Source organism: Malus sylvestris, chromosome 16 (genome assembly GCF_916048215.2).
Source record: "Malus sylvestris chromosome 16, drMalSylv7.2, whole genome shotgun sequence".
Lineage (NCBI taxonomy): Eukaryota > Viridiplantae > Streptophyta > Magnoliopsida > Rosales > Rosaceae > Malus > Malus sylvestris.
In genome coordinates this window covers 35,328,951-35,401,039 of record NC_062275.1, presented here as the reverse complement: position 1 = coordinate 35,401,039, position 72,089 = coordinate 35,328,951, and the positions used below count along the sequence as shown (strand labels likewise).

The 72,089-nt window shown below is 41.3% G+C and overlaps 4 protein-coding genes and 1 pseudogene across 4 annotated transcripts; 2 read left to right on the top strand and 3 right to left on the bottom strand.

The window, feature by feature from the left end:
* Positions 1–24,911: 24,911 nt before the first annotated feature.
* On the bottom strand, positions 24,912–25,744 carry LOC126609325 (2-hydroxyacyl-CoA lyase-like). The gene is made up of 3 exons (XM_050277267.1): positions 25,711–25,744; positions 25,437–25,603; positions 24,912–25,361 (listed from the first exon to the last, which is right to left on the bottom strand). The coding sequence occupies exons 1-3, from the start codon at positions 25,742–25,744 to the stop codon at positions 24,912–24,914; spliced, it is 651 nt and encodes a 216-aa protein (XP_050133224.1).
* Positions 25,745–47,664: 21,920 nt separating this feature from the next.
* On the top strand, positions 47,665–48,927 carry LOC126609324 (uncharacterized). The gene has a single exon (XM_050277266.1). The coding sequence runs from the start codon at positions 47,665–47,667 to the stop codon at positions 48,925–48,927; it is 1,263 nt and encodes a 420-aa protein (XP_050133223.1).
* Positions 48,193–48,299, bottom strand: LOC126609443 (small nucleolar RNA R71; annotated as a pseudogene).
* Positions 48,928–48,948: 21 nt separating the features above from the next.
* Positions 48,949–50,238, top strand: LOC126609323 (uncharacterized). The gene is made up of 2 exons (XM_050277265.1): positions 48,949–49,456; positions 49,592–50,238. Exons 1-2 carry the CDS (start codon positions 48,949–48,951, stop codon positions 50,236–50,238), a joined length of 1,155 nt encoding a protein of 384 aa, XP_050133222.1.
* Positions 50,239–67,562: 17,324 nt separating this feature from the next.
* On the bottom strand, positions 67,563–69,803 carry LOC126608197 (uncharacterized). The gene is made up of 2 exons (XM_050276031.1): positions 69,684–69,803; positions 67,563–68,993 (listed from the first exon to the last, which is right to left on the bottom strand). Exon 2 carries the CDS (start codon positions 68,235–68,237, stop codon positions 67,563–67,565), a length of 675 nt encoding a protein of 224 aa, XP_050131988.1. The 5' UTR covers positions 68,238–68,993; positions 69,684–69,803.
* Positions 69,804–72,089: the final 2,286 nt, after the last annotated feature.

Genomic DNA, 72,089 nt, shown 5'->3' with positions numbered 1-72,089 from the left:
AAACCTTCCAACAATCGCCTCAGGGATTTCCAATGCACATGACACGTTAAAAATCATCATTCCCACAGATTTTAGCCATCTTTACACTTAAGCACATACTTAATCGTAGTCACTACTTACTAGTTCACATTTAACCAATTAAAACAATGTTTTGAATGTAGTAACATGCCTTAGAGAATCCCTCAGTTCCTTACTAGATATGCACTCTATTTTCACTCAGATTTTCTAACTACACACCCTACACTAGTTATATATGTGAGAAGATTGATGTAAAAATAAAAACGAATGCTCACATATATGTATGACAAAGGGAGCAATTTCCGGAGTTAATAACATGTTTATAAATATGATCTCATGAATGGAATGCTACTACTTAGATGCGAGAACCAATGACACCATATGCTCAAACCAATTTCAAACTCCACAAATTGAAATACACAACACTCAAGATTAAAGTCAAGGGTTGTAACGGGGCTTAAGGTATTGGCTAACAAAAACGGATATGGAAAACAAACATTCTTAAAGAAATAGTGAGCAAAGTCATGATTTTGACACTTAGAATTCACTTTTGAATGCAAAAAATCCACTTTGTTGATGCACAAAACCGGATGGTCTTGGTACAACGTAAATCCGACCGTGAATCTGCAAGTAATGTAAATAACACAAGATGTATCGTGGTTCACCCCAAGGTTTGGGCTACGTCCACACTGATTCTGTATTTATTTGAGGGAATAGAGAGGGAGATGGTGAGAGCTTCTGAGAGCTTCTGAGGGTGAGAGAGGGGATCTCAGGCCTAGGAATTGGCCTCCGAGAGTGAGTGTGAGGCCCCTTTAGAATGAGGGTAGGAGTCCCCTTTTATAGAATAAGGGGCTCCTCCTCCTTTACAAAGTATGGGCTTTAGTGTGAGGCCCAAATACAAGGCCCAAGGCCCAAATATACGAGGCCCTAAATATGGTATAAACAGTAGTCCCCCAAGTCTTCAGTCAAGAGAGTCTTTTGGCTGGAGACTTGAAATTCAGTCCATGTGTGGGCCGAAGTAACTAGATGTCGTCTAGAACTAATGCTTGATATGAGGCGGTGCCCAATCTGAAATGATGCTCAACTAGAAGTAGCACATGTTGCGAGGCCGCTCTGCTTGTAGCTTGTGTTGCCTTGGTTGGCTCAGCTTGTGGCGTTGAAGGTGAGGGAGTCCCTTTTATAGAATAAGGGCTCTCTCCTCAATACATAAGTGATGGGCTAGAGTTGATGCTCGCAGTGAGACAGTTGCTCAGTAGGCGGCGATGCTCTCTAATGGTGGTGAGGGAGTCCCTTTTATAGAATAAGGGCTCGCTCCTCAATACATAAATCATGGGTGATCTTTCAATGAAAGTGAGGGAGTCCCTTTTATAGAATAAGGGTTCGCTCCTTAATACATAAATAATGGGCTAGAGTCCCCCAAGTATTTTTCATGAGGCCCAGTTGAGGCCCAATATATGGTACATAATGTAGTCCCCCAAGTCTTCGGTCAATAGAGTCTGTTGGTTGGAGACTTCAAATTGAATCCATGTATGGGCCGAAGTGGCGGTTGTTCGGAGGCGGTCTTTGTAGACCATGCACTGAAGCTTTGTAAGTGAAGCTTTGCAAGTGAAGCTTTGAAGCTATAGCTCTTGTAAATGAAGTCTTTGAAGCTAGAGCTCTGTAAATTAAGCTTTTGAAGCTGATTGACATGAGTGATTCTCATGAATGTTTATGTTGATTGACATGAGTGATTCTCATGAATGTTTATGTTGATTGACATGAGTGATGCTCATGAATGTTAGCATGAGTGATGCTCATGAATGTTGACATGAATGATGGTCATGAATGTTTATGTATGATTGTCATGAGTGATGTTCATGAATGTTTATGTATGAATGACATGAGTAGTGCTCATGTATGATTTGAAGTACTGGGCGTACTTTTGATAGCTTGATTGGAGCGATTTTGGGCGTATGGGCCTTCGCCCTCCACAACATTCCAGTCCAACCCATTTATTTTGGGCTTGTCGTTGTTCTTTTTTTTTTTTTTTTTTTTTTTTTTTTTTTTTTTTTTTTTTTTTTTTTTTTTTTTTTTACCCTCTGATGGGGTTTATACATATTACCCTCGGATGGGGTTTATACATATGTCTCCGAAAGATAATAAATTACATCATTCTGGTAGAATGTTTATTCCTTACTTTTGTTTTTCTCTTTCTTTTCTACTTTTCTTTTGTAATTATCTCAGTGGGTAGCCATATTTTCTGCTTTGCTCTTTTCCACCGCAAATCTCATGTTGAAAGGGTAGCCATGCTTTCTGCTTTGCTCTTTTACTTTGCTTTGCTTGTGCTTTCCACTGCACCTTCCTCTCTGTCTCTGCTGTCCATTTGTAAAAAGCATCTTTGGAGGTCATCACTCATGAGCTCCGCGACCACTTTCTTTGGAGGTCATCAACCCATATGTGCTTGCATGCACCTGATCCATTTAATCATAGAGAATTAATGGAAAGCATCGCCGGGCAAAAGTAAAAGCATACCAATTTCAGTCTCCCTTTTTCTTTTTCTTTTTTTCTATTCTTTAGTAACATCATGATCTTTTTCTTTTTCTTTTTCTATTATGTTCCCACTGCCTTTCTCTCTGTCTCTGTCTCTTATGAATGTGAGCATAACTCCACCCCTTCTTCTGGTGACCCTGATGTAGAGGAAGACAGCTGCAGAAATGGTAGTGACAAGCCTGGCAATAATAATACCACCACCAGCCACCGAATTATTAGCTTTCCTTTCACCTTCTCCAGTGTTTCCACCCTTTCCAACAGGTCCCAAACGTCGGAAAGATGGAGCTTCCGTCGCTGCGACTTATTTCATGCTCTCACTATCCGACGACGGCTCTGCCGCAGTGGAAGCAAAGTGTTCTGTATCCCTGCCCAAATCATCAGATTTCTTGGCAGCCATTGTAGAAAACAGAAGGAACCCAGCAAGGAGGACAGAAATCAGACCAAGTCTTGCCATTAGGTTGAAAGTTTGAGAATTTGAGAATCTGGGTATTAGTTGGCTTGGAATGTGACGCTTTTATATGCTAAATGACTGAACCTTTAGTTAGGGATTCGAGCAATGATGTTGAGGTTGAAGCTGGAGGTGAGCTGGTTGTTGGACTCTGTCTCTGACCTGTATCTGGAATCGTCTTCAGAGGCAGAACCCAATTGGGGATTTGACTTCGTGACTGCCGCAAAGGGTTTTTCTTCATCCTCTTCTTCTTCCTCTTCACCTACGGTTTCATTGTCGGAGTCCTCCACCACGGCGGCTGGCAGGTTTTCTACAAGTTTCTTCGGAGCCATCGGAGAGAGAAAGAGAGGGTCTTGAATTGGGAAAGCTTTGATTCTGTAACAGAGCCGAGCGACAAAAGCTTTTGTCCTCCACCTCGTCGTTATTTTCGAGGACAAAAGATTCCTCGCATGTGTCACGGATCGTCATTGCTGCAATCTGGTTTCGGGATTTTGGCTTGTGCTTGCTGATCATCTCCGTCTACTACAATTTCTGCGCTCAAAGCTGGTACTGGAGCATCATGGCGGCTGGTGTTTGCGGCGGAGAGCTGAAGCGCAGATCTTGGAGAGGAGATGGTGTGGAGAAGATGACGAGGAGCACATGTGTGGGGTTCGTGGTGGCGAATCCGAGAGAGGACGGAGATGATGGTCCTTGTTAATGGGCTCCGGGAGGTGGGTGCGGGCCTGGGTATATGTCTGGGCTCGCAGCTGCTGAAGCCTGAATCTTTTGGTTTGGATCTGCTGAGGCGTGATGGGTGTTGAAGCTGGAGAGGTGTCAGATCCGGATCATCGGGCGAGTTGGGCCGGGTTAACGAGTCAGCAGGCTCGAAGGTGGAGGGAACGTCTAAGAGAGACGGAGGGAGAAGCTGAGACCGTGCAGCAGAGAGATGAAGAGATGGGATTGGCTTTTCTTTTTTTTTTTGTATCTCAGAGAGATAGAGAGAATGATCTGATGGAGAGTTGTGATTTTTGTTGGGAAAAACGGGAGAGTGTCGGTGCACTCACGGAGAGACGCAGAGATCTGAAGAAAATGAGATGATGGTTTGATGGGTTTTTTCTGGGTTCTTTTTGCAGATACACGGGGAAGATTGTGAAGGTTTCACGGTGGTGTGATGAAAGATTGAAAGAGAACCGATGTAACTTTTCGTGTCGATTCCCACAGACGGCGCCAAATGTTGATGCACAAAACCGGATGGTCTTGGTACAACGTAAATCCGACCGTGAATCTGCAAGTAATGTAAATAACACAAGATGTATCGTGGTTCACCCCAAGGTTTGGGCTACGTCCACACTGATTCTGTATTTATTTGAGGGAATAGAGAGGGAGATGGTGAGAGCTTCTGAGAGCTTCTGAGGGTGAGAGAGGGGATCTCAGGCCTAGGAATTGGCCTCCGAGAGTGAGTGTGAGGCCCCTTTAGAATGAGGGTAGGAGTCCCCTTTTATAGAATAAGGGGCTCCTCCTCCTTTACAAAGTATGGGCTTTAGTGTGAGGCCCAAATACAAGGCCCAAGGCCCAAATATACGAGGCCCTAAATATGGTATAAACACACTTTAAACACAAAGGGAAAGTTCATGCAACACTTAGGGTCAAATTCAAGTTTTTTGGACCCTTTCTTCAACAACCAACACTTTAGAGCTTTTCAAACATATTTTTCAACTCTTCTTCATTCTTTTCACAACTTTTCTTTTTTTCTTTCTATTTTCCACGAATTTTTTTTCTTTTTCTTTTCTACCCGTGCCTCATTTAAGACTTTGGCACACACACACACACAAAAATCTCTTCCCCCACACTTGTTTTCGGCAATATGTTGATCAAAAGGAATTCCCTCTAAGTCATGCTCCACTATACTTTAAGAACAAGGGTATGGGTAGTCCTAATCTAGGCTAGGTAAGGATAATGTGGCTAACAAGGAAAATAGGCTAAATAAGGCTCAAAGGGGTTAAACCTACAAAACAAATGCATGGGATGAAGGCTTTTTGGCTTTGGTGGTAACTACTAAACACTTCATCTTGTTATATGTTATGCACTCAATTTTAAGCTTAGAATGAAACGGACATGAGTTCTAGCATTTGGAACTAAAGTGATAAAACGCATTCTAAGTAGCAACCAAGCAAAGAATAATGAGATCATGCAACGACTTTAGAAAACAAAAATGCACAGATTTTAACTCTCCAAATAAACGTTTAGGCTCAAGTCTCACAAGGTTGTAGCATTAATTTGAGTTCCTTCCTTCAAGCATGTTACAAAAACTGATTTTTTTTCTTTATGATTACATGTGAATTCATAAGTTATAACCACAACCAAACATAAACCAAAGAGTAAATCAACTTCCATCCATGTTTACAACTCTCTTTAACAGTCATGCAATTAAAAACCGAATCCTCATCATTGTGTTGGAAGGTACCCTAAGACACAAACAAACACACAAAACAACTTTAAAACGACTCTTTTTGGTTTTTTTTTTCAAACTTTTTCGAATTTTTTTTTTTTTAATTTTCGTATTTCCTTTTAAAGCCACATAAAGACACATCAAAACATACTAAAAACACTAAAAAAATAGTGAAAAACAACCTTTGAAATGTTAGGTGGTAAAATCCTACGAATTTTTCAACAAAAACACTTTGTTTACCCCCCCACACTTAAACCAAACATTGTCCTCAATGTTTCAAACATATAGACTCACACAAAAGCAAGCAAATAACACAACTAGCAAACATGACAAATATGGCAAAGTAAAAGCAATAAAGAGTAGGGTGTAGGAACGCAAATCTGGTTGTGATGCCGGAGCTTCCTAGGTCTTCTTTATTCGCATGGGTTGCCTCCCACGAAGCGCTTGCGTTAATGTCTTCCAGCCGGACGATACTTCCATTCAAACTCCCCTAGGTCCCACGGCATGGAATTGATCTTTAAATGGGAGATGATACTTGAAATGATCCGGCAATGGTTTAAATTCAAGAGTGGGTGCCTGAATCATTAACAACATATTAGTATAAACCAAAATTGAAATTTTGGGAGGTGGCTTACCTGTGTGCTCCGACATGAACTCAATGACAAATACCACTTCTTTGAAAGTTTTAGGGACTTTGAATTTGGCTAGATTTACTACAATGGTTGTGATTTGTCCCGTGTCATCAAACTCAACTTCTTTGGGTTTTGGTGTGTCAAATACATCCTCTTTGATGAATTCTTGACATTCTCCAGCTACTTCTTTCTCTTGAATCATTCTTCTTGGTGTACAAAGTCCTTTGAACATTTCAACACAATCTGGAACTTGATTTGTTGCACCAAGAATTGGAATATCATTTTGCACCTTTGGGAAGGCTTCCACGATGTCTTTTTCACTCTCTTCTTTCTTGGGAATCAAAAACCTGCGAGGAAAAGGGACATTCGGAGGAATAACATGAGAATGAAATGAAATTGGGACGTCCTTACTTGTGGTGGGTGGGTTAGAGGGCTTAAGGGGCTGCGACAAGGGTTGTTCTACCCTTGTCGTGTGTATGTCTTCTTCCTCCTCCTCAATCAATAGCTCCTCATCCACTTCTAGGCTATGTTTGGACGTTTTTAGGTCAGCTCCAACCTCCATAGCACTTCCCAAAGTGATAGCATCATGGATTTCAAAATCTTCCTTCGACTTTTCAACAGTTGAGTTGGAGAGTTCACTTTGCTCTTGAATTTGTACCATGAATTCCATAATCTCTCCCATTCGACTCTTCAATTTATCCAACTTCTTGTCTTGATTTTTTTGGTCCTGCATCAAAGAGGTTAGTAATTGAAGAATTTGATCACTATCCATGGACATAATTGAATTTGATTGGAATTGTTGTGGGGTATGCGGTGGTGGCTGCATAGGCGTGGTGTAGAACTCCTCATATGGCTGCCAATATGCATCTCGTTGAGCCTCCTTGGCTTGATTTTGTGAGCCCTGCACTAAACAATTTAATTCATTAAGAATCTGATTATAATCTATTGACGAACCTGAGTTTGATTGAGCATATTGCATAGGTCTTGAATAGAACTCCTCCTCTTGCTGCCAATATCCATCTTGTTGGAATTGTTGATGTTCCCCCCACATATAATTTGAATGATCTCTCCAAGCCAAATTGTAAGTGTTGGAAAACATGTTGTTGCTTGGTTGATCATAGCCTTGATAACCCCACGCATCTTCTTTCATAGTGAATTGAGGATGTTGATGAGTTTGATATCCGTGCCCATATGACACACCAAATGTAGGGACACTTTGCATTGTGGTCCTTCCTTTGTCCCAAAACAGCGCCTAGAGCATAATTAGATGCATCGCACATAAGCTCGAAGGGAATGCTCCAATCTGGTGGCCGAATGATGGGGGCCGAAGTTAGCATCTCTTTAAGGTGTTTGAACGCCTTTTCACACTCCTCGTTGAACTCGAAGGGCACCTCCTTTTGGAGAAGTCGGCAAAGGGGTGTGGAAATCCTTGAAAAATCCTTGATGAATCGCCTATAAAATCCTGCATGTCCCAGAAACGAACGAACCTCTCTAACCGAAGTCGGAGAGGGTAAGTAGCGTACAAGATCTATTTTCGATTTATCAACCTCAATTCCCCTTGCAGAAACAATATGCCCTAAAACTATGCCTTGTTTTACCATAAAGTGACACTTTTCCCAATTTAAAACAAGGTTAGTTTCCATGCGTCGTTTTAAGATTAATGTGAGATTTTCCAAGCAACCATCAAACGAATCGCCAAAGACACTAAAATCATCCATGAATACCTCAATAATCTTCTCAATAAAATCTGAAAAAATACTTACCATGCATCGTTGGAACGTGGCCGGTGCATTGCATAAACCGAATGGCATGCGGCGGTAAGCAAAAGTACCAAATGGGCACGTGACAGTGGTCTTTTCTTGGTCTTCCGGAGCTATGACAATTTGATTATATCCCGAATAACCGTCAAGAAAACAATAAAAAGAATGACCGGCTAACCTTTCAAGCATTTGGTCAATGAATGGCAATGGAAAGTGGTCCTTCCTTATGGTGTTGTTGAGCTTCCTATAGTCAATGCATACTCTCCAACCTGTTTGAATACGGGTTGGCACAAGCTCATCCTCGGCATTCTTCACCACAGTGACTCCGGACTTCTTGGGGACAACTTGAACCGGTGAGACCCAACGGCTATCCGAGATTGGATAGATCACTCCACAATCGAGAAGCTTTATAATCTCTTTTTTTCACAACTTCCATCATTGGAGGGTTGAGTCGGTGTTGAGCCTCTCGAGTTGGTTTGGCCCCCTCCTCAAGAAATATGCGATGCATGCATGTTGTAGGGCTAATCCCCTTAATATCGGCCAATGTCCATCCAATGGCTGTTTTGTGTTCTTTCAACACCCGAATCAATTTTTCCTCCTTTAATGCCGTGAGTGATGAAGAGACAATGACGGGCAACATTTCTTCATCTCCCAGAAATACATACTTTAAATGATCCGGCAATGGTTTAAGCTCAAGAACGGGGGCCTGAATCACAGAAGGTAACAACGTATTAGTGGAAACGGGAATTGGAATTGGGTTAGAAGGCTTACCATGATGTTTTGGCAATGATTCCAAGGCAGCCACAAGCTCGGCATGTTCATCCTTTGGTACGGCCATGTTGGGTTTTGTGCCAAGTCCTTGTGCAATTGTCGTTTCGAGTGGATCGTCTTCCAACATATCAAGATAATCCTGCGCCAATTCATCCAATATATCAATAGAAAAACAAGAATGATCATCTTTAGGAAATTTCATAGCTTCAGAAATGTTAAAGTTAATAATCTCCCCATCAAATTCCATTGTCAACGTCCCTTTGAACACATCGATCTTGGTGCGTGCTGTTTTCATGAATGGCCTCCCAAGTAGAATCGGCAATGGGGTGACATTTGGTGAGTCCTCCATCTCTAAAACGTAGAAATCCGCTGGAAATATCAAGTTATCCACCTGCACCAACACATCTTCCAAAACTCCTTTCGGATATGCATTAGAACGATCGGCTAATTGAATTATAACACCATCGTTTTTAAGCTCTCCTAAGTTCATGGATGCATATATTGAGTATGGCATGACATTAATTGAAGCTCCTAGATCTAACATAGCTTGTTCAAATTTAGTATTGCCTATAACACATGGAATTGTAAAACTTCCCGGATCTTTGCATTTAGGAGGTAATTTTCTTTGCAAAACAGCGGAAACATTCTTACTTACCTGGACAACCTCTTTGTTTGAAATTCTCTTTCTTGTTGTACATAGTTCCTTCAAAAACTTGGCGTACCTTGGTACTTGCTTAATTGCGTCAAGGAGAGGTATATTGACTTGCACTTTCCGGAACGTCTCTAGAATGTCCTTTTCAGCTTCTTCTTTCGTTGTTTGCTTGAACCTACTAGGAAAGGGGACATTCAAAGGGAAATCATTAGTAGGAATGTAATTGGACACGGTTGTACCTTTATTTGGCAGATTGGATGGCTTAGGAGCCATGGAGACTTGCGGCAAAGGAACCTCTTTCCTTGCCGTGGCCAACCCCTGTTCCTTCTCTTCAATTATTACTTCTTCCACCTTGTTTGGGGCTGATTTGGATGGTGGTGGGGCTGTTCCTACTTGTTTCCCACTTCTTAACATGATTGCCTTGGCAGATTCAAAGCCTCCTTTCGGATTTGCAATGGTTGAGCTAGGCAACTTGCCTTGCTCTCAAAACTGCCCCATGAACTTGGCAATTTGCCCTACTTGTTTCTCCAACTCGTCCACCTTTTTGTCCCTATTTTGCATTCCCTGCGCCATAGAAGTTAATAAATTAAAAATTTGATCATTATCAATAGACGAACCTGATTTTTGGGTGGGTTGTGCTTGGGGTTGAGTTGGTGCAAATGGCTTTTGATAGAAACCCGGGGGTTGTTGCCTAAATGTGCTTTGTTGTTGGCCTTGTTGGGGTTCTCGCCATTTGAAATTTGGATGATCACGGCAACCGGGATTGTAGGTGTTAGAAAAGGGATCATTCCTTTGTTGGTATTGCTGCCCAAAACCCACGGCATTGAGGGTCTCCCACCCTCCGTTCTCGATCAATTGTGGGCATTTGTCCGTAGGGTGTCCTTGCATGGAACATACGCCACACGCACTTACATTTTGAACTTTTGGCCCTTCCACAACCTGAGAAAGCAAAGTAGTAAGGTTAGCCATTTGATTTTGAAGTTCGGTTATGGCACTTACCTCATTCACTTAGTGTTGCCGTGGAGTGCCTCTTTGTCCAACACCTTCGTATTGTTGAGCGTTCAATGCTCGATTTGCAATCAAGGTCTTTGCTGCCGTGGGGGTCTTGTCCACCAATGCTCTTCCCGCCGAGGCATCTAGCATTTGTCGTTCGATTGGTAGAAGTCCCTCGTAGAAGTATTGTAGAAGAAGCTCATCCTTCATTTGATGTTGTGGACAAGAAGCAACAAGAGATTTAAAACGTTCATAATATGTAGGAAAAGACTCACCTTCTTCTTGTTGAATTCCACTTATCCTTTTTCGTAGGAGAATGACTCGAGAGGTTGGAAAAAACTTCTCTAAGAAAGCCCGTTTCATGCTCTCCCAAGATGTGACTGTTCCGGGAGCTAATTCATATAACCAATCTTTCGCCTTTTCCATAAGAGAAAAGGGGAAAGCCTTCATCTTCAATATACTCCCGTCCACGTTTACCGGAGTCATGCTTGAGCAAACGACTTCAAACTTCTTCAAGTGCTTGTTTGGATCTTCCATGGACAGCCCATGGTACTTCGAAATGTGATGTAACAAGCTTGACTTCAATTCGAACTCGGCAGTTTTGTCCTGAGCCGCCCTAGGGTATTGGATACATAGAGGTGCGGCATTATCCAATCCCGAAGCGGAAAGCTCCTTGATCGTTCGGTTGTCCGCTGCCATGTCTTCCACTTCCTCTTCAACTTCAGAAACGGACTCGGAACTTGCACTTGATTCACTAGGTTCCGGGTTCTTCCTCTTTCGTCTCAACTCACGCTCAAAATCGCCGTCAAAGTCTAAAATATGTTCGTGAACCGGATTAGAACTCCGAGTCATAAACAAGTACCTAAAACAAGAAACAAAATAACATAAGAATATGATCTAATAAGAAAAACGAAAATAACAATCCAAGGGATTAGCAAAGTTGCTAATCCCCGGCAATGGCGCCAAAATTTGATGTGAAAATTAACTTGACACACAAATTAAACCCTATTGATGACAATTGTAGTAATGATGCAAGTAGGGATCGTTCTAGACTGGGGATTAACTAGGGATGCCAATCAACAAATATAAGATTCAAAAAACACTAAACTAGACTCTATAAACTCAAAACTAACTTAAAACACTCAAAACAGCAAATAACAATAAAAAAGACTCAATTCTAGACCTAACAAGTGATTTGGACGAAAATAGAACTTCAAAGACTCAAAAGACTTAAAGGAAACAAGTTTTGACTCTAAAAACAAGACTTAAAAGCAAGGGGTTTGGTTTTGACGAAATTGAACTTTTAAAACATAAACTTTGTAAACAAACTTAAAAACTCACGAAATTGATGAAATAGAATGGTGAAAGGCTAGTTAGAGGGTTCCTTCTCCACACATGAAACATATGCATACGACTCGATTTCCAGTTACTCTTTCAACAAACCATGAATGACAATGCCCCAAATTAACTAGATTGCACCAATTAATTCTCAGATTTCCCTAGATTCATTGAATTGAATGGAATACGCATTACAACCAAATTATTCTTATCAAGGACCCTAACTATGGAATACGCATGATAGAGACACATATCAAAGATCATTAAGTTCAATGGAAATCGTAAGCATTGACGAGGCATTCATAACTATGGAATACGCATGTTACTCTTGCCAAGGATTTACTTAACACAATCGTGACTAGCGACTTTTACTACTTATGAATATAAGTTAATAACGATTAGGTGAAATTCCCTTATACTCTAGCATCAAATTCATGCATGCAAACTAAGTGTCGACCCTCAATCAACATACATAAACATGTTATCAATCAAATAGATAAGTAAACCACATTCACGATTTATGAAATCATAACTGGAGGAAATCAAGTCATATAAAACATATGATCTTGGCTTTGAATTCCCCTCTAACTACAAAGAAATTAGTTCCTCATGTTCGCAAATAAACAAAGATAAATAAATTTAAACATTGACATAAAGATAGAAAACACCTAGAAACGCTCCAACAATCCAAGCTCCTTGAATGGCATGCACGGCTCCAAGAGTCTCCTTCCTTCTCCTTTGCAAACTCACGACACAAGAGGGATGTTTGGGTGAATGGTGTAGTGAAAATATGGTTATGGAGGAATGTAGTAGTGTTTAGGGGATGGGAATGGTGCTTGGTGGCTGCGGCAAGAGTGTGGAGAGGTTTGGACGAATTTCTGGAGTGAATTGTGAATTGTGGTGAGTGGTGATCTGATTTAGGGGTTAATATGAGTATATATAGGCACTTAAAACCCTAGGGTAATCAGATATGGACTTGGATAACCCAAATCCACAAGGAAATAGGTCTAAACAATCAGATTTTGCAAGGAAAAGGGATAAGGGTGCGGCAGCAATGGGATAAGGTGATAAGGTTTCTAGAATGCCTTGCAAGGCAAGGAATTAGGGTATCTAGAAGCTAGGGTGCGGCACCAAAGTAGGGATTAAGGATAGGGCTTCTAGAAAGCCCCAAAACTGATAGGAATGGCATGAAACCCACGACAAGGATGGAAACTTTCTAGAAACTTCTCATTTGTGTCCTACAACACTTAGGAGTCCTTCTAGCATTAGGAAAACATGTCTCAATCCTCTCTTGACTTGGAATTCTTCTCCTACTTCATCTTGGAAACCTTTCCTTCTTGGACTGGGAAATCTTCTTTGTAGCTGCAACTTGATGCCATTTGGATTTAACTTTCCTACTTCGAGTAGGAAACCTTGTTTGAGTAGGAATCTTCATTCTTCTAGGAATCCATCTTCAACTAGGAATCCCTCGTAGATTAGGAATCCTTCTTCAATTAGGAATCCTTTGTTGATTAGGATTTCATCTTTTAATTAGGCGCTTTCCCACTTCGACTAGGAAACCTTTTTCAAGTAGGAAACATCATCTTCAAATCTTCAATTTCGTCCATCCTCTTGGCTCCAAACATATGATGTCCATTCCAAGCTCTAAATTGCTCCAAAAGGCTCCAAAATGCATCCTTTTGCATACTTTGCCCTTAGAACCTGAAAACACATAAAACTAGCTTAAAAGACTACTTTACTAAGGAAAAACACTATAAATGCACAAGAACAAGCTAAACTAAGGCGCATAAATATGCTCCTATCACAGCCAACAAATGTTGAAGTTCTTGTCAGCCAACAAATGTTGAAGGTGTGCTACCTATTTTCACATCTCTTGGCCTTAACAGAGAAGATATAGTTTTCCTATATAAAGGCCTATTAGCTCACAAATATGTAGAAAGGATAGAGAAGATACAATCTCTTGTTTCCATTGCTTTGTAATTTCAGTTTGATAATGAGAGAAACTATTGCTATTGACACACCCTGATCCCGATATCCTCCAAACTCCAGGATGTGCACGTGTAGGTCGACACTTGAGGGTGATGAAAAACAATTTAATATGCATGCGAGTTATGAAGAAAAGAACGAACGTAAATAAAATATGTAAATTTAAATATAAAGAAATATGGAAATGCGGGAATGTCTTCAAAGTAGACAACTAATCAAAAATACTGCAAAAGGATTATTATAAAAAGGTAAGATTATAGAGAAAGGGATCCTACACCGAGATGAGGACTCGAAGCTACTGATATGGGAATGCCTTGACGCCGGGATCGGTGCATGTCAGATTGGTATCAAAGCATGGTTTGTTCAGAGCATACTTTGGATCTTCTTCTACTCTAGTATTGTGTTGGCCTTGATATCATTTGGATGTCACGACTTTCGTTTATAGATGTCTTTCGGCACAATTGTTCAATTCTTATTCAGTTTGAACTGTCACATCCTTATTTGAAGTATGAAAATTCATGTCAGGATTGTGCCTTATTGGTGACATAATGGAATGATGGACGACTTTCAACAATGGACCATACTCTGTGACATGCGTTCCTTAGGAATGGCGAGCAAAATCAGATTTACATAGAAGTGACGCGAAATAGAAAAATCATAGTGGGATGAAATTTGGTTAAGACCAACTGAAGATCTGAAACGATGATGATGCTCTGCCACTTGCGTTCCCTAGGAATGGCGGGCAGAGTCATACCTATATGGAGATTACTTGAAACATCCGAAGTTCATGTTGGAGACACTAAGGAAGCACCAACTGTAAGTGAAGTTTAGCAAATGTCAGTTTGGTTAGACCAAATCAATTTTCTCAGGCTTGTTGTTTTCGCCGAGGAAATTCGTGTGGACCTCATAATATTTCTGGGTGATTGCATTTCCTCTTAACAAGTTGACGAATGCTCCAACGACGTGTATAAACCTAACTAACCGGGTAATCCATGCATTTTCTGACGGATTAGTGATTGCCTTAACGACAACTTTCTTGTTTACTCCAACAACGAGGTCAAATTTACTAAACATAGACAGTCAGCTTTATACCACATTCCTCGAATGTTAACTTTGTTCAGAGTAGATACCTTTCTTGGGAGACACTAGCGTAGTAGACGATATTCTTACAATTTCCAAAAAGGTTGCGGCTGCAAAAATCGAAAATCCTCACAAAGTGTTATGATCATCAGTCTTGTTGATTTCTATCGGTAGTTGTCAATGATTCTTTGAGCATAGCCATATTCCCATTTTTGGCTAGGAAACAAGTTAGTTTTGTTTGAGATGTTGAATTTGAACAATGTTTTTGACAATTGGAGTGTTGTCTCACCTGACCATTGTTCTTACGCTCTTTGATGATGTCGATCAATTTCGAATGCTACGGTGATGTGTTATTGAATGTTTAGCTGCGTGCTGATGCATCAAGGTCAAGTAACGCTTATGCCTTTTGACGGTTGGGACCACATGATGTGAACCATCCTATTTGCGACCTATAGTTAATGATTGCCGTCTTTACTTGAAAACCTACTGACACCTTCTCCATAGAGAAACACGTCAAATCTTTATCAACCTCGTAAACTTTTCAAGTATATATTCACTCGAAATGAGCTAAATCTTAGATAGTGATGATGGCTAGGATATCAATGTCTATGATTGCACCATCGTATACCACCCTGATCGTGCAAATATGGTTGTTGATGACTTTAGTGGAAAAACACATAGATACTTTAACGCTCTTCAACATTTTCTATTTCCACCTTATGCAGAACTCATGAATACTGATGCGACATTTTTTTCTTCAGATCATCAAGAAGCCTTGTTAGCCTATTAAGTTCTACCTTTCTACTTTTGACGTGAGATGAAAAAGGAATTGCTTAGTCGTTAGGCAAATACCTTACTACCTGAAGGTCAAAACAGGAAGAAAAGAACCATTCGAGTTGTTGAGAGTGATTCCCATTTCTTGCATAAACTATCTGGTATACATGGAGACTATGGACATGTTTTGGTGTTTGTCGACTAACTCACTCAACGCTTTATCTATTAGTCCGTGAGGACTATACTTAGAACTGTTTGGCAAAATTCCTCATTCTCGAATTTGTCAGACTCTTTGACGTTTTGGTATGCATCGGCTCTATTTGTAATCCTAGATTCACCACCTGGTACTAAAAGATATTTTAGTCAATCTTGGGTTATCTAATGCACTTTGTGTCATTTTTTAAGTAGACAGACTGTCTAGGAGAACCATTCAGACAATGAAGTTTTTAGTTGAGATCATCAATCCTGCAAGCACCCATTAACACCATATTGAACAAATCCTTACCATCAGTGATTGAATATCTTTGAAGTTACTGTTGTAGCGAGATGTTGTGAATATTGGTTTAGGGGAAATCTAAGTTCTCATTCATTAGTTTTCATCAAACTACTAATCAAGTTGAGTCAATGTTTAACCATTTCAAATTGCTACCACATAATCAAGTTAAGCACTTACATGTGTTCATGCATCAGAGTTATGTATTCAATCTAGTTATCTTGTACTTTAGATTTGATGAACTTGTTTCGACCCTTAAATTCTTGAATGTTATTTTAGCTTTTTTGGCATGGTTTCTCACTAAATTCGGGAGGAAATTCACGATAGGGCAGCTCGCCAAGGCATGTGTGAACTACATTGTTCGATTACGTGGTGTGCTATCACATATCGTGATACACATTTCATTTCCAAGTCTTGCGAAGCTTTTTTGAAGGCCATGGGTACTAAGTTGTTAACTTGTACCACAACTCACCCTTAGACTAATAGCCAGTTTGAACAAACTATCCAGGCCTTAAAAGACATATTGCATTCATATGTTTTGCAATTTCAGCATGGTTGGGACGAACACCTATCTCCATTGGAGTTTTTCTATAACGACATTTATCATTCTGGTTTGGGTATGGCACCACAGGGGGTGTTACGTTGTATAAGGAATTCTATGGACAACACTTGATAAACAAAAGAGTATTGCAATCATGTATTTGAGGGACCAAAATTATGATGTGGGAAACTATGTATTTCTGTCGATGTCACCCTGGAAGGTAGTGCGTGAGTGCGATTGAGGCATAAATCGGACGATTTATGCATATTCTTTTAGTGAGGGGAAAAGTGGTAATTTTGCATTCTTAGGATGTAATTGCTTGCTTATCAAGACAATAGTGAGTTGTTAGTATTGCGGGCTGCAGACTGTAATATCGATGACTTATTCTTTGGGTTCGTTAAGCAAGTGGGCAAGTAGGCCGTATATGTTAGTATCTCAATTAATTAGGTTTTGTACCTAACTAGTTATTATATGGGCTTGACCCAAAGACACACACATACACATATTTTCGGAGTACACGACGTTACGAATGTTTGGGTGAGAGTCATTTTCATTTTCGGTCTTAATTTTAGTGCTAGTAGTTTAACTTATATTATTATATATGTATTCTTGATTTTATGTTATTATATATATATATATATATATATATATATGTTTTCGACTTTATGTTGTTACGTAGATATTATATTATACTATTATACTAAGGGAGAAGGAAAGTATGAGCTTGGAGGCATGAAAGATGAATCCTTGCAATCCGATTGCCACTGAATGACATTCTCATTTATACAACCACTATATATATTCGAGTATTTTATGTATAGCAACTTATTTCAAATTTTAGAGATGAAATTTTTTTAAGGTGGGTAGATTGTAATAATCTATCCCTGATTTTACAGTTTTATTAATTTTAAAGGTGTGATTTTACGAAAAATGCCCCCCAGAGAAAAAACGTTGACTTTCATTGTCCCTCGTATCTTGAGACATATGACCTATGCTTTTAGCATATTCTTATCATATCGTCGCCACGAACTTATAGGTGTGAGCAGATTAAATTTGGAGTTTGAACGAGGTTTTTACGAAATTTTAAATGTTGGGGTTATTTTGGTAATTTTATATTTCAGGAAGATATTTCTATTTTCGTCCTTTGTGGACCTTATTATGTGAGCCACTGGGGCCCACTTATTTCCCCTTGTCTCTGGCTTCTTCTTTTTCCCTCGTGACCCTATTTTCTTCCCTCACTCGTCTTTCTTTTTCTCTCTCTCTCTCTCTCATAACTCTTAAAACTCTCATTCTTTCTCTCATTTCTCTCTGTTCTCTCTTTCACTCCGAGCACTACTTACACACACAGCCAACAACAACAACAACGACTACAATAGCCTCCTCATGACATTTGGGAGCCCCACAAACTAGGAACAATGGAGAAAACCCCTCAAATGTCTTTCCCCGTGTTGCACAATAGTAGCCATTGTGCTTGTGTTTCTCAAGCGAGTTCTCACCATCTCCGACAAAGGTAAACCCCCTAGAACCCCTTAGATCGTGTTTTGGTATTGGACTAGGGTAGTTTTAAGTGTTGATCACATGTGGATGTAGAGAAATCCCAAGGGAGGGCATTGTGCATTTTTTTGGAATTTGAAACCGTAGTTGTTAGGCCATTTTTAGACTTCTTTTCCAACCATCTTCGGCCTTCGTTGAGCCTCAATTTTGGTATAGACATGTTCCTTACATTCCTAACTTCACTTTGGCTTTTCAATCATTGAATTTGGTTGAAAATCGAGCTCGAAATAAGCTTTGAAAGTTGAGAGAAAAACTTGCAAAATTGTAGTAACTCACGAGGAAGGTGAGTACTAGCGTACTAGCGGGAGCGTGGGGGTGCTCCTGAGCTCAACGTGTGCAACACGTGGCTGCCTGCACAGCCACCTTGTTGTAACGACCCGTCCCCAAATATTACGATTTTTATAATTTTTAAACATGAAATTACTAAAATGCCCTTCAAGGAAAAAATGTTGACTTTTGTTGACCACCTTGTCGTGTCATGTAAGATTCATTTACTTGGTGTATTCTTGAAGTACTTGTCATTACAAATGCGTGGGCGCAAGTGGAATCGAATTTGGAGTTATAACGAAGAAATTATAAACGAACAAAGTTGAGGGCATAATGGTCATTTGACCATCATCTGGAAGGCTCCAGATTGCTGGAGCAAAGATCTATGAAGCCACATGTGTAGCTGTGATGGGTGCAACTTGGGTTGGGCCAACCTAAACCCGCCTATGTTCAACCCGACTTTAAACCCGAACAAGCGGGTTTTTTTTAATTATAACCCGCCCAAAGCAAACCCAATTTCAACCCGTTCATTGATTGGGTTGGGTTGGGTTGAATATTTGTCCAACCCAACCCAACTTGACCCAACCCGATTAACCAAACTCGATTGGGTTGAGCTGTGCAACATGAATCACTGGTGACTTTTGATGGATTATGATAGAAAAGTGCATGGAGTTGTGGAAAGTAATTGTTTTTTTGGTAGCCACACTTTGATTTTTTCTGTAGGAGCTTCGAAGGACAAGACTTGAGTTGGGTACTAGCTTTAGACAATGAAGTGTTCTTTTTTTTTTTTTTTTTCTTTTGGTACTAAGCTTTGGTATTTCTTGTGTTTTAATTCAAACTTTGCATCAACCTGATTAAAACTTAAAAAAGTTGGGCAACCCAAACCCGCCCAAGTTTAACCCGAACCCGATTAAACCCAAACTTGAATGAACCTGATTAAAATCAAACTTGAACTAGGACCCGAATTGTAAAAGTTGGGTTAGGGTTAGGTTGACCTGGCCCGAGTTGCACCCCTCTGTGATGGAAAGAAAAGGAGAGAAAAAGATGGGTGCAGACCAATCAGAGAGATAGGTGGAGGGTGTAGGGATGGACAAAATACCCATGGGTTTAGGTAACCACAGTTACCCGCCCATTTAAAGTTCACAGTTACGGTTATGAGTAACCGTTTAGACGAACGAATGGTTATGGGTGTTGATGCACAAAACCATAAGTCTTGAAACAACGTAAATCCGATCGTGAATCTGCAAGAAATGTAAATAACACAAGATGTATCGTGGTTCACCCCAATGTTTGGGTTGCGTCCACACTGATATTGTATTTCTCTGAGAGGATTGTGAGGGAGAGAGAGCCTCTGAATAGGAGAGTGAGGCTTCTGAGGGTGGGAGTCAGGCCTAAGAATTGGCCTCCCTTAATGAGGAGAGTGAGGAGTCATTTTATAGAATAAGGGCTCTTCACTTATTACATATTTGCCCCTTCATTTATTACATAATTACATTTGAGTCCCCCGAGTATTTATACGAGGTCTAAATACGGAGGCCCTAAGTATGGTATAAACAGTAGTCCCCCAATTCTTCAGTTAAGAGAGTCTTTTAGCTGGAGACTTGAAATTCAGTCCATGTGTGGGCCGAAGTAACTAGATGTCATCTAGGACTGCTACTCGATATGAGGTGGGGCTCAATCTGAAATGATGCTCAACTAGAAGTAGCACATGTTACGAGGTTGCTCTGCTTGTGGCTTATGTTGCCTTGGTTGGGTCGGCTTGTGGCATTGAAGGTGAAAGAGTCCATTTTATAGAATAAGGGCTCGCTACTCAATACATAAATTATGGGCTAGAGTTGGTGTTCGCGGCGAGGTGGTTGCTTAGCTTGCGGCGATGCTCTTTAATGAAGGTGAGTGAGTCCCTTTTATGGAATAAGGGCTCCCTCCTCAATACATAAGTGATGGGTTAGGAGTGATGCTCGCGGCGAGGCGGTTACTCAGCAGGCGGCGATGCTCTCTAATGAAGGTGAGGGAGTCCCTTTTATAAAATAAGGGCTCGCTCCTCAGTACCTAAATAATGGGTTAGGAGTGATGCTCGTTGCGAGGTGGTTGCTCAGCAGGCGGCGATGCTATCTAATGATGGTGATGGAGTCCCTTTTACAAAATAAAGGCTCGCTCCTCAATACATAAATAATGGGCGCTCTCTAATGAAAGTGAGGGAGTCCCTTTTATAGAATAAGGGCTCGCTCTTCAATACATAAGTGATGGGCTAAGTCCCCTAAGTATTTTTCATGGAGCCCAGTTGAGGCCCAATATATGGTACATAATGTAATCCCCCATGTCTTTAGTCAATAGAGTCTGTTAGTTGGAGACTTCAAATTGAATCCATGTATGGGCCGAAGTGACGGTTGTTTGGAGGCAGTATTTGTATACCCTGCACTGAAGCTTTGTAGGTGAAGCTTTGTAAGTGAAGCTTTTGAAGTTGGAGCTTTGTAAATGAAGCTTTTGAAGCTAGAGCTCTGTAAATGAAGCTTTCGAAGCTGATTGACATGACTGATGCTCATGAATGTTTATGTTGATTGACATGAGTGATGCTCATGGATGTTAACATGAGTGAAGCTCATGAATGTTGACATGAGTGATGCTCATGAATGTTGACATGAATGATGGTCATGAATGTTTATGTATGATTGACATGAGTGATGCTCATGAATGTTTATGTATTATTAACATGAGTGATGCTCATGAATGTTTATGTATTATTGACATGAGTGATGCTTATGTATAATTTTGGAGTACTGGACGTACTCTTGATCACCTGGTTGGTGATAATAGCGGCAGGGTGCCAAATAATTTTGGGAATACTGGGCGTACTTTTGATCACCTGGTTGGTGATAATAGCGGCAGGGTGCTGAATAATTTTGAAGTACTGGGTGTACTTTTGATCACCTGGTTGGTGATAATAGCGGCAGGCTGCCGAATAATTTTGGAGTACTGGGCGTACTTTTGATCACCTGGTTGGTGGTAATAACGGCAGGCTGCTGAATAATTTTTTGTAGTATTGAACGTACTTTTGATCACCTGGTTGGTAATAATAGAGGGCCTGGCTGCTGAATAATTTTTTGTAGTACTGGACGTACTTTTGATCACCTGGTTGGTGATAATAGAGGGCCTGACTCTTTTGGGCATACGGGCCTTCTCCCTCCACATAGTATTCCAGCCCATTATTTTAGGCTTGCCATTTATTTATTACCCTCTGATGGGGTTATACAAATGTCTCTGAAAGATAAGAAAAATCAATTACATCATTCAAAAATAAATAAAGCAGTCGGTGGTGCGTACTGGGTTGTTGCAAATCTTTTTCCATATGCGTATTCCAGTGGCTTCTTCAGAAAAGTGGGAACATGCATGATGAAAGTTTTCTTTCTCAAAAGTTGATGGCATCTTCTGCTTTGGTGATCGACAAAAGCAAAGGTATAATCCTGGCTTTTTCCTTTATGTATTCATTTTCTTCCCTTTTTCTTTTTTCTGCTGACTGAACACCAGCTGGTGTACTGCAGCTGTAAAAACAATGAAATGGGGCCTCTCAGCTTCAATCATCTTTCTCAGGAAGTGGGAGGTGTTGAGATCAGAACACCAGTCAAACTCGAAGTCCAACACATCTCGACAGCGAGTCAACCTTCCATTCCCGTAATGCATATCAGCCATTTGCAGGATTTTGAAGGTTCCGTCGGACCAGAAACGAAGAGGAAGATCTGGGCTGGTTTTTCTTACTTTGATAAGCCGATGGCCGATTAGCAAATTGTGAGATATTTGGGTGTGAAAAAAGTAGATGACTGAGCAGAAGAAAGATAAATATAGGACCGAGTGTTTCCAGTTTGCTGCCGAGGACGACGATTCCACTGAAGAGTCAACATCTTCGGACAGTGTCTGGTATTTCCAGTTTGCTGCCAAGGACGGCGATTCCATTGAAAAGTTAACGTCTTCGGACAACGTCGAGTGTGCGGGCTGTAGGATAGCGAGGTTCGTACGGCCTGACGACGGCAGTTTGGGTCGCTGAGGCTTGCTCATGGTTGATTAAATGAGCTTAATTGGGGAATTAAGACAAGCAGTAGAGTAGTGGGATCTTTGAGAGAGATTTGGAGCTTTTCTGTTTCTGGGTTTTTGTGTGGATTTTGCAGATTCACCGTGGAGTGTGGTGAGGTTTTCACGGTGGTGAGATGAAAAATTAAGAGAGAACCGACATAGCTTTTTGTGTCGTTTCCCACAGACGGCAGCAAATGTTGATGCATAAAACCGGAGGTCTTGGAACAACGTAAATCCGATCGTGAATCTGCAAGAAATGTAAATAACACAAGATGTATCGTGGTTCACCCCAATGTTTGGGCTACGTCCACACTGATATTGTATTTCTCTAAGTGGATTGTGAGGGAGAGAGAGCCTCTGAATAGGAGAGTGAGGCTTCTGAGGGTAGGAGCCAGGCATAAGAATTGGCCTCCCTTAATGAGGAGAGTGAGGAGTCATTTTATAGAATAAGGGCTCCTCACTTATTACATATTTGCCCCTTCATTTATTACATGATTACATTTGAGTCCCCCGAATATTTATACGATGTCTAAATACGGATGCCCTAAGTATGGTATAAACAATGGGTATAACCGTTTATCCATGAAATTTAAATGGGCGGTTATGGTTATTACTTGCGGTTATAACGGGTATCCATCGGTTATGGGTATTACCTGTAGTTATAACGGGTATTCATTTACCCATTTAATTTAATAATGTAAAATTTTGGAGCTTTGAATTTTCCGCGGTTATAACGGGTATCCATTTACATTATAATCGGTGCACACATGATTATTGTGTGTTTGGACTAATGAAATGAAATGGTTTTCTTAAATCATGTTTCAATTGCCATTGATGCTATTAGAAACGGGGAATGAAATGGTTATTGTGTGTTTACAAATCATGTTTTAGCTTCTGAAAATGCTTATAAGGGAGTACTAACTGATCTTCCAGAGCCTGAAGGTGGCGGTTATAATGGGTATCCATCGGAATATTTTGGAGCTTTGAATCATCTAGTATTCAAGATAATGACTACTTTTTGTTTTTAGAAGTTTTACTTTGTAATCATATGGATTATAATTAAAAACTTGCTTGGGTGTAGCAAAAAATATCGTTCGTAAACTATTATTTCAAATATTGGAATTGTATGAGGATTTAAATGATTAAAGTAGGGAAATACATGCTAAAATATACCTATAATGGTGTTTAATTGGTAGAAAACAAAAATTATGACAAATTTTTCTTTTGTAATTTTCAAGTTGTTAAAAAAAAAGGGGTAAATGGGTTAAAAAACGGGTAAACGGGTAATGGTTATGGTTAAATGGGTAAACGATTATGGTTAAATGGGTATACGGTTATGGGTATGATGGTAATAGCGTAATTTTGGAGTACTGGGTGTATTTTTAATCACCTGGTTGGTGGTAATAGCAGCAGGCTGCCAAATAATTTTGGAGTACTAGGCGTACTTTTGATCACCTGGTTGGTGATAATAGAGGGCCTGGCTCTTTTGGGCATATGGGCCTTCGCCCTCCACACAACATTCTAGCCCATTTATTTTGGGCTTTACCCTTTTTTTTTATGATTTTTTTTAATTTTTTATTACCCTTTGATGAGGTTTATACAGATGTCTCCGAAAGATAAGAAAAATAAATTACATCATTCAAAAATATATCCGACCCTCTGCTCAATGGGTCACGCCCATAATGTCATCACCACCGCAATTATGTTTGCATTTTTTTTTAATTTTTTAATTTTTTAATTTTTTAATTTTTTAATTTTTTTTTAAAATTTTTTATCTTCTTTTGCTTTCTGCTTTTGCTTTTGTTTTTCTGCTTTTCTTGATCTCCCTGCTCTTTGCTTTTGCTTTCTGTATTCCTTTTCTCTTTTCCCTTTTGCATATGGCAGACAAGGATTGATAATAGAGTTAATAATAAGAAAAGAATCTTATCTTCTTCATGTTTGTTCATCATTGCCTTAGCAGTGGAACTGTGAGCAGTCACCTCAGCCAAAGTATAAACCTTTTAGTCTGTCGGTGAAGAGGATGGGTATTCCGCAGGGCATCCGACTCGACCCGCACCTGGTCCTCGACGGGGCGAGTCTCGATGGTCATGGGAGTGAAGACGAAGAGATTGGTGAGATTGAAAGCAGAGGCAGAGTGCAAAAAGTCGAGCTGGTACTTGTCGGCAACAGAGGAAGAGCTCCACGGATGCAAATACCCAAACGACCCAGCTGATATTTCAAGGCATATCCCCACTATCGTGAAGTACGCCAGAAACATCTTGCTCTGAAGATTCCCGAACTGATGTCGCGAAAGATTCTTGAACATGATGATGCTGCCTATGAAGGTGGCCCAGAGAGCGGCGCCAAATGTGGTGGAGAAACAGAGCAGATGTGCCAACTTTAGGTAGGTGGAGAGGGTGGGCGATTTCAGACCGTTCGATTTTAACCTAAAGGTCTTCGGGGAGAATATCACTCCGATGGCCAAGAAAGCCACGACTACTTTCTTTCTCTCACTATTTTCTCGCTCTAAACCCGCTGTAGAGGCCTAGGAAAGAATTGGCTAACTCTCTGGAAGCTCTGGAAGACACTAAGTCTAGTAATTTTTAGAGTGGTGCTCGCCTTTTATGACGCCCTAAGCTCCCGCGATCCTTAACTTCCATTGCATTGAACCTAAATCCTGAGTCCCCTTCCACTACAACAACAAGCAGGTCAGGAGAAGCTACCGCACCCGTAATGCAGTAACCCAATCCAACCCCCGTTGTTCCCCAAGTCCCTGCATCCAACCTGGTCCTTGGCTCGGTCTGAACCAACACAAACCGACCCACATCCATAGTGTTAGCCCCTTTGGAAACCAATATAGGAACATGGCTCCCCAACCCTGCAATTGCATCTCTAATAATCTTCATTGGCATTAAGAAACTAAATGGCACAACTTCCTTAGCCAACTGAGCCTCGATTTTCGAAACATTGTCCTTCACCTTACTTGAAATCGCTGCAACCCACGGATGAGACTTCCCTAAACAAAAAGGGTCATCCTTGATCCCCAAATTGATCTTCTCCAACACCAACTTTGCATCTCAAACCAAACCCAAATGTGGTTTTCGAAGCTCAATCTCTTCCTTACTAACATTAACCAAAATGAACTTCACATCCTTGGACCACTTAGGCGGCTCACCAAAGTGCAAAAGCCAGTTAAGCCTTGCGCCAACGACAAGCGCCACATCACATTTCCCGATCGCCAGAGACCTTGCTACTGTCGCCGCTAGCTCATGAGTGTCTGGTAACGGCCCCTTCCCTATTGAAGTGGGCAAAATGGGATTTCGAACATGCGGTCGACGCCGAACCGGGCAAGGGCCTTGGCGATCAGCTAGTTGCCATCGAGTGCGGTTGTGGTTGATTCACCCATTGAAGACTGCAACAAAGAGAGCAAAGCCATGGGTAATGGCAATGGCTACTACCCCAGCAGGATCAAGTGCAGCATCGGATGTCAACTTGTTGTAAGCTATGGCTGAACCAACTCTCTCTTGCCGTCTGGGGGACTAATTGAGAGAGTTTGAGAGACTTTTTGAGGTTTTCTTTTTGTTTTGGTTTCTGTGTATGACTGACCGAGAGAGGAGAAAGAGAGAGATCTGGTTTCTTGGGTTTTTGCAGATTTTGCAATGTTTGATTTTTCAGATTTTGCAAATTCACGGTGGAGGTGAAAAAATGAAAGAGAACCAACATAGTTTTTCGTGTCAATTCCCACAGACGGCGCCAAATGTTGATGCACAAAACCGGAGGTCTTAGAACAACGTAAATTCGACCGTGAATCTGCAAGAAATGTAAATAACATAAGATGTATCGTGGTTCACCCCAATATTTGGGCTACGTCCACATTGATATTGTATTTCTGAGAGGATTATGAGGGAGAGAGTGTGAGGATCCTCATGGCCTAGGAATTGGCCTCTCCTAATGAGGAGGGTGAGGAGTCTTTTTATAGAATAAGGGCTCCTCACTTATTACATATTTGCCCCTCCATTTATTATATAATTACACTTGAGTCCTCGAGTATTTATACGAGATCTAAATACGGAGGCCCTAAGTATGGTACAAACATATGTTTTATAGATTTCTATAATTATGGTTTACGAAATATTTATGATTTATCGAATTTACATTTTATTAAAAGTTATGAATTATTGGATTCTTGTATATACAAGTTTATGGCTTTCAAATATGCTTTATTTTACGAATTTATGAATATGTGAATTATCATGATTTTTAAGATGGATTTTTAAGCCTTTGAGCTTTGGTACTATACTATATGACGTCTATGGCCATACACACATCACGGGTATGACGTTTTAGAAATTTTTTCGATGCTTATCTAGTGGGTTATCATACGGCACATACACACACCATGGGTATGATGTCTATGGCCATATGACACAGTGGAGGAGTAGTGAGATATATCTACCCCTAGCTTCATCGTCGAAAGTGGTGTCGGACAGCTTTACTAGCCACGGCTAGTGTCAGTATGTATGTATGCTGTTTTATTTAGCTTCACCTTCGGGTGATGGATAGGTTATATAGGTTCACCTTTGGGTGATGGACAGGTTATTCAGCTTCACCTTCGGGTGATGAACAGGTACTGCCTTCGGGCGACTATGATACCCCTAAAGAGTACAATATGGATGATATTTATGCATTTGCCTATGGGCTATTTTACTACCATCTCTGAGCATTGTTTTACGCATACATGTTTTACGAACGTTTTCATGGCATGCTAGAGTTTTCAGAAAACCTATTATGTAGTACTATATATATGTTTTCAAAATAGGGGGTTAGTATGTTCATAAATAAAATGGTTTTCGTATTATTAGTATTATTATAAACTTTGGTCCACTCACCTTTTCGGTTTTGCGCCTCTTTAGGTGTTAGAATCGAGGCACGCGATCCCGGCGTCAGGACACTTTTGATTAGGTATCTTCGAGTCTCCTCTTTGTAGGACTCATTCCTCGGTTTATACCTTCTATCATAATTCTTTCACTTAATTCTTGATTAGTTGTATGCTCTGAACATGATTCTGCACTAGTGTATCTCTTTCTAATTACATATTTTTATCGGTATGCATGTTTTAAAATGGCTTCGTCACCCTTGGGTGTCGGCCAACATGTGCCTACCATGATATTTGGGGATATTGGGGTTGGGGCATGTCATTGTGGCGGTGGATAGAGGAACTTGAGGTTCCTTGTTAGGTACCTCAACATGCCGAACCCGAATTCGCCTTCCATTTTCTAAAATTCGATCGCTTTAATATAGCTCTTTTATTAACCATATTTTGTACGAATACGTGAATTTAGGATAGTACGTTACGTATTTACGTAAGTGGTTTCGTTTCTAGGTGAAATGCATATCAAAGATTTCTAGAGCTCGCATGGCGGATTATGACTCGACTGCATGGCTATGAGTGGACCCCTTCCTAAATGCATGATTTTAAATTCTAGGATTGCATTCATGAAAAGCATGATTTCCTGATTTTACGTTTCATTAGATATATTTATGATTTATCAAATTTATGTCTTATTAAATATTTATGATTTATTGAATTTACATCTTACGAAAGATTTACAAACTATTGCTTTTACGCCTTTCGAGACATTATGGATTTGTGAATATGTTTTATGAAAATGATTTGAGCTAGAATGCTCTTATAGATTAATGATATGATGTTTTGACCTTTTGAGCTCTGATGATTTGATACGAGATATGTGATTTATATTTTCTGTGCTTATTTAGCGGGTTATCTTACAACACATACACACAACACGAGTATGTATCTGTCTATGGCCATAGGACACAATTGATGAGTAGTGAGATATTTATGACATACTCTCAGCTTCAATGGCGAAACCAGTGTCAAACAGCTTTATTAGCCACGGCTAGTGTCGGTGTGTTATGTACCTTTTCTTCTCTAACGTAACCTAGAGTCGTACAACTTCATCTTCAAGTGATGGGGCCTACCATGTTTCTTCACTGGTGTAACCCAATGTCATTTAACTTCACCCTTAGGTGATGGATATGCCTTCGGGCGATTATGATACCGCTACTGAGCACTACTATTATATATATATATATATGTATATATATATATATATATATATATATATATATATATATATATATATATACACATGTTTTTACGAAGGTTTTATGGCATGTTAGGTTTTTGGGAAAACCTACTATTTATGTATGCTATATGAGTTTTCAAAATAGGGGGTTAGTACATTAAAAAAATAAAATGGTTCTTGTTTATTATTATTATAAACTTTGGTCCACTCACCCTTTGTTTTGCACCCCCTTAAAGATTTAAAAATGAGGTGTACAATCCCGGCTTCGAGACATTCTCATATCAATAGCTTTGAGTCCTCATCTCGCTATAGGACCCATTTCTTTATAATCTTACATTTTATAATATTCCTTTCGCAGTATTCTTGATTAGTTGTATGATCTGAACACGTTCCTGCATTTGCATATTTCATTATATTTAAATTTACATATTTTATTTACGTTCGTTCTTTTCTTCATAACTCACATGCATGTTAAAATGGCTTTTATCACTCTTAGGTGTCAGCCAGCACGTGCCCATCCTAGTGTTTGGAGGATATCGGGATCGAGGTGTGTCAGTTGTTACCCTGAGGACATAGGCACACTTGCTGAACCTCGTAAATATTGTGTCTTATTTACTTTATGTTTCACTGCACACATATCCTCAATTTTTTAACAAAGAGTATTATTTGTTAAAAAAGAGAGTATATTAAGCTAGTCAGAATAGTTTAGAATAAAGAATGTTGTTGGAGATGTTAAGTTTTCTTTTTTTTTATTGAACGAACGATATTATCTACACTAAGAGGGTGAGGATGGGCTAAACCTCACAATGGACTAGAAATAATGTGGTTCAGATTCACCTTTGGCGAGAATAAACCTAGGACCCTTCACTTACAAGTAGAGAAGTACCACTAGATCTTAGTACCAAATGGCGTTGGAGATGTTAAGTTAAAATTGCTAGCCAAAACAAATTTGGGGAACAATTCACTAGATAAAGAGGAGTGCACAAGTTAATATATAAGAGTTTTATTAAGCTACTAAGGGTGCTACACTAACACCTAGTCCCTTCCTCTAACAAACTTGGGACTACACTAACACCTGGTCCAGTCTAGTCCAGTCCTACTTAGTGAGGGCAAACAAACGCCCCCTAAAATTTAGTGTAGCCCTGTGGTTGTTACCACATGGACTAGCTTTAATGGGATTACGAGGAACCCGCCTCGATTAAGTCCCTCGCTAGAAGGTCTTAGCGAGTCCCCCTCGAAAAACAGATGATTGCTATGACCTCGTGTCATCTCCTTCGTTTTGTCTGTCTCGTCAGAACTTACAAGATCTTCAATCCCATGCCACCAACTCCAGCCGATGAGGCACAAATTCCACTTCACAATTGGTATCCGGCTCAACCACGTTCTTGGTCGGAGGGATTGATGAATAACGGTCTTTTGCTATATAGGTCTGTAAATTTAACAAAGGAGAGGGGTCTTCTGGTATTTGACGTGAAATGGAAGAAGGGTTTGTGGATTTGAACTGGAGTATGAGATATATGTCATATGAAGGACTTGCTTTTATGTGTAGGAACAAATAAATGGGCGCCAACCAGACCGTATTAATTTCTGGAAGATAACACTAACACACACTCGAAAAGGGTAAATCACCAAAATGCTTCTTGAGATTTGCATAAATCATCACTTTGGTCCCTGAGATTCCAAATCGATAAAAGCAGTCCCTGAGATTGTCCACCATCCATCATTTTGGCCCTTCCGTTAAAAACTCTGTTAAGTGTCCTGGAGCTCTTGGCTGAAACTTTGGGCAATTTTTAAAGCTTCGTAACTCAATCGTTTCTTAACCAAATTCGACCCATAATATATCAAAATGAAGATAGGAAAGTGTAGAATAAGATTATACCTATTTCAAAGCCCAATGGTTGCCAGAGATTGCCGGAAAATAGCCTCAAAGTTGAATGGTTCGAGTGATAACTTGAAAACTAGCTGGAAACTTGGTAAACTTTAAACGTTCATAACTTCTTCAATACTCAACAAAATCAAGTGATTCAAAACTAAAATCATAATTCTTGATGAGAAAAAGAGAATGGTACCTTTTTTTACGGCTAAATCACCGTGGTTTGGCCAAAAACGGCTTGAAAGTGGCTTTCTTGGTCTCGAGTTAGCCACTTTCGAGCCGTTTTCCGGCCAAACCACGTCAATTTATCCGTCAAAAAAGGTACTATTCTCTTTGTCTCATTGAGAAGTATGATTTTTGTTTTTGAATCACTTGATTTCGTTGAGTACTGAAGAAGTTATGAACGTTTAAAGTTTACCCAGTTTCCGGTGAGTTTTCAAGTTTTCACTCAGACTAGTCAACTTTGAGGCTACTTTTTGGCCATCTCCGGCAACCATTGGGCTTTGAAATAGGTATAATCTTATTCTACACTTTCCTATCTTCATTTTGATATATTATGGGTCAAATTTGGTTAAGAAATGATTGAGTTACGAAGCTTTGAAAATTGCCCAAACTTCCGGCCAAGAGCTCCGGGACACTTAACGGAGTTTTTAACGGAAGGACCAAAATGATGGATGGTGGACAATCTCAGGGACCACTTTTATCGATTTGGAATCTCAGGTACCAAAGTGATGAGTTATGCAAATCTCAGGGACCATTTTGGTGATTTACCCCACTCGAAAATCATTGCAAGTAACTAAACAGCCTTAGCAAATGTTGAGAATTTGCTCTCTTTGGAATTGTTGTTGAACAAGTAAAAGTTTAATAATATGGTAATCAAATATTTATGTACATCTAGGAAGAATAATTTAACACAAAGCTGAAAGAGTATGAGGATAGGAATGAAGAAGTAAATGATTGATAGGAGCATATTTATGCGACTTAGTTGGCTTGTTCTTGTGCATTTATGTCGTGTTTCCTTAGTTATTTTAATGTTTAAAGTCATTTTCGTGTGTTTTCAGATTTTATGGACAAAGTAGGCAAGAAGATGCATTTTGGAGCATTTTGGAGCAAAATGGAGCTTGGAATGCATGTCAAATGCATGGGCCAAGTGGATGGACGAATTTGAGAACTAAAGAGGCCAAGAATATGAAGAATTATGGTCCAAAAGATGAAGAAAACAGCCCAAAAATCTGTCACCCCAACTTGCATTCCTTTCCATGCAAACCACATAGAATTCCCTTTGGATTCCATGCCATGCTTGATCACTCTTGTCCCCTACATAATTTCTAATTTCATGCTTCAATTCATTTAATTATTACACTCAATTGCTTGATACCTCTTGTTCCCTTCACTCATTAGATTTTAGACAACATTTACATCCATTACATGCACCAATTGATGCTCCATCATTCACATTTGGAATCCAATGCCATGTGCAACACATGTTGTTGCACCTTTGACCCATTTGTTGACACATTTCACCTCCCTTTCCATCTCTATGCAATGTACACAATCATTCATGCTCCCTAACTACAACACCACTCCATTTTACCCTTCACACTTTGCATCATTACTTCATTTTCACCCTTGGACCATTGCACACCACACACACAAATTGCCATGCATTTCATCCTTAACCTAACCTGATTTTCTAAGGTTTTTGGGGCCTATAAATACATGTTTACACCCCTTGGCCAAAGGACAATCCCCCATATTCATCATTTTATCACAAAAATTCGTCCATACACACCCTAGGAAGCAAAACACCCCAAAAACACCATTCTAGTGCCTAGAAAACATAACAGCCACTCCACCTTCTTCCACCCTCTTTGCCTAGTTCTCCACCACCCTCCAACCCTCAAACACTCCTCCACACTTACCCTAAACCTTTCCATACCATTCCCCATCCATTCTACACCATAAAAACCACCCAAAACCGTCCAAAACCTCTAGTGCCGCTGCTTGCAAGGAAGGAAAGGGAAGGAACATCTTGTGCCGTGCCTATGCCCAAGCCTTGGGAGTGTTGGAGCGTTTCTAGGTGTTTTCTATCTTTGTTTTTAATGTCTAAATTTATGCATCTTTGCTTTGTAAGTATGAGGAACTAAACCCCTCTTAGTTAGGGGGTGATTCGAAACTATGTTCATGCTTGCAATATGATTTGATTACATCCAGTTGTGATTCATAAGTTGTGAATTCAATTTACTTATCCGTTCGTATAAAAACTGATTTGTGTATGTTGGTTAAGAGTGCACGCTTAATTTTCATGCATGAATTTGACGCTAGAATATAAGGGAGTTTCACCTAATCGTTATGAACTTATATTCACAAGTAGTGAAGGTTGCTAGTCACAATCACGTTAAGTAAATTCTTGGCATAAGTTTCATGCAAATCATAGTCACGAGTGCCTCGTCAATGCTTATGTTTTTCATAGAACTTAATGATTCTTGCTTGTATCTCTATTATGCAATTCTTGTAGGGAATGTTTTGGGTTGTCGTATGCAATCATCCAACCTAATAACTTGTGGAAAAACTGAGGGTTAATTAGTGCAATTCACGGTTAATTTGGGGCGTTGAGTATTCATAGTTTATCGAAAAGCAACTGGAAATCGTTTTGTATGCAAGTGTGACATGTGTGGAGAAGAACCTCCTAGCTAATCTTCCATCCATAAGTTTCATTCAAATTCACTTACAATCTGTTTTGTTTTACAAAGTTGTTTTGTTTTCAAATTCATTAAAACCAAAATCCCCCTTTTACTTTATTGTTTCAAAGTGTTTAATTTCTGTTTTGGTTGTGTGTTAGAGTGTTTTGATTCACCCAAATTTGTCTAAGAATTTGTTTACTTTGTTCTTGTCTTAATTTAATTATTTTCGTCGAAAATCAACCCCATCTTATTTCTTTGAGTCATATTAATTAGAACTTGTCTTAGATTATGTTTTTAAGTGTTTTAGTTCATTAGAAAACCAAAATTTGTCCAAGTTTGTGTGAGAGTCCCAAAATTGCCCAGATTGTGTTTTTAAGGTAGTTTTGAGTGTTTAGGGGCTGTTTTGAGTCTTTTGGTTTGTTTTAGTGTTTTAAAGTATAGTTTTGCATTCTTTGAGTCTAGTTAGTGTTTTAAACTTTGTTTTTACGTTTTCAAGTCAGTTTCCAAGTGATTTAGCAATCCCTCCTAATCCCCGGCCTAGAACGATCCCTACTTACATACTTTACTACAATTGATAAAAAGAGGGTTTAATTTGTGTGTTTAGTTATTTTACGCATCAATGATGAGGCACTCCACCTTGTATAATCTTCTGTTCTAGGACCGGAGAAGAGAAACCGAGTTAGAGGTTGTGGTTGAGGAGTCAATTGGTCTAATGTGCCAGGCATTGTTACTGAGGAGAGGGCATGTTTAGGGTTGTCTAGGCAGTTCGAGCGGCATGTGAGGAGCAACCAGGGGCAGAAAATCAAGCTCATAATGAAATTGAGAGGCTTAGGATGGAGGTCACACAGAAAGAGGAAAGGCAGATGCTTAAGGAGGCAAATATGGTACAACAATAGAGGAAGTAGCAGGCAGAATAAATAAGATGGACATGGAAGTGGCATCCATGAAGTGCGGAATGATGGTTGATTTCATGGAAGTGATGAAGAAAAGCACGGGAAATGTCGTGGACGTGTGTTTGTTGTAAGCCACTATTCAATAGCAGCATGTGAGAATGGTGTTGAACGCATCAAGCAGGGATACCAAAAACAAATAATATTTTGGTGACCATTGTAAGCTGAAGTGATGGTTCACTATTGAGAGAGAGATACCAAAACACATGCAGTGGGCAATGGAGCAATAGAAATTTTGATAGAGGACATTGATCATACATTAGTGGCTGCATGGTGGCTAATGTCCTTAGACACCAAAACCAGTGTGTTAATGACCTTGAAGCACTTATAAAAACAGTGTGTATAAACATCTGCGTGTCTTTGAGTTGGTGGATGCAGCTAAATCAAATCTTACCCCACTAATTTGAGAATTGGGGTAGCAAATTGTCACATTTTTCTACCCCGGTGCAAACTTAGTGCCAAGTTTACCAAGATACTGACCCCTTCATAATTCTTGGCACCAGCAGACAAAAGGGCCGAAAGCAGTAGACCAACAAGGACCAGGATAAGCAAGACAAGGTCGTCTTCTCGTTCGCCAATTTCCCATAAAAAGACATAGAAATGTACTTCTGCATTGCCCTTATTTCTTCGATTAGTATCTTCGTTCATAATTAGAGAGAGAGAGAGAGAGAGAGAGAGAGAGAGTCCTGACCTTCTTTTCCCTTGACTCCATTTCACACAGCCTCAAGTTACTCAACTATTGTACAGTAAACCCTGCTTTCAGTCATTGCTCGTAACTGTTGGTAGTTTATTTGATGAGTACTTTTGTCCCAGTAACTCAAATTAAGAGGGAATTCGTTCACCCTAGCTCATGTATATTGGTCAAGCACTATTATCTTTAAACCGTTTCCAAAAAAGTATTTAAGGAAAATTTTGACAACTACTAGTTAATTAATCATAAAGCTCTGGAGGGAAGAGAGTGTACTGGAAGAGTCTGGTTGAGTATATATAATAATACCATATGTAGTTGAAGAATTTGAATCATGTCCACATTACTTATCTCAACTGAACATGTAGAAAGTGTTAGTTGCTACAGTACTGCAGTTGGCATTACTGGAAATTACCATTTACCCTACGAAGTTTTGTCCCACGAACTACATGTCGTCAGGCAAGCAACTTTTACCCGACGGAAAACCTATGTTTGTTGGGCAAAAAGGTCAACATATTGGTTTCTTCAGAAGCTTTTGCCTGACAAAAATGATTTGACGGGCAAAGCTTTGGTCTTTGGGTAAAGGTTTCGAACCAACGGAAAACCTTGGCGCGTAAAATGGCAACCTTTACGCATGAAACATCTAGCTTTCGTTGCCTAAAGGTTGTAATTTAGGGTATAGGGTTTAGGGTTCACGGTTTTAATTTCATCGAGCGAAATGCAATATTTCGTCGGGGAAAAGTGAGAGACATGGTTGGTATATTTAATTTGTTCGATAATTTTTGTTGTCTTCAAAATTAATTTTAGCAATCCAACCGTCAAACTTATTTGTATATACTCCAAGACCGTATACGTCAAAAGTTACCAAAAATAAACTTTCGAGGATTAGGTAACAGATGAAATCTTTTGACAATTAGAAACAAAAAATCACGCAACGGTCATTTGAGCTCTGATTTTGATGATTTTTCAAAACTGCACTCTTTGACCCTAGAAGAATAGAATGAACGAACCCGAGCATCAATTTAAAATACTTACGCTAGTGGATACCACAAAATCTTACGTTATACTTAATGGAAGCATATAATAAAGTCTAAGTGTTTGTTGAATCTATTGTTTGGACGTGATATGAATTCGATCTGTGAAACTATTTTCAATGATCCAACTATCAAACTTGTTTGCATATACTCCGAGATCGCAAATGACAAAAATCACCAAAAACAAACGTTCAAAAGGTAGGTATCGGGATGAAATCGTTCGACGGCTACAAATGAAAAATCATGATTTAATGACTATATGACATTTGATTTTGATGTTTTTTGAAGGACGGTAATTGAGAGTAAAACCACACAATGAATCGAGCAAATCATCAAATTTGATGATCTTTTAACCGTTTGAAATTAAATTAAAAATTAAGATTTTTTTTTTTTTTTGACATTTACCCAGCGAATTAGGTAGTCGTCGGTAAATATAAATAGATTTGTCTGGCAACACCTCTAAATTCTTTCTCTCGGCCACAACTCACATCCCCCACCACCGTCACAACTGGCATCTCACTGCAAGTCCTCTCTCTCTCTCTCTTTTGCTTTGTTTTGTTTTTTGTTTTTTTTTTTAATATTAATTTGTAAGATTTGTTAGGATTGTGGTTTTTTTGGTGAATTATTAAGAATATTTTGAATATTATGATTTAAGTGAAAATAATGAATTTTGTGAAAATATTGAATATTGCAAAAATAGTGAATATTGTGGGGGTTTTTTTTTTTTGAATATTGTGAAAATAGTGGAAATAGGGAATAGGTAATATTGTGAAAATAGTGAATATTGTAATTTTTGTGAACATAGTGAATATTGTGAAAATTGGGAATAGGTAATAATGTGTAAATATTCTAGTGAATAGAGTGTTAAGTTTCCACCTATGCGTCCCGAGTTCGAAACTCCCCCTCTCCTAAATTATTGTAAATCTTCTATAGAATTCCTGTCGAGACTTAGGTCTCCTCTTTGGTGCTTGGGTTGTTTGCAGCGATGGTTGCAAAATCTGTATCAGGCCCAAACTTTGTTTGTATATGGATGGTCTTTTTCTTTGTTTTGTGCTTACTTTTATTTTTCAACCTTCTTTTTCGAAATCTTATTTTATTGATAATGAAGTTATCCTTGACAAAAAAAAAGAAAAGGCTAAGCACACCAAGCAAGAACTTAACTTAAAATAAAAAAAAAAAAAGCAAAAACCCAGTTCAAGGAAAAATTTGAGAAGAGCATTACATTCAATTTTACATTTTTTTAAGTAAAAATAGAGAGTTCAATTCAATCAAACCAAAACACTTATTTGAGTTCAAGTGAAAATTTGAGAAGAGCATTACATTTAAGTTTACATTTTTTAAAGTAAAAGTAGAGAGTGCAATTCAATCAAATCAAAACACTTATTTGTAAGCACTACATCAGTTGGTCCCACTGCAAGCAGATCGTCAAGTGACATTTTCATTTACAAATATGTGCATAGGTAAATTCAAAAAGAGTCTTCATCTACATCTTCAATCTTCAGCTCCCACCAAGGCTTTGTTTTTCTCTTCTAATTCCAAAAAAGCTGGAAATCTGAGGAAGCAAATCACACACTTTTGCTACGAGTCCTTTTTGTACCGTGTGGGACCAAAAAAGAAGACGACACAATCACTTCTGTATAATAAGGGAAAAAGTGCTTTTCTCCTACTCATGATGATGTGGAAGGAGCTTGGCCTCTACTGCAACTATATGTGAACCCAAATTCTTCAAATTCAATTATTCTTCATAACATATTCCTATAAGTCTCTATACAAAAGAAGGGAGATGCAGGAGATGACATAAACTCGGTTACGCTTAAGTTTTTCTCACATGATGTCAATAAAATTTGAGATTCATCTACATATATATGTATAGCAAAGATTAATTTACATTTTTGTCAAGTAAATTATACCTCAATACCAGAAAAAGTGATCCCACACGCTCTTTTTGTAAGTTGTTTATCTCACCTACATGGAATGAATTGAAAATATAATTAGAGTATTTAACAGAATTCAATGTTATGTTCTTTTTGCTAATGTTAGCATACAGTTTAAGGTTTAACTATAGATGGTCCACTCCTAATTGCATTGAGTTCTTTTGAGATCAAATCTCATATGTGACGTCCATTAAGCTTGATATTTTTATAGCATTGATTTTTTAAGTGGTTAAGTTGTGAACAATATTAATGCATATTTGACTTAAAAGTGGATACTTACGGAGCTGGTAACACAATAGATGACATAATTGAATGATGATATTCCTTTACACAATGTTAACAGAAGATTTTCAAAATTAATATTCTTCTTCTTCCAGTGATAAGAGTTAAAAAAATAAAAAAATAAAAAAAGTTGTGCAAATGTACAATGAAAATACGAATGGGCAACAACAACAACAACAACAAAGCCTTTTCCCACTAAGTGGGGTCGGCTATATGAATCCTAGAACGCCATTGCGCTCATTTGTGTCATGTCCTCCGTTAAATCCAAGTACTCAAGTCTTTTCTTAGGGTCTCTTCCAAAGTTTTCCTAGGTCTTCCTCTACTCCTTCGGCCCCGAACCTCTGTCCCGTAGTCACATTTTCGAACCGGAGCGTCAGTAGGCCTTCTTTGCACATGTCCAAACCACCGGAACCGATTTTCTCTCATATTTCCTTCAATTTTGGCTACTCCTACTTTACCTCGGATATCCTAATTCCCAATCTTATCCTTTCTCGTGTGCCCATACATCCCACGAAGCATCCTCATCTCCGCTACACCCATTTTGTGTACGTTGATGCTTCACCGCCCAACATTCTGTGCCATACAACATCGCTGGCCTTATTGCCGTCCTATAAAATTTTCCCTTGAGCTTCAGTGGCCTACGACGGTCACACAACACGCCAGATGCACTCTTACACTTCATCCATCCAGCTTGTATTCTATGGTTGAGATCTCCATCTAATTCTCCGTTCTCTTGCAAGATAGATCCTAGGTAGCGAAAACGGTCACTTTTTGTGATCTTCGCTAGATTGCTCCGGTCATTAGTGTGGATAAGTATATAAATGGATAGAGATAGGAAAGCAAACACAAGATGTACGTGGTTCACCCAGATTGGCTACGTCCACGGAATAGAGGAGTTCTCATTAATTGTGAAGGGTTTACACAAGTACATAGGTTCAAGCTCTCCTTTAGTGAGTACAAGTGAATGATTTAGTACAAATGACATTAGGAAATATTGTGGGAGAATGATCTCGTAGCCACGAAACTTCTAAGTACCGGAGTGTGGTATCGTCTTGACTTGCCTTATCTGTCTCATAGGTAGATGTGGCATCTTCTCTGGAAGTACTCTTCCTCCATCCAGGGGTGGTATCTGTAACTGGTGGAGATGCACAAGGTAATGTATCAATTTCACTTGAAGCTTACTTGTAGTTTCATGCTTGGTCAAGCGAGATACAAACCATGTAGTAGGAGTCCCCCAAGTCGCCGAGCTGGGAGATCTGCTGAAAGAGGTGACAGACAAGGTAAGCAATCAGAGCTCCGGCTGATTGTTCACATTCTCCCTATCTTGCAGGCAGCATGAAGGATAAAGAGAAGAAAAATGAGGAGAGATGATATGGGATACTTTTGCTTTTGAAGAAGTAACTTTCCACAGGCTTATTCTTGAACTGGACTGGAGGGTTTTCTGGTTTCCTCCAGAGTATAAGGCCGACTGAAGAATTTGAGGGTCAAAACAAATCCATCAAATCTAGAGTACGTTCGACCCTGCTGATATGGGATACTTTTGCTTTTGATAGAGTAGTGGATGTATCGGCACGTGTGCTGTTACGCTTGTCTCCACATGCTTCCTTGTATCCTTCTCACTTGCCCTATCTGTTCCTCAGGCAGATGCGGTATCTTCCCTGGAAGCATAAGATGTTGAAGATGAGTACTCAAGAGCAATGCCAGGTAAGTAATCAGGTAAGGGGTTCCAGGCAGTCAGTTCCTGGCTGGAAGCTTGATTCCAAGTGTTGACTGATTGCTCTCTTTCTCCTTGTCTTGCAGGTAAGAACAAGGCCAAAGGAAAAGACAGGGAAAAAGCATGATATGGGATACTCTTGCTTTTAACCCTGATGATATGAGATATTCTTGCTCTAGTATAGCTTGTTTACAGAGGTATTATCGGGGGGAAAGAAAGCTGAATATTTCGAAAGGCTTTGTTGGGAGTGCCCTCTCAGATAAGAGAAAGGGTTGAGCATTTTTGCAGGTCTGCCTGTCCGTTAGGGATGGAAGTCGACATATATAGGAGTCTCCCTAACATCAAGTAATAATGCTATTCCTTTACCCTGCTTGGTTATAGCACGGTAGTGGGAGCTGCCAGCTTCACATGTTTTAATTCTGTCAGAGCACTTTGAAAAAGTGATTTGTGGTATCTGGAAAGCTGATGTTGCGTGTGAAGATTACAGACCTGTCGGGGGTCTGGCTCTCGAGATTCGGAGAACGATGCCTCTTCGATTTTTGAGAAAGCAATCTTGCTGGGGGTCTGGCTCTCGAGATTCGGAGAGCGGTGTCTCTTCGATTTTTGAGAAAGTAATCATGTTGGGAGTCTGGCTCTCGAGATTCGGAGGGCCGTGCCTCTTCGATTTTGGAGCAAGCAATCTTGTTGGGAGTGTTTTCTCGAATGTGAGTAAAGGTTGGGCATGTTTGCTAGTCTACCTTGCCACGAAGCACAGAGGTTGACACACAGGGACTTTCCAATTATCCAGCAGTGGTACTGTTCCTTTACCCTCTCTTCGATTTTGAGAAAGTAATCATGTTGGGAGTCTGGCTCTCAAGATTCGGAGGGCGGTGCCTCTTCGATTTTGGAGCAAGCAATCTTGTTGGGAGTGTTTTCTTGAATGTGAGTAAAGGTTGGGCATGTTTGCTAGTCTACCTTGCCACGAAGCACAAAGGTTGACACACAGGGACTTTCCAATTATCCAGCAGTGGTACTGTTCCTTTACCCTCTCTTCGATTTTTGAGAAAGTAATCATGTTGGGAGTCTGGCTCTCGAGATTCGGAGGGCGGTGCCTCTTCGATTTTGGAGCAAGCAATCTTGTTAGGAGTGTTTTCTCGAATGTGAGTAAAGGTTGGGCATGTTTGCTAGTCTACCTTGCCACGAAGCACAGAGGTTGACACACCGGGACTTTCCAATTATCCAGCAGTGGTACTGTTCCTTTACCCTTGTGGGTAATAATATGGTAGCTAGACCTTCAAAATTTATGTGTCTAAACTTTGTTAGTGTTGTTTCTTTGCAATTCTTTTACCCTTCTTGGTCAGAGCGATGTAGTGGGAGCTGCAAGCTTCACGTGTCTCAACTTTGTCAGAGAACTTTGGCAAAGTTATCTGTGGTACCCATGAGCTACTGTTGCGTGTGGGAAGTGGGTGATTGAACAGTACGATTCATGTGCTTTCTACTTCGCCAGAAATCTTCGACAGAATGCCCATAATTTCCGCAAAGCTGAGTGTGCGTGTGACAGGTGCTGACAAGGCTGGAAAAGTAGGTGCCTCTTCGATTTCTGAAATCGGCCCTCGTGGTCTCTGAGCAGCCCAGCTTTTGAGAAAGCAAGCCTCTTCGATTTCTGAGATTGGCCTTTGTGGTCTTTGAGCAGCCCAGCTTTTGAGAAAGCAAACACCTCTTCGATTTCTGAGATCGACCCTCGTGGTCTCTGAGCAGCCCAGCTTTTGAGAAAGCAAACGCCTCTTCGATTTCTGAGCAGGCGCCTCTTCGATTTCTGAAGCTTCGTCGAGTGCAGATTTTTATAGGGGCTGACATTAAGTTCCAAAGCACACTTGAATATCCACCAGTAGAAGCTCCATTCTTGCACTTCTAAGATCTTGATTTGTCCGACCTCTTCTCTCTTCAACACCTTTGAAAATGTCTGGCCCTTCCGACCGTCGTTTTGACTTGAACCTTGTTGAAGAGGCAGCCCCGCCTTCTCCAGACAACATATGGCGCCCATCCTTCGTCTCCCCTACTGGTCCTCTTACCGTTGGGGATTCCGTGATGAAGAATGATATGACTGCTGCGGTAGTGGCCAGGAACCTTCTCACTCCCAAAGATAACAGACTACTTTCCAAACGGTCTGATGAGTTGTCTGTTAAGGATTCTCTGGCTCTCAGTGTTCAGTGTGCAGGTTCTGTGTCTAATATGGCCCAACGCCTATTTGCTCGAACCCGCCAAGTTGAATCATTGGCGGCTGAAGTGATGAGTCTCAAACAGGAGATTAGAGGGCTCAAGCATGAGAATAAACAGTTGCACCGGCTCGCACATGACTATGCTACAAACATGAAGATGAAGCTTGACCAGATGAAGGAATCTGATGGTCAGGTTTTACTTGATCATCAGAGATTTGTGGGTTTGTTCCAAAGGCATTTATTGCCTTCGACTTCTGGGGCTGTACCGCGTAATGAAGCTCCAAATGATCAATCTCTGATGCCTCCTCCTTCTAGGGTTTTGTCCAGTACTGAGGCTCCGAATGATCCCCCTCCGGTGCCTTCTCTTTCTGGGGCTCTACCGACTGCTGAGACTTCTCCTAAGCAACCTTTGTGAAGGCTCCCTCTTATTTGTTTATTTTGACTCAAGTATATGTACATATTTGTAACTTATCGGGGATATCAATAAATAAGCTTTCCTTCATTTCAACGTATTGTGTTAAATACACCAAAGCCTTCTTCGCTAAGTTCTTTGAATTTTCTTTTGTTGAAGCTTGTATGTTGAAGCTTTGTGAGTGGAGCATATAGGTTGAGGTAGTGTTCCCTTAATTTCCCGAGTGAGGAAAACTTCTCGGTTGGAGACTTGGAAAATCCAAGTCACTGAGTGGGATCGGCTATATGAATCTTAGAACGCCATTGTGTTCTGTCCTGTGTCATGTCCTCCGTTAGATCCAAGTACTCTAAGTCTTTTCTTAGGGTCTCTTCCAAAGTTTTCCTAGGTCTTCCTCTGCCCCTTCGGCCCTGAACCTCTGTCCCATAGTCGCATCTTCTAATCGGAGCGTCAGTAGGCCTTCTTTGCACATGTCCAAACCACCGTAACCGATTTTCTCTCATCTTTCCTTCAATTTCGGCTACTCCTACTTTACCCCGGATATCCTCATTCCTAATCTTATCCTTTCTTGTGTGCCCACACATCCAACGAAGCATCCTCATCTCCGCTACACCCATTTTGTGTACGTGTTGATGCTTCACCGCCCAACATTCTGTGCTATACAGCATCGCCGGCCTTATTGCCGTCCTATAAAATTTTCCCTTGAGCTTCAGTGGCATACGGCGGTCACACAACACGCCGGATGCACTCTTCCACTTCATCCATCCAGCTTGTATTCTATGGTTGAGATCTCCATCTAATTCTCCATTCTTTTGCAAGATAGATCCTAGGTAACGAAAACGGTCGCTCTTTGGTATTTCTTGATCTCCGATCCTCACCCCTAACTCGTTTTGGCCTCCATTTGCACTGAACTTGCACTCCATATATTCTGTCTTTGATCGGCTTAGGCGAAGACCTTTAGATTCCAACACTTCTCTCCAAAGGTTAAGCTTTGCATTTACCCCTTCCTGAGTTTCATCTATCAACACTATATCGTCTGCGAAAAGCATACACCAAGGAATATCACCTTGAATATGTCATGTTAACTCATCCATTACCAACGCAAAAAGGTAAGGACTTAAGGATGAGCCTTGATGTAATCCTACAGTTATGGGAAAGCTTTCGGTTTGTCCTTCATGAGTTCTTACGGCAGTCTTTGCTCCTTCATACATATCCTGTATAGCTTGGATATATGCTACTCGTACTCCTTTCTTCTCTAAAATCCTCCAAAGAATGTCTCTTGGGACCCTATCATACGCTTTTTCCAAATCTATAAAGACCATGTGTAAATCCTTTTTCCCATCTCTATATCTTTCCATCAATCTTCGTAAGAGATAGATTGCCTCCATGGTTGAGCGCCCTGGCATGAACCCGAATTGGTTGTCCGAAACCCGTGTCTCTTGCCTCAATCTATGCTCAATGACTCTCTCCCAGAGCTTCATTGTATGACTCATTAGCTTAATTCCCCTATAGTTCATGCAATTTTGTACATCGCCCTTATTCTTGTAGATAGGCACCAAAGTGCTCATTCGCCACTCATTCGGCATCTTCTTCGTTTTCAAAATCCTATTGAAAAGGTCAATGAGCCATGTTATACCTGTCTCTCCCAAAACTTTCCACACTTCGATTGGTATATCGTCTGGGCCTACTGCTTTTCTATGCTTCATCTTCTTCAAAGCTACACCCACTTCTTCCTTCCGGATTCTACGATAAAAAGAGTAGTTTCTACACTCTTCTGAGTTACTCAACTCCCCTAAAGAAGCACTCCTTTCATGTCCTTCATTGAAAAGATTATGAAAATAACCTTTCCATCTGTCTTTAACCGCGTTCTCTGTAGCAAGAACCTTTCCATCCTCATCCTTGATGCACCTCACTTGGTTTAGGTCCTTTGTCTTCTTTTCCCTTGCTCTAGCTAGTTTATAGATATCCAACTCTCCTTCTTTGGTATCTAGTCGCTTATACATATCGTCATAAGCCGCTAACTTAGCTTCTCTCACAGCTTTCTTCGCCTCTTGCTTCGCTTTTCTATACCTTTCACCATTTTCATCGGTCCTATCCTTGTATAAGGCTTTACAACATTCCTTCTTAGCTTTCACCTTTGCTTGTACCTCCTCATTCCACCACCAAGATTCCTTTTGGTGTGGGGCAAAGCCCTTGGACTCTCCTAATACCTCTTTTGCTACTTTTCGGATACAACTAGCCATGGAATCCCACATTTGGTTAGCTTCCCCCTCTCTATCCCACACACACTGGGTGATTACTTTCTCTTTGAAAATGGCTTGTTTTTCTTCTTTTAGATTCCACCATCTAGTCCTTGGGCACTTCCAAGTCTTGTTCTTTTTTCTCACTCTTTTGATATGTACATCCATCACCAACAAGCGATGTTGATTAGTCACGCTCTCTCCTGGTATAACTTTGCAATCCTTACAAGTTATACGATCCCCTTTCCTCATTAGAAGAAAATCTATTTGTGTTTTTGACGACCCACTCTTGTATGGTATAAAAATAATGGGTTTGGAGAAAACCATGCCCATTAATCAAGGGAGCATTTTTACTCATCATCATAAACTATGATGTATACATCTTATTTATCATTGTTAGATGAGTTTAAATTTCGATATTCGTGCAGTGGATAAACAATAATCTCAAATTCAAAGTTATCTAATAGTGATAGATAAGATAATAAACATTACCGCCATTTGAGGATGGTGAGAAAAAATGTGCTCATTAATCAAAGAATGAAATTTCACAATATAAAATACATTCATTGTTGCAGTACTAAATCAATTAAGAGTGTGATTGCATGATGAATGCCACATTTAGTGAAGTGGTTTGTGGTCTGTTCATGACGTCAAGGGTGAAATCGTCATAGAAAGCATATAATCCATGTGTTCTTCTCCTATTAGACGTGGTTAATTTATATCTCCATATACACATTTATGAAAGGGGAAAATGGTATACCATAATGTGCGATTTTGGTATGTATTTGAATGATCACACACACAATTTTTTTTACAAACTAGTATAATTTGTTCACTGCAACAAGTTGTATACAACTATATATGTCTATTAATGACACACCCCGACCTGGAAAGATCGAAGCATGCTGGCCATCACCGAGAGATGACGTAACCATAAAGGTAAGTGAATAAACTTACTAATTAGAACTAAACAGTGAAAGAGTGCGCAATCGTGGGGTAAACCCACTACAATTATTCAGAGTGTAATAGACAATGAGACTACAAAAGAGTAGTCAAAATAACTAAAGTACACTTATTACATAACAGTGATAAGTTTGTACGTCTAAACAGAAGGAAATGTCAGAACTACTGAGATTCCTCGAGTATAGCTATCTAGGTCCTGGAGGGGCGAAAAGAAAAGTTGAGTGGGTCAGCAAAACAATGCTTATAAGAAAACCTTTATCTTTGAATTTACTAACTGATAGGTGCATTATTTATCACATTTTCAGGTTAATTCTCACTAAGTTTTGTTAAAGAATTGGTCTTAAAAGAGCCTTACTACTTTCCTTTTCTCTGTTTCTGTCAATCTGCGCATGCAGGACATTTTTTATGATAATTTGACTTTTCGGAGGAGTTTTGATGCAAGGACAATTGGAGAAGGAAGCTAAGAGATGGAAGATCATTGTGTCCAAATTTCGTAATTTTTCATGGAGTCAAACGTTCCAGTTTTACAAATCAATCCCACAGAAGTCACTGTCCCGTCAGAACTGCGCAGTTGTGGGAGAATGAAGATTTGGAGGCTTTCCCGATTTTTCCTAGTGACGTGGGATATATTCCTGGAAAGATAAGAGATAAAGCTACGTTTTCCATATTTTTACAGATTTTTCCAGAAGATAAATCGGCCTCAAATCTGGCGTGCAAGTCAGATGCCGTATTTCCCAATTCAAGAAGGATTCTTTCCTAGTTTGTTTCATTAATTACTTAGGAGTCTGTTTTCTTTTAGGATAGTTTTTATCAGACTTTTGAGGGTTTTACTGGAGGATATAAAAAGGGCCCGAGGTTGTCCCAAAGGGGGAGGAAACGAAATACACAAGGAAGATTCGTCCAAAGTGAAGACAGGCTATTAAGTGTGTTCTTACCATTCTTTTCGAGAGTTTTTATTTTTTTTCCATGATTTCTGTTGTGATTTTTATTATGACTATGTGTAACTAAACTCTTCTTCTAAGGTTTATGATGAAGCCATGACATGATTATTTCCGAATTATTTTGTTGATTATTATTTGATTACATGCCATGTTTAGTTCTTAATCTTTGTGCTTAATCTATTCTAGATTTACATGTTCTTGTGATTGGCCATCATTGTGAACTTGTTTCTAGATAATTAGATAAATCTGAGAGGATAACCAATATCAATTAGGTTTATTGGAACTAAGATTAGGAAGAGTAGACAAACTAGTGAGGATAACCAATATCAAACTAGTCCTGCTTGGTTGACATAATTCTTCTGTGTTTAATGGGTTTGTATGTGTTTAACTGTATGCCTAACCAATAGGATATAGTTTTCATGTATAAGCACACGAGTGGATGCCTGACCAAGGATCAATTCATATCTTAGAAAGAACAACCTTAAATGTTGGCATGGTAATTGGATAGTAATTGGCTTGAAGGAAAGGGAATAGGATTGTTATTGGTGGATTCATAACCTTAGGCTTTCATCACATTAATTTCTTTTAAACTTTCTTTTGTTGCGTGTTTTCGTTATTCACATTCTTAGTCTAATTTGAAGTAAAGTTTCAATTATTTTTCATAATCAATTAATCAATCATTCGTTCCTTAGTTAAGTTAAGTTTCGCGTAATCAACTGGTTGAATTGGCATTAAAAGCAATCTCTGTGGGATCGACCTCGTATTTGCGTTTATTTCTACAATTGATTCGTGCGCTTGCGAGTTTAATTTGGTTTAAATTAATCTATTATTTAGGTTAGTTTAAATTTACATCAAGTTTTTGGCGCCGTTGCCGGGGATTGCCCCTTAATCCCAACTCGGCTTGTTAATTACACTTTACTTAATTGATTTCTCTTAATTTTAGGTTATTTTATTTTATTTTTAGTTTAGTTTTTATTTATTTTATTTTTTATTTATTTATCTTGTTTTTTGCTTTCATTTTATAATAAAAAAATAAAAAAATCACCGATTGCATAAATCTTTCCTAGTTTGACTATTAGTATTCGGTTGTCAGTATCCAGTGGATACCTTCTTCTTTTGGCTTTCAGTTTTCCTATCCCAGTCCGAGTCTTTTCATTCTCCTTCTTCCAGTTGGATTCTTTTGCGGTTTAATCAGTGCGTTATTAGGAATTGGATTTCTCTGGTTCACTTTCTCTTTGTGTTCATTTAAATTAATTACTGTTTAATCCTCACCAGGTTCTTTGCGACACATCTACCAGCATATTATTGAAATCATTCTTTGATTCCGTGTAGGTGAATGATTGAAACTCGTTCCTCAGAAGGGCAGCTTGTAGAATTTGAACCAGAGATTGAACAAAAACTCAAGCAAATTCGCAAGGAACGAAGAGAACAGAGAGAAGAGAAGACTAAGGAGAAGAACAAACAGGAAGAGATGGCTGCAAACGGCAATAACGGTGATGCGCCCCGAACTATTCCAGATTTCTCTATGCCGCAATTTTCTTCTAGACAATCATGCATAGTTTATCCTGAACTTGATGCTACTTCTTCTTATGAGATTAAGGATTATGTCATTAACATGTTGCCCAAGTTTTCTGGTGATGAGAATCAAGATGCTAGTGAACATGTAGATAACTTTCTGGATATTTATGGGACACAAAATATTAAAGGTGTCTCCGATGAGTTCATTCGCCTAAAGCTTTTCCCGTTTTCTCTCACGGGTGATGCTAGAACTTGGTTCAAAACTCTGCCAGCGAGATCAATTACCTCTTGGACTCAACTTTCTAGTAAGTTTATTCAAAAGTTTTACACTCAGTCTAGAACTCAGAGGTTGAGGGATCACATATTTCACTTTAGGCAAAACAAGGGAGAACCACTCTTTCAAGCATGGCAGAGATTTAAAGCTTTGATAATTAGTTGTCCACACCATCAGTTTTTACCATGGCAACTAATTTTATACTTCTACCAACATTTGAGTGATGAATGTCGACATAGATTGGATGCTGCAGCGGATGGAAATATACTGGGTAAAGAACCAGATCAAGCTACTACTATCATTGAGAATGTTGTTGCAAATTCATCTCAATGGGATAGTAGAGAGTTAACTCGGAATTCTGCATATGAAGTAAGTTCATCTAATGAGGTGGCTGTACTATCAAGGAAATTAGATGCAGTGGTGACTATGTTATCCAGGAATGCAGAACCGTGTGGGATTTGTGCTACTCAGACTCATCCTACTCATCTTTGTCCACAAAGTGGTACTTGTCCAGAAGTTGAAGTGGCTAATCAAGTCAATGCGTTTAATCGTCAACGAAACGACCCCTTCTCAAATACTTATAATCCTGGGTGGAGAGAGCATCCTAATTTAGCTTGGAAGAATAATTTTAACCAAGGATCCAAGCCATGGCAACAAGGAGCAGCACCTATAGAAACCAAGAAACCGTCTTGGGAAGAAGCTTTTGCTCAAATGGCTCAAGCTAATTCGCAAGTTTCGCAGGTTTTGCAAGCTCTCCAGCAAGGGCAGCAAGTTAATAGTCAAGCCATCAGCAAATTGGAAGCATAAGTCGATCAAATCGCTGCTGCAATGAGTGAAAGAGAACCAGGGCGCTTTCCAAGTCAATCTGAAGCTAATCCAAGAGGCAAAGAGCAAGTTAATGCCATTAGAACATTGAGGAGTGGTAAACCTTATGATAGAAGGGAAGAAATCGTAGAACCAAATAATCAAGAAGTGAATGACAAAGCAGCAGCTCCAGTACCTTCTTTACCACTCGCTACTCCTATTCCTGCTCCAAGGTTGACGAATTATGATCCTCCTATGCCTTTCCCGCAGAGATTTCAGAGGCAAAGAAAGGACAAGAATATGTTAGATATACTGGAGCAATTTAAAAAGGTTCAAATCAACATTCCTTTACTTGATGCTATAGCACAAATTCCATCATACGCAAAGTTTTTGAAGGGTCTCTGCACAAACAAGAGGAAGTTTACAGATCATGAGCAGATTGAGCTTACCAATTGTTCCAGCGAGGTTTTGATTATGAAGATGCCTCCAAAATTACAAGATCCAGGGAGTTTTACTATCCCATGTGTTATTGGTGATTTTAAATTTAATAAAGCTTTCTTAGACCTTGGTTCGAGTGTTAATCTCATGCCATTTTCCATTTATGAACAGCTAGGTATTGGAGAGCTATGAAGAACATCCGTCTCTTTACAATTGGCTGATCGATCAGTGACTTATCCCAAGGGCCTTGTTGAGGACGTTTTGATCAAAGTCGACCAATTCATCTTGCCAGCGGATTTCCTTGTGCTTGATATGAAGGAAGACCAAAACATTCCTATCTTACTTGGTCGTCCTTTCCTTGCAACCGCTGGCGCTTTAATTGATGTCAAAGCAGGCACACTCAAGCTGCGAGTTCAAGGAGAATCCATAGAATTCAAGATGTTTGAAGCACTTAAGTTACCAGCCGATGTAGAGGAGTGCAGCAACATTGAGCTTATTGCTCCGATTGTCAATGCCAACTTCTTGGAGAATGTTTCGGCAGATTTGTTGAAGACATGTATTGAATATCCAGAGTTCAATATGAAAGGAGAAGCAGCCATGGACGTAATTGCAGCTCTGAATTCGTCCCCCATTCATGCACCAAGATGGCAGCAAGCATGGGAACCTTTAGGACCAGCGTTACCTCATATATTGCCTTCCATTGAGCAAGCTCCTGCACTGGAACTTAAGTTGTTGCCTGAGCACTTAAAGTATGTTTTTCTTGGTGAATCCAAGACGCTTCCAGTGATCATTGCAGCTGACCTAAGTAATTATGAAGAGGAGCAGCTGTTACAAGTGTTAAAAGAGTATAAAACGGTTTGTTTGTACCATACTTGACCAATCCCGAAACTACCGAGCACCGGCCAACGCTATACTGTCAAGGACCCAGAAGAGTTCCCCTCCGACCAGGAGGCCAATCACTACTCGACACGTGTCAAGATTAGAAGCCAATCAGAGCGCAGCACGTGTCAACATCAAGAACCAATCATAACATGACACATGTCAATGTGACAAAGCTACAAGTTTTTCTATAAATAGGGGTCATTCCCCCACAATATTGCCTAATGCCATTTTGTGTTAAATCATTCACAAGAACTCACTAAATTGAGAGCTTGATCCTTTGTACTTGTGTAAGCCCTTCACTACTAATAAGAACTCCTCTACTCCGTGGACGTAGCCAATCTGGGTGAACCACGTACATCCTGTGTTTGCTTCTCTGTCTCTATTCATTTACGTACTTATCCTCACTAGTGACTGAAGCAACCAAGCAACCAAGCGAAGGTCACAAAACCTGACACTTTCTGTTGTACCAAAGTCTTCGCTGATTTTGTGCATCAACATTTGGCGCCGTCTGTGGGAAACGACACTTATTCCTACTCTCTTCAGCTGTGTCAAGCTGGTTTCTATCATTCGTACACTTTCTTTTGATCAGGCATCCCTCTCCAACATGGGAAGCGAAGGAAGCCACAGCACACAGAATGACACCCCCCTTGCACATAGTGCGAAACAACGAAAGAAGGAAGGAAAACGAGTTCTTCTTCAAGCTAAAGTCGGTGAGTTGGAAGCTCAGAACAACAAGATAGCAATGAGGAATGAGGTCCTCCAGGAGCAATATGAGAAGCTCTTCGAGACACTCCACGAAGCTAGGCAAGCTCAGACACGCGAGCTTGTTGCCCCCGTGGAAGTCAACCATCAACTGGGTGCCCTCCAACATGGAGGGTCACATGCATTCGACATAGATATCCCTGATAGGGAACAGATTACCCCTCGACTTGATAATCAACATGAGGCTTCTCTTAACCCAGTTGCTTCGACCCGAACCATGAGAAGTGGAGGGAGACACCTCTTTGCTGAAGGGGCAGAAGGATCGAAAGCCGTCTTTCGCGATTGTCGGGATTTCCTGAAGCAACGTCGAGAGAATTCCATCCATATAAGCTCAAAGATCAATGACCCAAGGATTTCTGAGAGACTCGGTCCCCTGCCACGGCCCGAGCCGGCCACCAATTTGGGGAAGGGGCAACAAGTCCTAGAGAGACATGAGGGTACAGGGGACTCAGAGGTGTTCCGACAGACATACCCTGGAAGCCAGTACAACGAGTCCAGGGAAAAATCACATGCCCTTGATCAAACCTTCCTAATTCCAAGAGGAGATGGAGATTTACGAAAGAAAGCTCCAGTGGCACATAACTCCGCTCAGGACCCCCTTGTCCTACAACTTATTGAGGAAGTAAACAAGTTGAAGGCTGAACGTCAGGCTGAAATACCTGACTGGAACCAACCCAGGCCTGGCCCTCTTACAAGGAGGATCCTCAACACCCCCCTTCAAGCAAAGACAAAGCAAAAGCTTGGCTTGCAACTTTATACTGGAAAAGAGGACCCGATTGAGCACCTTAACCTCTTTGAGTCCACCATGGCATACCGGATGCACACCGACGAAGAGCGATGTCTTCTCTTCCCCTCCACCCTCTCTGGCGGAGCTCTAAATTGGTATTGTCGTCTTACACCTGAAACGGTAGACTCATTTGAGGAATTGAGGAAACTATTTGTTTCCCAACACATTTTCCAAACCGATCGCTTGCACTCTGCAGATGACCTGTACACTATCCGCCAGAAGCCAGACGAGTCATTACGTATGTATGCTGGCCGCTTCAGCCATGAATACTCCCGGTGTGCCGAGGCAGACGACAAGACTGCCCTCAAAGCCTTCACGGCAGGCCTACGTGATTGTTTCTTTAAATACATGATCAATGCCAATACTTGGAAGACTTACTCTGAGGTGATGGCGCAGGCTTATAACCATGCCTCCGTCGAGGCAAAGACATATCAGGAGAAACCCCCTACAACCATCCTTTATCAACAAGTGGGAGGTGGAAGCCAGACTCACCTAAATGAGAAGACCTCGACTTTCCAAACAGCAGTGGCACCTCCCCATGCCTTGCATAATGCTTCACCGAATCAACAGACATATCAATTTCAAGGCAAGAGGAATGATTTCCATCCTCACCACTCTCCTTTCAGTAAAAAGAGTAAGGGACACTATCCCGATAACCAAGGGTATCGCCACAATAACGCTCGCCCCCAGGCAGTCAATGCAGTGGGTCAAACCCGCGTCAAGATACCCCCTACCCCAAGGTATGAGACATACACGCCCTTGAATGCCACATGCGCGGCCATTTACCCCAGCATAGCTCACCTGATACCAAAGCCAAAGCCGAGGCACCCAGATTACACGCCCCCGAATAACGCGGGCATGTTTTGTTGCTACCATGAGCATAACGGCCATGATAGCGAGAAATGTATCATCCTCCGTGATCGTATTGAAGCTTTGGCACGAGAAGGAAAAATTGATCAATTCCTCCTTCACCCTCAAAGGGATAACCGTAACCAACGCCAGGTGAATGTCATATATTCCATAAGCGGCGGCACACCCATATCTGAATCTTCCAATAGGGCCATGAAAAACAGTGAACGAATTCTGAGGCCTGGTCACCAAGTGTTTCACGTGGAAGACATCAGGGGAGGGAAGTATCAAAAGCCTAACTGGGATCCGATATGTTTCTACCCTGAGGAAGAAAGAGGCATCATCTACCCTCATAACGACCCATTGATCGTGGAGGCTCACATAGCCAACTTTGATGTTCGACGAATCCTCGTAGACACAGGGGCTTCGGTCAATATCATGTTTGCCGAAGCTTTCAGGGCACTCAGTGTAGTTGAACACTTGCTCGATCGCTCGATTTCTCCTCTGATAAGCTTCTCCGGTGATATCGTGCAACCCTTAGGGAGCATACATTTACCCTTTACTATTGGTACAGGCCCTTACACGGCTACCATTACCACTAACTTCCTAGTGGTTGACTGCCCAACGGCATACAATGTCATATTTGGGCGCACAGGCATCAATGATCTCAAGGCTATGGTATCCACGCATATGCTGTTGATGAAATTTCCAACCCCCCATGGCAACGGCTACATCAGAGGAGATCAGCTTAGTGCACGATCATGTTACAACACTTCAGTTAAGCAACAACACTTGCCCGGACCCAAGGAAACCCTGTCTGTACATGACCAAGTCACAAAGACCAGCCTAGATGAAGCGAACTTGGATCTTCCTGATAGCAACAATCAACCCGATGATCCTCGAGATGACTCTTTCACCCAGCAAGCCCAACCTGCTGAAGAGTTGGAGAAGGTACCTATCTCAAGAGATTATCCAGATCGCATGGTGAAGATTGGCACCACATTGTCACCACCCCTTCGGTTAGCATTGATATCTTTTTTGAAAGAGAACACTGAAGTCTTCGCCTGGTCATACGAGGACATGCCAGGCATCTCTCCCGATGTCATCTGTCATCGTTTGAGTATTGACCCCAAGATCAAGCCGGTGAGACAGAAGCGAAGATCTTATGATGCTGAACGATACGAGGCAATGAAAGCAGAAGTTGAAAAACTCAAAGGCATAGGCTTTGTCCGCGAAGTCAATTACCCGACATGGGTAGCAAATGTGGTCCTTGTTAAGAAAAATTCGACCAAAGAAAGTCTTTTGCTTCAAAAGGTCTTGTGGAGAATGTGTGTTGACTACACCGACCTAAACAAAGGGTGTCCGAAAGATAGCTTCCCTCTTCCTCTTATTGACAGACTTATAGACTCTACGGCCGGGTGTGAACTCCTGAGCTTCATGGATGCTTACTCAGGATACAACCAAATCCTCATGAACCCTTCGGATCAAGAACACACAGCCTTCACTACCGACAGAGGACTATACTGCTATAAAGTCATGCCTTTCGGCCTAAAGAATGCAGGAGCGACTTATCAGAGACTAGTCAACTCAATGTTCGCCGAGCAGATTGGGAAGAGCATGGAAGTTTACGTTGATGATATGTTAGTCAAGAGCAAACATGCTGACCAACACATCACCAACCTATCTGAAACTTTCACTATTTTGAAGAGGTATCGAATGAGGTTAAACCCCAACAAATGTGCCTTCGGCGTAGGCTCTGGCAAATTCTTAGGTTTCATGATTAGCCAACGAGGCATTGAAGCTAATCCCGAGAAGATCAAAGCAATCCTCGACATGAAGGAACCGGTAACTTCAAAGGACATCCAGAGCCTTACTGGCAAGGTGGCAGCCTTAACCAGGTTCATTTCTAAGGCCACAGACAAATGTGCTCCCTTTTTTAAAGCACTTAAGGGAAGTAGGAAGTACATTACATGGACTGATGAATGTGCCGAGGCATTCAAAAACCTCAAGGAGTACATGAGTAAAGCCCCTCTACTCTCCAAGCCCGAGGTAGGAGACATTCTCATTATCTACCTATCGGTATCAGCTTCAGCCGTAAGTTCCGTTCTCATTCGAAAGGATGGGAATATTGAGCGACCTGTCTACTACGCTAGCAAAGCCTTACAAGATGCGGAGACACGGTACTCTAACATTGAGAAATTGGCTCTGGCATTGGTCATGTCTGCTCGAAAACTCCGCCCTTACTTCCAAGCGCACTCCATCATCGTGCTTACCAATTATCCTCTTCGACAGATACTCCAAAGTCCTGACACTTCAGGGCGAATGATCAAATGGGCAATAGCGTTGGGTGAGTTTGACATCTCCTACCAACCAAAGCCAGCTGAGAAGGGCCAAGCAGTGGCAGACTTCATTGCCGACTTCACATATCCGGTTGACATTGCTTCTACACCTGAAGCAGTGGCTTCATTACCCCCGGAAGCTCAGAAGATAGAACCAACAACCCCAGCATGGAGTCTGTATGTTGATGGCTCATCCAACCAACAGGGCTGTGGAGCGGGACTAGTCTTGACTACACCCGACAAAGTAGCAATGGAGTATGCTCTTCGTTTCAAATTCAAGGCATCAAATAATGAGGCCGAGTATGAAGCCCTTCTAGCAGGATTACGTTTGGCCAAACACCTCGGGGTTAAACAAATTGATATTTTCAGTGACTCCCAATTGGTGGTCAACCAGGTTACCAACAACTTTGATGCTAAGGACAGCTCCATGGCAGCATATCTTGCGCAAACACAACTTTTGCTCAAGCACTTCCACTACCAGATCACCCAAGTTCCTCGAGCGGCAAACAGTCATGCAGACGCCCTGGCTCACCTCGCCTCGGCTGTGGAAGACAAGATTGGAAGAAAAATTCATGTCGAACTGTTGGCAACACCAAGCACAATGGCCGCAGAAGTATGCAACTTACAACAGGGGGATAGTTGGATCACCCCGATCTATAATTTCCTTGCTCATGGCACCCTCCCAAATGATAAAGTCCAGGCTAAGCAAATTCGATACAAGTCTACCCGCTACCTGATCATCAATGATCAACTCTATAAGCGAGGTTTTAGCCTGCCATACTTAAGGTGTCTTACGCCTGCCGAGGCGGAAATCGTCCTTCGGGAAATACATGAGGGAGTCTGTGGAGATCATGCTGGATCTCGGTCCCTAGCACACAAGACTTTTCGCCAAGGATATTACTGGCCAACACTCCACCAGGATGCCATCAAAGTATCCCGCTCATGTGACAAATGTCAACGATATGCGGCTATTCCTCATTCCCCTCCAGAGCCTCTTACTCCTATGATCAGCCCTTGGCCCTTCGCCCAGTGGGGACTTGATTTGATCGGCCCAATGCCGGCAGGGAAGGGCAAAGTCTGTTACGCAGTCGTTGCAGTGGACTACTTCACAAAGTGGGCCGAAGTAGAACCCTTGGCAACCATTACTGAGGCAAAGATAGAAGACTTCGTGTGGAAGAACATCCTTTGTAGATTCGGCATTCCCAATGCGATAGTCACTGACAATGGGCGACAGTTCGACAACAAGAAGTTCAGGTTGTTCTGCTCTAAGTTCAACATCAACTTATGCTTTGCCTCTCCAGCTCATCCCCAGTCTAATGGACAAGTTGAGGCCATCAACAAAATAATCAAGCGCACTTTGAAAACCAGCTTGGACAAAGCTAAAGGCTGTTGGCCAGAATTTGTACCCCAAGTTCTTTGGTCATATCGCACTTCATATCGGACTTCAACAGGAGAAACTCCATTCTCACTTGCCTTTGGCACAGAGGCGGTTGTCCCTGTTGAGCTCGAGCAAGCAACATTCCGAGTCCAGAACTACATTCAAAGTGAAAATGACAAACAACTCACCCTCAACTTGGATTTAGTCGAGGAACACAGAAACCAAGCTCACTTGAGGAATGTCGCCTACAAGCAGCGCATCTCCAACTATTATGACTCTAGGGTCAAGCCTCGTTCTTTCAAAATAGGAGACTGGGTCTTAAAGAAAAGATTACTCTGCGACAGAGTCCCGAGTGAAGGCACACTTAGTCCAAACTGGGATGGACCGTATGAAGTCATTGGCATCAGTCGCCCTGGCTCTTACACACTTAGAAGCTCCGATGGCAAGACCCTTGGCCATCCATGGAACGCTGATCACTTGAAGTACTACTACAAATAGACTCACGATGTACAAGTGTTGAGCTATAGCCGTTTGGCATCCTATGTAATGAAGGCCATTTGGCAATGAATTCAATAAAGAGGTAATTTAGCCAACTCAGCCCTCACTCTTTTACATTCATAGCAAGCGATGCCGGAACCCTTCTCAATCAGAAAGCAATCCGTCTTCCACAGTCACTACAAAACAAGCAAATGAAGACCGTGTCAAGCGCCAAAAAAAAAAAAAAAAAAAAAAAAAAACAGCTTCATCCAAAAAGCTTCACCCGAAAAGCTTCACCTCCAAAGCTTCACCTAAAAAGCTTCACCCGAAAAGCTTCACCTCCAAAGCTTCACCCACAAAGCTTCACCTAAAAAGCTTCACCCACAAAGCTTCACCTAAAAAGCTTCACCCGAAAAGCTTCACTTAAAAAAGCTTCACCTACAAAGCTTCACCTAAAAAATCTTCACCTAGAAAGCTCCCTCTACATACTTTCACCATCAAAGCTTCACCCACAAAGCTTCACCCACAAAGCTTCACCTAAAAAGCTTCACCCAAAAAGCTTCACCATCAAAGCTTCACCTAAAAAGCTTCACCCAAAAAGCTTCACTTAAAAAGCTTCACCCAAAAAGCTTCACCATCAAAGCTTCACCTAAAAAGCTTCACCCAAAAAGCTTCACCCGAAAAGCTTCACCTAAAAAGCTTCACCCAAAAAGCTTCACCCAAAAAGCTTCACCCGAAAAGCTTCACCTAAAAAGCTTCACCCACAAAGCTTCACCTAAAAAGCTTCACCCAACAAGCTTCACCCGAAAAGCTTCACCTCCAAAGCTTCACCCACAAAGCTTCAACACCAAAGCTTCACCTACAAAGCTTCAACACAAAACCTTGCTCCAAATAAACAAATTTTGTTCACAAAACCCAAGATGCCCTTGAACTTGTACAAAAACACTTGGGTAAACATAAACATTTTTTGTTTTACACCCACAAGGGCCCAAAATTTTCCTTCTTATTTATTCACTTATATATGTTCTCAAACATATTATAATAGATCCAACAACAAGCCAAAGTCCCAAATTTCATAATGGACAAAAGTACAAGCAATTCATCAATAATGAAGGTGCTACAAAAATTGGAATCTGCCCCAAAATAGAAATCCAACCCAAGAGACTTTTTCTCTCTCTCCCTCTTCCGCCTCCTTTCATCTATCAAATTTCTGCAACCTCTGCTCTTCTCCAATGGAGCTGAATTTTGGACACCCTATATTTCTTGAGCATATGAACAACTTTCAAGAAGGAACCATTTCTGTTTGAGCGACGGAAATTAAAGTGTTGAAGCTCCAAACATGATAGTCGGCTTCTTGCAGATTTCGAAGCTGTTGTGATGTTTTGAAGATCTGGAAATATTTAACCGTTAGTTCATCCTGAATATTTGATATGTTATGAAAGAGTCGATGAGGAACAACTTCAATGAAGAAAGCATACCGATCTGAACAAGAGAAAATGGAGTTTCGAAGCTCACAACAAATCTGACGGGTTGACAGACAAATGATAGACAGTCACTCATCATACCTGGATTTCTGGAGTTATACTGCTCCGAGGGACCTCAAATTTGGATATGTTGTAGTTCACAAGTTAGGGAACAACTTCGATGAAGAAAGTATGTTGATCTGAACAAGAGAAAATGGAGTTTCGAAGCTCACAACAAGTCTGACGGATTAACAGAACATTGATGAACAGTTACTCATCATACTTGAATTTCTGAAGTTGTACTACTCCGATGGATCTCAAATTTGGATATGTTGTAGTTCACAAGATAAGGAAAAACTTTCATGAAGACGACTTTGCAATCTGAGCTATAGAGAAAGGTGTTATCTTGCATCCACTCAGGCTGATTAGTGGAAACGAAAAGCAATTCCACCAAAGAAAAGATGAAAAAGAGAGAAAAGCTACTAATTGCACTTGATCTTGTCTAGTCAATAGCATGCAGCATCAAACACACAAAAGTTGGAAATATTTTTAGATAAAGCATATACGAATGTGTGACATCGAAACAAGAATTCGTTACTTTGACAAATTAGTAACACGCGAGACACCTCATTCGGCAACTCTCTTCGCCTGAAGACTTGGGGGACTCCCACCATATGCTACTGCACCTTGATACTCGGCAGTCTCACAACCACTCAGTGACTTGGATTTTTCAAGTCTCCAACCGAGAAGTTTTCCTCACTCGGGAAATTAAGGGAACACTACCTCAAACTACATGCTTCACTCACAAAGCTTCAACAATACAGGTTTCAACAAAAGCAAAAATTCAAAGAACTTTATGAAGAAGGCTTTGGTGTATTTAACACAATATGTTGAAATGAAGCAAAGCTTATTTATTAATATTTTCGATAAGCCACAAATATGTACATATACATGAGTCAAAATAAACAAACAAAAGGGAGCCTTCACAAAGGTTGCTTAGGGGAAGTCTCAGCAGTCGGTAGAGCCCCAGAAAGAGAAAGCACCGGAGGGTGGTTATCCGGAGCCTCAGTACTTGACAAAACCCCAGAAGGAGGAGGCATTGGAGGTTCATCATTTGAAGCTTCATTACCAGGTACAACCCTAGAGGACGAAGGCAATAAATGCCTTTGGAACAAACCCACAAACCGCTAATGATCAAGTAAAACCTTACCATCAGATTCCTTCATCTGGTCAAGCTTCCTCTTCATGTTTGTAGCATAGTCATGGGCGAGCCGGTGCAACTGCTTATTCTCATGCTTGAGCCCTCTAATCTCCTGTTTGAGACTCATCACTTCAGCAGCCAATGATTCAACTTGGCGGGTTCTAGCAAATAGGCGTTGGGCCATATTAGACACAGAACCTGCACACTGAACACTAAGAGCCAGAGAGTCCTTAACAGCCAACTCATCAGACCGTTTGGAAAGTAGTCTATTATCTTTGGGAGTGAGAAGGTTCCTGGCCACCACTGCAGCGGTCATATCATTCTTCATCACAGAATCCCCAACGGTAAGAGGACCAGTAGGGGATATGAAGGATGGGCGCCATATGTTGTCTGGAGAAGGCGTGGCTGTCTCTTCTCCAAGGTTCAAGTCAAAACGACGGTCGGAGGGTCCAGACATTTTCAAATGTGTTGAAGAAGGAAGAGGTCAGACAAATCAAGATCTTAGAAGTGCAAGAAATGAGCTTCTACTGGTAGAGATTCAAGTGTGCTGTGGAACTTAATGCCAGCCTCTATAAAAATCTGCACTCGACGGAGCTTCAGAAATCGAAGAGGCGTTTGCTTTCTCAAAAGCTGGGCTGCTCAGAGACCACGAGGGCCGATCTCAGAAATCGAAGAGGCGTTTGCTTTCTCAAAAGCTGGGCTGCTCAGAGACCACGAGGGCCGATCTCAGAAATCGAAGAAGCACCTGCTTTTTCAGCCTCGTCAGCACCTGTCACATGCACACTCAACTTTGCGGAAATTACGGGCAATCTGTCGAAGATTTCTGGTGAAGTAGAAAGCACGTGAATCTTACTGTTCAATCACCGCTCTCCATATGCACCATCAACTCCTCGGGTACCACATATAACTTTGTCAAAGATCTCTGACAAAGTTTAGGCACGAGAATTTCGAAGTTCCAGCTACCCTACTATTACCCATAAGGGTAAAGGAACAGCACCACTGCTTGACAACTGGAAAGTCCCTATGTGTGTCGACCTCCGGGTTTTGCGGCAAGACAGGTTGGCAAGAACGTCCAACCTTTACTCACATTCGAGAAAAGACTCCCAACATAATTACTTTCTAAAAAACCGGAGTAGCACCGCTTTCCGAATCTCGAGAGTCAGATCCTCGACGGGATTGCTTGTTCGAAAATCGAAGAGGCACAACTCTCAGAACTTCGAGAGCCAGATTTCCTTAGATAAAGCTTGTCTGTAATCTTCACACGTAACATCAGCTTTCCAGATACCACATACCACTTTTTCAAAGTGCTCTGACAAAATTAAAACACGTGAAGCTGGCAGCTCCCACTACATTGCTGTGACCAAGAAGGGTAAAGGAATAGCATTACTACTTGTTATTGGGAAATCCCTATATACATTGACCTCCCTCCTCAACGGACAGGCAAACCTGCAAAAATGCTCAACCCTTTCTCGCATTCGAAAAGGCACCCTCAACATAACCTCTCGAAATACTCAGCTTTATTTCCCCCCGATAATACCTCAGCAAATAAGCCACACCAAGAACAAGATTATCTCATATCATCAGGGTCGAAAGCAAGAGTATCCCATATCATGCTTTCTCCCTATCTTTGTCTTTGTCCTTGTCCACACCTGCAGGACAAGGAGAAAGAGAGCAGTCAGTCGGAACCTGAAATCAAACCTCCAATTTGGAACTGACTGCCTGGAGCCTTTGCCTGGTTGCTTACTTAGCATTGCTCTCGAGTACTCATCCTCAACTGCTGTCAAGGTCACGAATTCCACCGGCAAATACCTCATGACAGTTGATCAGATATTGGCTCTTTACACTGAAGCTGCCAAGCGTGGATGAGTCACTATGAAGGAATGTTCTGAAGGACCATTTAAATGCAAAGGTTGCACACCACTTCTGCCATGCAAAAGATTGAAGCAGAAGGTTCCACGGTGAGCTGAAACAGATCACTACAGCACGACACCTTTCCATACCACATTCATTATTCCGTCAACAGCAAAAGTATCCCATATCATCAAGGTCGAACGTACTCTAGATTTGATGGACTTGTTTTGACCCTCAAATTTTTGAGTCGGCCTTATACTCTGAAGGGCACCAGAAAACCCTCCAGCACAGTTCAAGAATAAGCCTGTGGAAAGTTACTTCTTCAAAAGCAAAAGTATCGCATATCATCTCTTATCCATTTGCTTCTCCTTATCCTGGCAGTTGAATGAGAGACAAGGAGAATGAGAACAATCAACCGGAAGCCGAAGTCAAACCTCTGATCCTGGGTTGCTTACTTGGAAGTTTGACTGCTTACCTTGTCTGTCACCTCTTTCGGCAGATCTCCTAGCTCGGCGACTTGGGGGACTCCTACTATAGGGTTTGTATCACACTTGACTAAGCCCGAAACTACAACTAAGCTTCAAGTGAAATTGATACATTACCTTGTGCGTCAACATCAGCTAAATACACCATTCCCGGATGGAGGAAAAGTACTTCCAGAGAAGGGCAAATGAAGATCAGACCACACTTCGGTACTTAGAAGTTTCGTGATTACTCAAGGGATTGGATCTTGCAAGTCCCCAACCGAGGAGTTTCCCTCACTCGGGAACTTAGGGGAGCACTGTTTGTACCATACTTGACCAATCCCGAAACTACCGAGCACCGGCCAACGCTATACTGTCAAGGACCCAGAAGAGTTCCCCTCCGACCAGGAGGCCAATCACTACTCGACACGTGTCAAGATTAGAAGCCAATCAGAGCGCAGCACGTGTCAACATCAAGAACCAATCATAACATGACACATGTCAATGTGACAAAGCTACAAGTTTTTCTATAAATAGGGGTCATTCCCCCACAATATTGCCTAATGCCATTTTGTGTTAAATCATTCACAAGAACTCACTAAATTGAGAGCTTGATCCTTTGTACTTGTGTAAGCCCTTCACTACTAATAAGAACTCCTCTACTCCGTGGACGTAGCCAATCTGGGTGAACCACGTACATCCTGTGTTTGCTTCTCTGTCTCTATTCATTTACGTACTTATCCTCACTAGTGACTGAAGCAACCAAGCAACCAAGCGAAGGTCACAAAACCTGACACTTTCTGTTGTACCAAAGTCTTCGCTGATTTTGTGCATCAACACGGTTCTTGGATGGACTATTGCAGATATCAAGGGCATAAGCCCAACCATGTGTATGCACCGAATCTTTTTGGAGGAGAATTCCAAGCCCAGCATAGAAGCACAGCGAAGATTAAATCCCAACATGAAGGAGGTCGTGCGTAAAGAAATTTTGAAACTCTTAGACGTTGGTGTGATTTACCCGATTTCAGATAGCAAGTGGGTTAGTCCGATTCAAGTCGTTCCAAAGAAAACCGGAATCACCGTGGTCAAGAATGAAGACAATGAATTGGTGCCAACAAGGCAGACAACTGGGTGGAGAGTGTGCACTGACTATCGCAAATTAAACTCTTCTACTCGCAAAGATCATTTTCCTTCACCTTTTATTGATCAAATGATTGAACGGCTCGCAGGTCACTCACACTATTGTTTTCTTGATGGTTACTCAGGCTATAATCAGATTGCAATTGCTCCGGAGGACCAAGAGAAGACAACTTTCACATGCTCCTATGGAACCTTTGCATATAGGCGCATGCCATTCGGTTTATGCAATGCTCCAGCCACATTCCAACGGTGCATGATAAGTATTTTTTCTGATATGGTTGAAAGAATTATTGAAGTCTTTATGGATGATTTCTCTGTTTATGGTTCTTCTTTTGATCATTGTTTGGCAAATTTGAAATTGGTGTTGGAAAGATGTAAAGAAACTAACCTTGTTTTGAATTGGGAGAAATGCCAATTTATGGTTAAACAGGGAATTGTGTTAGGCCATTTAATATCGAGCAAGGGCATTGAAGTTGACAAGGCAAAGATCGATTTGATATCTAAATTGCCACCCCCTACATCTGTGAAGGGAGTGAGGTCTTTCCTTGGCCATGCCGGATTTTATCGACGCTTCATCAAAGACTTCTCCAAGATTAGTCGTCCGTTGTGCAATCTTCTTGCCAAAGATACTGCATTTGATTTTAATTCTAATTGTTTACATGCTTTTAATTCTTTGAAACAACTCCTCACTTCTGCACCTATTATCACAGCTCCGAATTGGAGCTTGCCGTTTGAACTAATGTGTGATGCTAGTGATTATGCAGTGGGTGCTGTTTTAGGACAAAGAAAAGAGAAGCTTCCTCATGTCATCTACTATGCAAGTCGAACTTTGAATGATGCGCAGTTGAACTACACCACTGCTTTGGAGAAGTTTCGATCGTATCTCATTGGCTCAAAAGTGATTGTATACACTGATCATGGAGCACTCAAGTACCTATTGGCGAAAAAAGATGCAAAACCTCGCCTTATCCGGTGGGTGTTGCTCCTGCAAGAATTTGATTTGGACATTCGAGACAAGAAGGGAGCTGAAAATGTAGTAGCAGATCACTTATCTCGCCTTCCACATGTCCAAGATGAAGAAGAAGACGTGCTGCCCTTAAATGAAAGTTTTCCTGATGAACAACTTTTTGCCATTCATGACGTGGTCCCTTGGTATGCCGACATCGCCAATTACCTTGTTCGTGGAGTCTTACCACCTGATGTGAGCACTCAACACAGAAAGAAGTTTCTCTCTACAGTGAAGTTTTATTTCTGGGACGATCCATATCTCTACAAATACTGCTCAGATCAAGTGATCAGATGATGTGTGCCCGCTAATGAACAAGAAAGCATTCTGAAATTTTGCCATAGTTACGCCTGTGGAGGACACTTTGGGCCGAGTAAGACAGCTGCCAAAGTTCTACAAAGTGGATTTTTCTGGCCTACACTCTTCAAGGATGCATATTTGTTTTGTTCTACTTATGATCGGTGTCAACGGTTAGGCAACATATCAAAGAGAAATGAGATGCCGCAGCAGAGTTTATTGGTTGTGGAGCTTTTTGATGTATGGGGAATCGATTTTATGGGTCCGTTTCCCTCTTCTTTCAACAACCAATACATCCTTGTCGCTGTAGACTACGTATCCAAGTGGGTAGAAGTCATTGCTACACCAACTAATGATCACAAAGTTGTGCTGCGTTTTCTGCAGGGTACCATTTTTCCCAGGTTTGGCACACCTCGAGTAATTATTAGTGATGGCGGTCCACACTTTATCAACAAAGCCTTTGCTGCTCTCATGGTGAAATACAACATTAATCATCGTGTTGCTACTCCGTATCATCCACAAACGAGTGGGCAAGTTGAGATTTCAAATCGAGAGATCAAGAAGATTTTAGAAACAACGGTAAATGCATCGCACAAAGATTGGTCTCTCAAGCTCAGTGATGCATTATGGGCGTATAGGACAGCGTATAAAACGCCTATTGGAATGTTTCCTTTCCGTTTGGTGTATGGCAAGGCTTGTCATCTTCCTGTCGAATTGGAGCATAGAGCTTATTGGGCTATCAAGAGGTTGAACTTTGAGTACCAAGCTGCAGGAGAGAAGCGAAAGCTTCAGTTAAATGAACTTGAAGAATGGCGGAACGAGGCCTATGAAAATGCCAAAATCTACAAGGAACGCACCAAAAAGTTTCATGACAAAGCCATTATTCGAAAGGAGTTTGTACCTAGTCAGAAAGTATTACTCTACAACTCCAGACTTCGTCTTTTTCCAGGCAAACTGCGTTCTAAGTGGATTGGTCCATTCAAAGTAACTCAAGTTATGCCTCATGGTGCCATCGAAATCAAGAATCTGCGAACTGGAGAGTTGTTCAAGGTTAACGGGCAGTGTCTCAAGCATTACTTGGATGCAACTTTACCCGAAACCAAGGAAGTTGCCTATTTTGAAGCCCCGTCATCTGTCACTCTTTAGACATCCGACGTAGTCTAGCTCATGACTATAAAGAAGCGCTTCTTGGGAGGCAACCCAAGCTTTCTAAAATTTTCCTTTCTTTTTGTTATTTTTCATGTTAGTTTATTTTTGTTAGAGTCAGTTTTAATTCCTTTCATGCTCTCAGGAACCGTGGTCTACAATGATCCAGTTTGAGGGGAATACGTTACCGGCATGACATCTTATGTTCAATATTGCTCGTGCATGCTTCAATTAACAATCCCAGGAAGTTCTCATACTTATCTTTACTTATGATCTTTGTTTTTTTTTATCTGTTTTACGCGGTTAAAGACAGATGGAGAGGTTATTTTCATAATCTTTTCAATGAAGGACATGAAATGAGTGCTTCTTTAGGGGAGTTGAGTAACTCAGAAAAGTGTAGAAACTACTCTTTTTATCGTCGAATCCGGAAGGAAGAAGTGGTTGTAGCTTTGAAGAAGATGAAGCATAAAAAAGCAATAGGCCCAGACGATATACCAATCGAAGTGTGGAAACTTTTGGGAGAGACAGGTATAACATGGCTCACTGACCTTTTCAATAGGATTTTGAAAACGAAGAAGATGCCAAATGAGTGGCGAACGAGCACTTTGATGCCTATTTACAAGAATAAGGGCGACGTACAAAATTGCATGAACTATAGGGGTATTAAGCTAATGAGCCATACAATGAAGCTCTGGGAGAGAGTCATTGAGCATAGATTGAGGCAAGAGACACATGTTTCGGACAACCAATTCGGGTTCATGCCAGGGCGCTCAACCATGGAGGCAATCTATCTCTTACGAAGATTGATGGAAAGATATAGAGATGGGAAAAAGGATTTACACATGGTCTTTATAGATTTGGAAAAAGCGTATGATAGGGTCCCAAGAGACATTCTTTGGAGGATTTTAGAGAAGAAAGGAGTACGAGTAGCATATATCCAAGCTATAAAGGATATGTATGAAGGAGCAAAGACTGCCGTAAGAACTCATGAAGGACAAACCGAAAGCTTTCCCATAACTGTAGGATTACATCAAGGCTCATCCTTAAGTCCTTACCTTTTTGCGTTGGTAATGGATGTGTTAACAGGACATATTCAAGATGATATTCCTTGGTGTATGCTTTTCGCAGACGATATAGTGTTGATAGATGAAACTCAGGAAGGGGTAAATGCAAAGCTTAACCTTTGGAGAGAAGTGTTGGAATCTAAAGGTCTTCGCCTAAGCCGATCAAAGACAGAATATATGGAGTGCAAGTTCAGTGCAAATGGAGGCCAAAACGAGTTAGGGGTGAGGATCGGAGATCAAGAAATACCAAAAAGCGACCGTTTTCGTTACCTAGGATCTATCTTGCAAAAGAACGGAGAATTAGATGGAGATCTCAACCATAGAATACAAGCTGGATGGATGAAGTGGAAGAGTGCATCCGGCGTGTTGTGTGACCGCCGTATGCCACTGAAGCTCAAGGGAAAATTTTATAGGACGGCAATAAGGCCGGCGATGCTGTATGGCACAGAATGTTGGGCGGTGAAACATCAACACGTACACAAAATGGGTGTAGCGGAGATGAGGATGCTTCGTTGGATGTGTGGGCACACGAGAAAGGATAAGATTAGGAATGAGGATATCCGGGGTAAAGTAGGAGTAGCCGAAATTGAAGGAAAGATGAGAGAAAATCGGTTACGGTGGTTTGGACATGTGCAAAGAAGGCCTACTGACGCTCCGATTAGAAGATGCGACTATGGGACAGAGGTTCAGGGCCGAAGGGGTAGAGGAAGACCTAGGAAAACTTTGGAAGAGACTCTAAGAAAAGACTTAGAGTACTTGGATCTAACGAAGGACATGACACAGGATCGAGCACAATGGCGTTCTAAGATTCATATAGCCGATCCCACTCAGTGACTTGGACTTTCCAAGTCTCCAACCGAGAAGTTTTCCTCACTCGGGAAATTAAGGGAACACTACCCTAACCTACATGCTCCACTCAGAAAGCTTCAACATACAAGCTTCAACAAAAGAAAATTCAAAGAACTTAGCGAAGAAGGCTTTGGTGTATTTAACACAATACGTTGAAATGAAGGAAACCTTATTTATTGATATCCCCGATAAGCTACAAATATGTACATATACATGAGTCAAAATAAACACACAAGAGGGAGCCTTCACAAAGGTTGCTTAGGAGAAGTCTCAGCAGTCGGTAGAGCCCCAGAAAGAGAAGGCACCGGAGGGGGATCATTTGGAGCCTCAGTACTGGACAGAACCCTAGAAGGAGGAGGCATCAGAGGTTGATCATTTGGAGCTTCATTACGCGGTACAGCCCCAGAAGACGAAGGCAATAAATGCCTTTGGAACAAACCCACAAATCTCTGATGATCAAGTAAAACCTGACCATCAGTTTCCTTCATCTGGTCAAGCTTCCTCTTCATGTTTGTAGCATAGTCATGTGCGAGCCGGTGCAACTGTTTATTCTCATGCTTGAGCCCTCTAATCTCCTGTTTGAGACTCATCACTTCAGCCGCCAATGATTCAACTTGGCGGGTTCGAGCAAATAGGCGTTGGGCCATATTAGACACAGAACCTGCACACTGAACACTGAGAGCCAGCGAATCCTTAACAGCTAACTCATCAGACCGTTTGGAAAGTAGTCTGTTATCTTTGGGAGTGAGAAGGTTCCTGGCCACCACCGCAGCGGTCATATCATTCTTCATCACGGAATCCCCAACGGTAAGAGGACCAGTTGGGGAGACGAAGGATGGGCGCCATATGTTGTCTGGAGAAGGCGGGGCTGCCTCTTCAACAAGGTTCAAGTCAAAACGACGGTCGGAGGGGCCAGACATTTTCAAAGGTGTTGAAGAGAGAAGAGGTCGGACAAATCAAGATCTTAGAAGTGCAAGAATGAAGCTTCTACTGGTGGAGATTCAAGTGTGCTTTGGAACTTAATGCCAGCCCCTATAAAAATCTGCACTCGACGGAGCTTCAGAAATCGAAGAGGCGCCTGGTCAGAAATCGAAGAGGCGTTTGCTTTCTCAAAAGTTGGGCTGCTTAGAGATCACGAGGGTTGATCTCAGAAATCGAAGAGGCGTTTGCTTTCTCAAAAGTTGGGCTGCTCAAAGACCACGAAGGCCGATCTCAGAAATCGAAGAGGCGCTCGCTTTCTCAAAAGCTGGGCTCCCCAGAGACCACGAGGGCCGATCTCAGAAATCGAAGAGGCACCTACTTTTCCAGCCTTGTCAGCACCTGTCACACGCACACTCAGCTTTGCGGAAATTATGGGCATTCTGTCAAAGACTTCTGGGGAAGTAGTCCCACACGCAACAATAGCTCATGGGTACCACAGATAACTTTGCCAAAGTTCTCTGCCAAAGTTGAGCACGTGAAGCTTGCAGCTCCCACTACACCGCTCTGACCAAGAAGGGTAAAAGAATAGCAAAGAAACAGCACTAACAAAGTTTAGACCCATAAATTTTGAAGGTCTAGCTACCATATTATTACCCACAAGGGTAAAGGAACAGTACCACTGTTGGATAATTGGAAAGTCCCTGTGTGTCAACCTCTGTGCTTCGTGGCAAGGTAGACTAGCAAACATGCCCAACCTTTACTCACATTCGAGAAAACACTCCCAACAAGATTGCTTGCTCCAAAATCGAAGAGGCACCGCCCTCTGAATCTCGAGAGCCACTCTCCCAACATGATTACTTTCTCAAAAATCGAAGAGACACTGCTCCCCGAATCTCGAGAGCCAGACCCCCAGCATGATTGCTTTCTCAAAAATCGATGAGGCATCGTTCTCCGAATCAATTGAAGAGGCGCTCGCTTTCTCAAAAGCTGGGCTGCTCAGAGACCACGAGGGCCGATCTCAGAAATCGAAGAGGCACCTACTTTTCTAGCCTTGTCAGCACCTGTCACACGCACACTCAGCTTTGCAGAAATTATGGGCATTTTGTCGAAGACTTCTGGTGAAGTAGAAAGCACATGAATCTTACTGTTCAATCACCCACTTCCCACACGCAACAATAACTCATGGGTACCATAGATAACTTTGCCAAAGTTCTCTGCCAAAGTTGAGCACGTGAAGCTTGCAGCTCCCACTACATCACTCTGACCAAGAAAGGTAAAAGAATAGCAAAGAAACAGCACTAACAAAAGTTTAGACACATAAATTTTGAAGGTCTAGCTACCATATTATTACCCACAAGGGTAAAGGAACAGTACGGATAATTGGAAAGTCCCTGTGTGTCAACCTCTGTGCTTCGTGGCAAGGTACACTAGCAAACATGCCCAACCTTTACTCACATTCGAGAAAACACTCCCAACAAGATTGCTTGCTCCAAAATCGAAGAGGCACCGTCCTCCGAATCTCGAGAGCCAGACTCCCAACATGACTACTTTCTCAAAATCGAAGAGAGGGTAAAGGAACAGTACCATTGCTGGATAATTGGAAAGTCCCTGTGTGTCAACCTTTGTGCTTCGTGGCAAGGTAGACTAGCAAACATGTCCAACCTTTACTCACATTCGAGACAACACTCCCAACAAGATTGCTTGCTCCAAAATCGAAGAGGCACCGCCCTCCGAATCTTGAGAGCCAGACTCCCAACATGATTACTTCCTCAAAAATCGAAGAGACACTGCTCTCCGAATCTCGAGAGTCAGACCCCCATCATGATTGCTTTCTCAAAAATCGAAGAGGCATCGTTCTCCGAATCTCGAGAGCCAGATACCACAGACCACTTTTTCAAAGTGCTCTGACAGAGTTAAAACATGTGAAACTGGCAGCTCCCACTACCGTGCTATGAGCAAGCAGGGTAAAGGAATAGAATTACTACTTGTTGTTAGGGAGACTCCTATATATGTCGACCTCCATCCCCAACGGACAGGCAGACCTGCAAAAATGCTCAACCCTTCATCATATCTGAGAGGGCACTCCCAACGAAGCCTTTCGAAATATTCAGCTTTCTTTCCCCCCGATAATACCTCTGCAAACAAGCTATACTAGAGCAAGAATATCTCATATCATTAGGGTTAAAAGCAAGAGTATCCCATATCATGCTTTTTCCCTGTCTTTTCTTTTGGCCTTGTTTTTACCTGCAAGACAAGGAGAAAGAGAGCAATCAGTAAGCACTTGGAATCAAGCTTCCAGCCAGGAAGTGACTGCCTGGAACCCCTTACCTGATTACTTACCTGGCATTGCTCTCGAGTACTCATCTTCAACATCTTATGTTTCCAGGGAAGATTCCGCATCTGCTTGAGGAACAGATAGGGCAAGTGCAAAGGATACAAGGAAGCATGTGGAGACAAGCGTAACAGCACACGTGCCGATACATCCATTACTCTGTCAAAAGCAAAAGTATCCCATATCAGCAGGGTGGAACGTACTCTAGATTTGATGGACTTGTTTTGACCCTCAAATTCTTCAGTCGGCCTTATACTCTGGAGGAAACCAGAAAACCCTCCAGCTCAGTTCAAGAATAAGCCTGTGGAAAGTTACTTCTTCAAAAGCAAAAGTATCTCATATCATCTCTTCTCATTTTTCTTCTCTTTATCCTTCATGCTGCTGCAAGATGGGGAGAAGGTGAACAATCAGTCGGAGCTCTGATTGCTTACCTTGTCTGTCACCTCTTTCAGCAGACCCCCTAGCTCGGCGACTTGGGAGACTCCTACTACATGGTTTGTATCGCGCTTGACCAAGCCTGAAACTACAAGTAAGCTTCAAGTGAAATTGATACATTACCTTGTGCATCTCCACCAGTTAAAGATACCACCCCTGATGGAGGAAGAGTACTTCCAGAGAAGATGCCACATCTACCTATGAGACAGATAAGGCAAGTCAAGACGACACCACACTCCGATACTTAGAAGTTTCGTGATTACGAGATCATTCTCCCACAATATTTCCTAATGTCATTTGTACTAAATCATTCACTTGTACTCACTAAAGGAGAGCTTGAACCTATGTACTTGTGTAAACCCTTCACAATTAATGAGAACTCTTCTATTCCGTGGACGTAGCCAATCTGGGTGAACCACGTACATCTTGTGTTTGCTTTCCTATCTCTATCCATTTATATACTTATCCACACTAATGACCGGAGCAATCTAGCGAAGATCACAAAAAGCGACCGTTTTCGCTACCTAGGATCTATCTTGCAAGAGAACGGAGAATTAGATGGAGATCTCAACCATAGAATACGAGCTGGATGGAAAGAGTGCATCCGGCGTGTTGTGTGACCGTCGTAGGCCACTGAAGCTCAAGGGAAAATTTTATAGGACGGCAATAAGGCCAACGATGTTGTATGGCACAGAATGTTGGGTGGTGAAGCATCAACACGTACACAAAATGGGTGTAGCGGAGATGAGGATGCTTCGTGGGATGTGTGGGCACACGAGAAAGGATAAGATTGGGAATGAGGATATCCGAGGTAAAGTAGGAGTAGCCGAAATTGTAGGAAAGATGAGAGAAAATCGGCTCCGGTGATTTGGACATGTGCAAAGAAGGCCGACTGACGCTCCGGTTCGAAGATGTGACTACGGGACAGAGGTTCAGGGCCGAAGGGGTAGAGGAAGACCTAGGAAAACTTTGGAAGAGACTCTAAGAAAAGACTTAGTGTACTTGGATCTAACGGAGGACATGACACAAAACCGAGTGCAATGGCGTTCTAGGATTCATATAGCCGACCCCACTTAGTGGGAAA

Bases quoted from the DNA above. Each gene is read 5' to 3' on its own strand.
- LOC126609325 (XM_050277267.1), bottom strand. From the start codon at position 25,744: ATGGCTTTGCTCTCTTTGTTGCAGTCTTCAATGG. The intron at 25,604-25,710 runs GTGAATCAACCA...CCACTTCAATAG, and splicing joins TTTGTTGCAGTCTTCAATGG to GGAAGGGGCCGTTACCAGAC. The intron at 25,362-25,436 runs GTTAGTAAGGAA...GTGTTGGAGAAG, and splicing joins TGAAGTTCATTTTGGTTAAT to ATCAATTTGGGGATCAAGGA.
- LOC126609324 (XM_050277266.1), top strand. From the start codon at position 47,665: ATGATTGAAACTCGTTCCTCAGAAGGGCAGCTTGTAGAATTTGAACCA.
- LOC126609323 (XM_050277265.1), top strand. From the start codon at position 48,949: ATGAGTGAAAGAGAACCAGGGCGCTTTCCAAGTCAATCTGAAGCTAAT. The intron at 49,457-49,591 runs GTGATTTTAAAT...CTGATCGATCAG, and splicing joins TACTATCCCATGTGTTATTG to TGACTTATCCCAAGGGCCTT.
- LOC126608197 (XM_050276031.1), bottom strand. From the start codon at position 68,237: ATGTCTGGCCCCTCCGACCGTCGTTTTGACTTGAACCTTGTTGAAGAG.